The sequence below is a fragment of the Triticum aestivum genome, chromosome 2D (assembly GCF_018294505.1).
Source record: "Triticum aestivum cultivar Chinese Spring chromosome 2D, IWGSC CS RefSeq v2.1, whole genome shotgun sequence".
Classification (NCBI taxonomy): domain Eukaryota; kingdom Viridiplantae; phylum Streptophyta; class Magnoliopsida; order Poales; family Poaceae; genus Triticum; species Triticum aestivum.
Window position 1 is genome coordinate 648894320 of NC_057799.1, and position 70623 is coordinate 648964942.

Consider the following 70623-nt stretch of genomic DNA (forward strand, 5'->3'; position numbering starts at 1 on the left):
AATGGGCGACAAATCGGCTAAGTTTCGTGTATAAATTAGAGTGTTTTCGGGTGGGGAGAGAAAGAAAGAAAGAAAGAAGGAAAGAAGAAGAATGGACGAGGAAGAAGGGGGGCGCGCGGCGGCTAGTGGATTCTCAACCACCTGTCGGTTATGCCGAGGTCGACTGGGCCCTGTCGGTCAGGGCCATGCCGACTGCATGGCACCAGGCCGAGTGGCCGCGGGTGACATGGTTGAGCCAATGGTTGGCTTGCACGTGGAAGATGGGCCACTTATTGGCAGCGTCAAGGCCGACTAGGTCCAGTCGGCTTCCCCAAGGCCGAAGTTGTATTATTTTTAAAAATAAAATAAACGGCGTAATGTTTCTATAATTTATTAAAAACGTGTATTATTTTTAAAAAATAGCATAACAACTCCACTCTTATTCATTCTTTCTTAGAAACTCATTGTTTTGATTTTGTTTCAGTTTTATTTCATTTTGTTTGTTCTTTAAGGAAGCTTTTATACTTGGTGAAACTTTGGAAGAAAGGGAGGGACAACCCCTTTCCTCTCGTTTCCTCTAGAAACAGACTTTGCGTGAGGTCAACCCCTGTGTCGTGGATTTCGACCACCCTTCTTCCTTTCTCCTCCACCGGCGCTGCCGGTCGGAGTGGGGGAGGAAGGAGGGTGTGTCCGTGTGTAGTGGTAGTTTTCTCCTTCTTTTCTTCTCCCTGCCAAATAAAGCGGCGGCCAGATCCGGATCCATCCCGTCTCTTCCTCAATTTTATCCCCCTCTCGTTCACGGTGTTGAAAGTGGGGCGTGGTTCCTATGGTGGCACCGTTCGTGTCGTGTCAAATGATATTATATTGTGGGAAGGAAAGAACAGTAAATAATGAAATAAAATATGTATCATGTCGTGTCAAATGATTTTTTTTGATATTTTTAATGTGGGTATATTTCTTCATAAGCTTAGTCAAAGTTTACTAAGTTTGATTCTTTTTTTTTAGAAAATTGGATAAGAGCCTACATTTGTTTTTGACAAAAAAACATTTTTTCGAGGCAAAATAATAAGGGCCACGGTGGTTCTCGGACGGGCCGGCGAGCTGAGAACTGGGCCACACTTGTCTCGCCAACCCCTCCGAGCCGGACTGGGCTTGCTTTTGGTCACAGCCGCACACCTCCCTTCTTCCCCTCCATCCTCACTCTCGTCAGCCGCCGCCACAAACCCTCCCTTCTTCCCCTCCATCCTCACTGCTGCTTTGGCCAACCCCGGAGCAACCCCAAGCGGCGGCGGCGGAGATCAACGGTGCGGTGTTGGGGACAAGATACGAAGATGGGCACCAGGTCCTTCTTTACCGACTCCGAGATTCAGTCCGACCCTGAGCTATCGGAGCTGATAGGGGAGATCCTCTCCCTGAAGAGCGAGCGCAGAGACTTGATTGGGTCTCTTACTCCGGGGATTTCTCGCTGGGTGGATGAGATCTCTCGAGCAGCAACGTCGTCCGTCCGGGGCAATGTCGACTGCAAAGAGCCCTTCGGCATCTTGGAGGATGTCGAGGATTTGGGCCAGCGGATGCTGTCCATGTCCCATTTTCTTTCCTGTTCCAATTCCCGCATCCCCTTGTACAAGGCCGACGAGCTGGTTAGCACATCATCCAAATTAATGAAGATCTCCAAGGATTTCTGCGAATCTACAGAGCAGGCAATGGATAAGGCCGTGTCGGAGGCGGCAGAGGCAGAGGACAAGAGGAAGGAGGAGGAGAGGAAGGAGGACAAGAAGAAGAGGGATAGGATGAGGAAGAAGGAGAAGAAGAAGAAGCAACAGCAGAAGGAGAAGGATGAGGAGGACAAGGAGAAGAGGGCTATCATGAGGAAGAAGGAGAAGGAGAGGAAGAAGAAGAAAAAGCAGCAGCAGCAGCAGCAGGAGGATGATGCACAAGTTATTACATCTGAGAAGATCACCGAGAAGATGGAAAGAAGGGAGGAGGAAGAGGACGAGGACGAGGAGGAGACGAGGAGGCAACAGGAGGTGAGGAAGATCATGGCTGCCAATGAATTCTTGCGTCTCTCCTCCAATGTCCTGGCGAGACCCTTGTGTTACAGAAATGAGTTGGCGATGATGATTACAGAGGAGGATGAGCAGGAGTATGAGAGGGCGATGGAGGCGGAGAGGCAGGCAGCGATGGAGGCGGAGAGGCAGGCAGCGATGGAGGCGGAGGAGGCCAAGAGGGAGGCAATAAGGAAGGCAGAGAAGGAGAGGGAGCGGCGGAGGGAGATGATCAAGCAAAGGAAGGCGGAGAAGGAGGCAAAGAGGAAGCAGATCCCGCAGAACAAGGCGCCCATTGTGGAGAAGGAGGAGCGCATTGTGGAGGAGCATGCTGATGAGCAGGAAGCAAAATCCCCAGCGGAGCAGCTTAAAGAGCGGATGGGTAACCAGCTGGGTTTGTTCGCGGGCCGCCGTAGAGCATGGGAATACTCAAGTGGCAGCAAGCCGGGTCAGTGCGGTGGATTCGAAGATAAAAGTAAGTACAGAATGCATATATGCTGCAGCTTTATTATATAGCTTATTACTCAACTCTATTTGCATAGACTGTTTGCTCTGTGCTATATGCATCTCTCAAGAAATTAACTTTATTCAACTCTATTTGCTTAGGCCCCGCAGTATTCCATAGTTTTTGCTGCAGTTGTTGGCACATGCATGCCACAAATGATTGTATTACTTTATTCTGGCGATGGATGAACCTTGATCAATCATGCACATCCTGCTTAGATTAATCAGCAGTTTCAGGCCGGCTAGCTGATCTGTTTCTTTCGCTTGGCTTGTTGTTATGGCAGTACAGAAATTTGAAGTCACACACTTGTTGAATGGCAAAGTTGGTCAGAACTCAGGAGCAAACACCGTAGTGACAGTACTTAGTCTGTCTCCTCTAATTTGATCAGAAAACTATCGAAGTGAATTGTATATTTATTGCTACAGATCCTGGCATCTACTGTAGGTGTTGGCGTGCTGACCAGGCTGCATGGCGGGTGCATGCAGCCCGGCGGCTGTTAGAAATCACTAATTAGTCGTGTAGCTCCAAGCTGAGTTAGGTTCAGCTGTCATCCACCGTAACAATCAGTCAAAACTATGCATGGTAAAACATCACCATCCAAACATCTATGTAGTTTTTGTAAAACTGAGAAAAGCCATGGTTTTAAGTAATTGTAGAGTATTAGGTGCCCACACGTTGGAATACCGTGGCTTGAAATTACCACAGTTTAAAAAAAACTAAGCCTATGTTTGCTCTATGCATGTGAGAAGTTTGCTTACTCAACTCTATTTATTTACTCTTTGCTGTATGCATGTCTCAAGAAATTTGCTTAGTCTTTGCTTAATTGTGTTGCAGCTCTATTGAGTCCTATGCAGTTTACACATTGCATACCCGGTGTCATCCCGCCGCGTGCCGCTGTTATTGAGAGCTCCTTGCAGATCTACTCCTTCAAAGTTACTGGACTAAGTGGCGACCTGAAGTGGCCACTCAATGTGTATGGTGTGGTCGCTGCCCGAGACACCGTGGACCACAACCGCAACCTTCTCTTCTCTCGGTCAAGTGTTATGTATCAAGTACTTACATCTGAAAATGTATGCACTGTTCTATATTTAGTTTTCTCTTCATTTTCTTCCGTTTCTGTTAAGTACAGTAGTATTTTCTTCTTCAGCAAAACACTCCATTTAAATACAACGATGATCTAATGCTTGCAGGACTGTTCTTTGTGCTTGTCTGGCCCGTCACGTGCTATTCTAGCCGTGGACCCTGTTGACTTCGAAGTTGAGCTGCGAGTACATGATGGCTATGATTTTAGAGGTGATGGGATCAATGATAGAGAATTGATCTGTGTTAGCAACCGCTACGAGGTCGCGCCCAGCGGTGAGATTCAACGTTTAACCTTCTATAGTCCGTTGTGTAGAGCAGTGTTGAGCCTTGAACAACTTTCTAGTACGGTCCAGGCAACTATCTTGTCGATTCGTGTTGTCGGAGAGGGTCATCCTTTTAAATCCGGAGGGGAAGTTTTTTGTTGGTCATCTAGTGCAGATGGTAGTTCTACTATATATGAGAAGGTTGTGCTCCTTCATTCTCTTGAAGGAATTCCTCAAGAAGATGATGAGTTAGATCTAGATGGTTACCTCCCTCTGTCAAGAAATGTCGTTTCGGTTGAATCTGGAGGAGGGTTGAATGTTGTGGTAGAAACGTACGGGGGATCTTCTACATCTACTCATGTCTACTTCCCTTGTGAGTATTGCAACATCAGTCAGCGTACATGTTTGGTTGGCGGCTCTGAGGTGGAGATCACTGTTGCTTGGTCCCGACTTGTCCGCGACAAGATGGACCTTTTGATTGATGGATATACTACCCAGGCCTAGTATGGTGTCTTGGCCATGTATTTTCGTCTTGCTAGTGGTATGCTAAGGCAAGTAGGATTTCCAACTGCATGTGTATCCAACTCTATGTGCACGCAACTAGAATGCCGCACAAACTACATATACAATATATGCTACAGCAGCAGTGGAGATTGTAAACAATGAGATCATATGATATTGCAACAGTATCTAATCTATTACTAGGTAACAAGAGACAGTCAAAGGCGAGTGCTTCCCAAAATGTTCATGCACTTGGTTAATTAAACAGATTGCGAAGGTCAAATACTGGGCAAGAAGCTGTACTTCTTGTAATCATCAGGAGCCCAAAATGGACGTGTCGCATCCAGTGTGTACCCGCAGGAAGATATGGAAACTTAAGAATCAAAAAACCAAAAGTCGAAGCAGAGTGCACCAACAACTTAATGTAAACAAGGTGAGCACAACAAGGATACTAACAAACACAAGTTACACAAACTTACTTGAGCAATATCACAAGATATGAAAGTGTATGACACAAGTTAGCAATTCACACCAATCACAAGATATATCAATAGTAGCAAGTATGAATTGCGGAATATAAATTGTAGACCTAAATAATCTCTACAAGGAAATAACCAACACAATATAATGAGGACAACAAGATAATAGTGACTGCGAGGTCAAGTGACCAAAGAAAACCACAAATAAGGAGATATGGTTAAGGATAACTAAAGTCACGGAGACAAGGATGTATCCCGATGTCCACTTCCTTGGAGGGAAGCTAGTCAACATTGGAGGGATGGGTGTTACCACAAAGGCACAATAACACCACGAAAGCTCACGCTGTTGTCCTTGAGATATCACCACGAAGGCGATTCTCAACCACTATTGCTTCAGTCAGAAGGAGAGAGAATGGATCTATCACTTAGTGGAATCTCTCTCAAGAACACTCACTAATATCTTGTAGATCTAAGATTTGGTGCAGGAGAAAGTGAGAGGGAGCCTTTTTGTGTTCTAGGGTTCATATAAGTGTGCTGCTCGACCCCTCCATGAAGTGGTCAAGGGGTATATGTAGTGTGGCCCAAAAACTAGTTGTTTGATTGTAAAAGGTTGTGTAAGTACTTGACATATGGTAGTTACCAAACATATGGTGTGTACCGAACATCTGGTCGATGTACGTTTTGCACAGCTAAATGAATTAGCAGAGGCAAAGTAACAGGGGCACCAGACATCTGGTATGTACTGGACATCTGGTGTCTCAAGGAGCATAGGACGTCTGGTAGGTACCAAACTTCTATTAAAATTTTGGCTTTGTATAGGTTTACTGAATTTCGGTGTTTATCAAACATCTGGTGGCACAGACATCTGGTCGCTCGGGATAGCAATGGCACCTGAGCTTGATGTTGACATTATTCTTGGCTCAAGTTGGAAAGGCAATCCTGATCACGACTCTTGGTGAAGACATCAAATAGCCCCCACATAACCATGTGGAAGCACAACTTTTTATTCCATCTTCACATACCCATCATGTGATCGCTCGCAAGCATCAAGCATGTAATCCTTTGGTATGCCAATCTTGAACTTTCCCTTGTCAACCATAATCATCATCACTTGATGTCATCCTCCCATGGGCACTTGTAATATTTCTCTTATGCAAGCTCATGAGAATCACCTAACCCTCATAGACATAGACAAGCACATATCATGGCTTAGTACACAAAGCATATTTGACAATTTTTTACCATACCACAAGATCCCATGTGGTATATTAGTTGTGCTTGTGCGTTTACCATTTAGAATTCGATCTTCAAGCTTTATCTCTGTCAACCTTTATCTTTACTCCATGATCAAAACCTGATATCTGGAGGGCCATTTCTTTTGATTATGATAACGTCCCCAAGGCGACTTCAAATGAACAAGTATTCAACATGACTTTTCTTCCTTACATCAAGGCAAACGATTTTTATTTTTGAATCATCTCAATCCGAGGTCGTATGCAAAATCTGCAACCCTAACAGTCTAAAATGACAATGAGGAGAAAAGTTTCGCCCCACACCACACCAAGACATTGATGTCTTATACATTGTGTGAGTTATTCGGACCCCAAGATTTCTACGGATTGAAAAGTTTTCGACACGAAAGAATCCATTCAACCTTCTTATTGCATTACCCATGGAACAACTTCATATATAACTTGGTGCCATTGTTTCCATAGAAGTTTTCATTCATTATCAACTCTCAATGCACATGTTTGTGTTGATGGATTACTTCATTCAATTCATCCAATATTCTTCATGTATTATCAATGGAACTTTCGCGAGAGGCACATCTCTGCCTAAGAAAAAAAACTACCACGAGAGGCACATATTTGTTTCTCGTGGAGGCATAGATTTTGCTTCCACGAGAGGCAGAGTTGTGCCCCCCGGAAAGGAAGAAACGTTTTTTTTACTTCCACGAGAGGCACAAAGTTTGCTTCTTATGGAGGCACATTTTTTTGCTTCCGCGAGAGGCATTGTGCCATTTGGAAAAAGGAAAATATTTTTTTTTTGCTTCCACGAGAAGCTCAAGTTTGCTTCTTGTGTAGGCACAAATCTGCTTCCACGAGAGGCACATGAAAAGAATATATTTTCTTTTTTCACAGGAGGCGCATATTTGCTTCTCGGAAAAGGAAAAAAATAAAACATAATCATGCTTCTGGCTATGAGTTTTTCTATCTTTTATCGGCCTTTTTGGGAGAAAAAAATTCATCAAAACCTATTAACATGGGATCTAGTTTCGAATATCTCAACACGAAGAATCGAGCAGTGAAAATGGTTCATGAATTGGACAACCAGTTATAAGAGATAAAATGTTTTAAAAACAAATCTACGAAAAAAGTGAAAACTCCTAGGCTACCATTTGTCAGCCCTTGAGAGGGTGGGAGTGACATTTACAAGGGGTTCTCCGTAATGAATGATTTCTTTGTTTTTGAGGCAAATAAAAAGTAGCGGGGAGGTTCTAGGACGGACCGGCGAGGTGGAGAGTCGCTCTTGTTGGGCCAGCCCCTCCGACTAGGCCCGACTGAGCTTTTCTTCGGTGGGACAGCATTCCATCCCAACCCAACCCACCGCTTTGTTTTTTTAACTTCAACCTGATCTTTATTTATTCAAACCGGCAGGAATCTCTGCCGCTATAACCTGCAGAATACAGTCGGGAGGTTCATTCAACCAGACCTTACAATAATGACTCAAAACACTCTCCTTAGCTAACAAATGTGCTGCACTATTTGCAGTCCTCCCAACCCAAGAAAATTTCCATCTTTCCCTGCTATCCAACATTTGCTTGACTTCCTCTATGATTGGTCCCAGCGTAGATAGGTCCCTCTCCTTGCTCTGTAACTTGCTAACTATCTCCTTGCAGTCCATCTCAATGTGCAGACTGTTGGCGTTAAACTCATGTGCTAACTGAACCGCATGCTTACAAGCTTGAAGCTCGGCTGTAGCTGGGTCCTTACACATTGGGAGGAAATGGCATGCACTACCCAGCAGAGCCCCTTCATGATTTCTGAATACCACTCCTGCACCTCCATTCTCACCTGTTTTTGATATGGCATGCACTACCAAGCAGAGCCCCTTCATTGACTTTAACCCATCCTTCCTCCGGCGGTTTCCACTTTTCAACAGGCACGGGCTTCTGTATTTTGCTTTTGTGTCCATGTATGGCCTGCCACTCCTCCATCAACTTAACTACAGTCCTTGCAATCACCTCTGCATCTTCAATTCTCTTTCCATCATGGGCATTACTGCGAGCTAACCACAGTCCATACTGTTGGAAATATGCCCTAGAGGCAATAATAAATGGTTATTATTATATTTCTTTGTTCATGGTAATTGTCTATTATTCATGCTATAATTGTATTGTCCGGAAATCGTAATACATGTGTGAATACATAGACCACAACCTGTCCCTAGTAAGCCTCTAGTTGACTAGCTCGTTGATCAACAAATAGTCATGGTTTCCTGACTATGGACATTGGATGTCATTGATAACGGGATCACATCATTAGGAGAATGATGTGATGGACAAGACCCAACTTAAGCATAGCATAAAAGATCGTGTAGTTTCGTTTGCTAGAGCTTTTCCATTGTCAAGTATCTTTTCCTTAGACCATGAGATCGTGCAACTCCCGGATACCGTAGGAGTGCTTTGGGTGTGCCAAACGTCACAACGTAACTGGGTGACTATAAAGGTGCATTACGGGTATCTCCAAAAGTGTCTGTTGGGTTGGCACGGATCGAGACTGGGATTTGTCACTCCGTGTGACGGAGAGGTATCTCTGGGCCCACTCGGTAATGCATCATCATAATGAGCTCAATGTGACTAAGGCGTTAGTCACGGAATCATGCATTGCGGTATGAGTAAAGAGACTTGCCGGTAACGAGATTGAACAAGGTATTGGGATACCGACGATCGAATCTCGGGCAAGTAACATACCGATTGACAAAGGGAATTGCATACGGATTGATTGAATCCTCGACACCGTGGTTCATCCGATGAGATCATCGTGGAGCATGTGGGAGCCAACATGGGTATCCAGATCCCGCTGTTGGTTATTGACCAGAGAGGCGTCTCGGTCATGTCTGCATGTCTCCCGAACCCGTAGGGTCTACACACTTAAGGTCCGGTGACGCTAGGGTTGTAGAGATATATGTATGCGGAAACCCGAAAGTTGTTCGGAGTCCCGGATGAGATCCCGGACGTCACGAGGAGTTCCGGAATGGTCCGGAGGTAAAGATTTATATATGGGAAGTCTTATTTTGGTCGCCGGAAAAGTTTCGCACTTTATCGGTATTGTACCGGGAGTGCCGAAAGGGGTCCGGGGGTCCACCAAGGGGGTCCACCAGCCCCGGGGGGCCACATGGGCTGTAAGGGGTGCGCCTTGGCCTATATGGGCCAAGGGCACCAGCCCCAAGAGGCCCATGTGCAAGAGATAAGAAAAAAGGGAGAGTCCTAAAGGGGGAAGGCACCTCCGAGGTGCCTTGGGGGGGAAGGACTCCCCCCTGGCCGCACCCTTCCTTGGAGGAAGGGGCAAGGCTGCGCCCCCCCTCTCCCTTGGCCCTATATATAGTGGGGGGAAGGGAGGGCAGCAACATCTAAGCCTTGGGCGCCTCCCTCCTCCCATGCAACACCTCTCTCTCTCTCTCTCTCTCTCTCTCGCAGAAGCTTGCGAAGCCCTGCCGGAGAGCCGCTACATCCACCACCACGCCGTCGTGCTGTTGGATCTCCATCAACCTCTCCTCCCCCCTTGCTGGATCAAGAAGGAGGAGACGTCGCTGCACCGTACGTGTGTTGAACGCGGAGGTGCCGTACGTTCGGCACTCGGTCATCGGTGATTTGGATCACGGCGAGTACGACTCCGTCATCCACGTTCATTGGAACGCTTCCGCTCGCGATCTACAAGGGTATGTAGATGCACTCCCTTCCCCTCGTAGCTAGTAGACTCCATAGATGCATCTTGGTGAGCGTAGGAAAATTTTAAATTATACCTATGATTCCCAACAGTGGCATCATGAGCCAGGTCTATGCGTAGTTACTATGCACGAGTAGAACACAAAGAAGTTGTGGGCGTTGAGTTTGCCAATTCTTCTTGCCGCTACTAGTCTTTTCTTGTTTCGGCGGCATTGTAGGATGAAGCGGCCCGGACCGACCTTACACGTACTCTTACGTGAGACAGGTTCTACCGACTGACATGCACTAGATGCATAAGGTGGCTAGCGGGTGTCTGTCTCTCCTACTTTAGTCGGAACAGATTCGATGAAAAGGGTCCTTATGAAGGGTAAATAGAAATTGGCAAATCACGTTGTGGTCATACGTAGGTAAGCAACATTCTTGCTAGAGACCTACAAACCACGTAAAAAATTGCAACAACAATTAGAGGACGTCTAACTTGTTTTTGCAGCAAGTGCTATGTGATGTGATATGGCCAGAAGATGTGATGAATGATATATGTGATGTATGAGATTGATCATATTCTTGTAATAGGAATCACGACTTGCATGTCGATGATTATGACAACCGGCAGGAGCCATAGGAGTTGTCTTTATTATTTTGTATGACCTGCGTGTCATTGAATAACGCCATGTAAATTACTTTACTTTGTTGCTAAACGCGTTAGCCATAGAAGTAGAAGTAATCGTTGGCGTGACGACTTCATGAAGACACAATGATGGAGATCATGATGATGGAGATCATGGTGTCATGCCGGTGACGAAGATGATCATGGTGCCCCGAAGATGGAGATCAAAGGAGCATGATGATATTGGCCATATCATGTCACTATTTGATTGCATGTGATGTTTATCATGTTTTTGCATCTTATTTGCTTAGAACGACGGTAGCAAGTAGGATGATCCCTTATAATAATTTCAAGAAAGTGTTCACCCTAACTGTGCACCGTTGCGAAGGTTCGTCGTTTCGAAGCACCACGTGATGATCGGGTGTGATAGATTCTTACGTTCGAATACAACGGGGGTTGACGAGCCTAGCATGTACAGACATGGCCTCGGCACACACGCAATACACTTAGGTTGACTTGACGAGCCTAGCATGTACAGACATGGCCTCGAAACACGGAGGACCGAAAGGTCGAGCATGAGTCGTATAGAAGATACGATCAACATGGAGATGTTCACCGATCTTGACTAGTCCGTCTCACGTGATGATCGGACACGGCCTAGTTAAACTCGGATCATGTTTGACTTAGATGACTAGAGGGATGTCTATCTGAGTGGGAGTTCATAATCAGATGAACTTCATTATCATGAACATAGTCAAATAGGTATTTGCAAATTATGTCATAGCTTGCGCTTTAGTTCTACTGGTTAAGATATGTTCCTAGAGAAAATTTAGTTGAAAGTTGGTAGTAGCAATTATGCGGACTGGGTCCGTAAACTGAGGATTGTCCTCATTGCTGCACAGAAGGCTTATGTCCTTAATGCACCACTCGGTGTGCTGAACCTCAGTGTCGTTTGTAGATGTTACGAAACATCTGACATACACGTTTTGATGACTACGTGATAGTTCAATGCGTAATGCTAACAGTTTAGAATTGTGGCACAAGAGACATTTTTGAAACGTCGCAGAACATATGAGATGTTCCGAAGACTGAAATTGGGATTTCAGACTAGTGCCCATGTCAAGAGGTATGAGACCTCTGACAAGTTTCTTAAGCCTGCAAACTAAGGGAGAAAAGCTCAATCGTTGAGCGTGTGCTCAGATTGTCTGAGTGCCACAATCGCTTGAATCGAGTGGGAGTTAATCTCCCAGATGAGATAGTGATAGTTCTCCATAGTCACTGCCACCAAGCTAGTAGAGCTTCGTGATGAACTATAACATATCAAGGATAATCATGATGATCCTTGAGCTATTCGCGATGTTTGACACCGCGAGAGTAGAAATCAAGAAGGAGCATCAATTGTTGATGGTTAGTAAAACCACTAGTTTAAGAAGGGCAAGGGCAAAAGGGATACTTCATGAAACAGCAAGTCGTTTGCTACTCTAGTGAAGAATCCCAAGGTTGAACCCAAACCCGAGACTAAGTGCTTCTGTAATGAGAGGAACGGTCACTGAAGCAGTACTACCCTAGATACTTGGTAGATGAGAAGGCAGGCAAGGTCGACAGAAGTATATTGGATGTACGTTATATGAATGTGTACTTTACTAGTACTCCTAGCAGCACCAGGGTATTAGATACTGGTTCGGTTGCTAAGTGTTAGTAACTCGAAATAAAAGCTGCGGAATAAATGGAGACTAGCTAAAGGTGAGATGACGATATGTGTTGGGAGTGTTTCCAAGGTTGATGTGATCAAGCATCGCATGCTCCCTCTACCATCGAGATTTGGTGTTTGCGTTGAACATGATTGGATTATGTTTACCGCAAAATGGTTATTCATTTAAGGAGAATAATGGTTACTCTGTTTATTTGAATAAAACCTTCAATGGTCTTGCACCTAAAATGAATCTCGATCGTAGTGATACACATGTTCGTGCCAAAAGATATAAAATAGTAATGATAGTTCCACATACTTGTGGCACTGCCATTTGAGTCATATTGGTATAGAACGCATGAAGAAGCTCCATGTGGATGGATCTTTGGACTCACTCATTTTTGAAAAGATTGAGACATGTGAACCATGTCTATTGGTATATATGCATGAAGAAACTCCATACAGATGGATCGTTTAGACTCACTTGATTATGAATCACTTGAGACATGCAAATCATACCACATGGGCAAGATGACTGAAAGTCCTCGTTTTCAGTAAGATGGAACAAGAGAGCAACTTATTGGAAGTAATACATTTTGATGTGCGCAGTCCAATGAGTGCTGAGGCATGCAGTGGATATCGTTATGTTCTTACTTCACAGATGATTTGAGTAGATGCTGAGTGTATTTACTTGATGAAACACTAGTCTGAATTATTGAAAGGTTCAAGTAATTTCAGAGTGAAGTTGAAGATCGTCGTAACAAGAGGATAAAATGTCTGTGATATGATCATAGAGATGAGTATCTGAGATACGAGTTTGGCACATAGTTGAGACATTGTGGAAAGTGTTTCACAATTAATACCGCCTGGAACACCATAGTGTGATGGTGTGTCCGAACATCATAACTGCACCCTATTGGATATGGTGCATACCATGATGTTTCTTATCAAATTACCACTATCGTTTATGGGTTAGGCATTAGAGACAACCGCATTCACTTTAAAAGGGGCACCACGCAATTCCGTTGAGACGACACCGTTTAGAGAAACCTAAGTTGTCGTTTCTTAAAAGTTTGGGGCTGTGAAGCTTATGTGAAAAAGTTTCAGGCTGATAAGCTCGAACCCAAAGCGGACAAATGCATCTTCATAGAATACCCAAAACAGTTGGGTATACCTCCTATTTCAGATCTGGAAGCAAAAGTAATTGCTTCTAGAAACGAGTCCTTTCTCGAGGAAAAGTTTCTCTCGAAAGAATTGAGTGGGAGGATGGTGGAGACTTGATAAGGTTATTGAACCGTCGCTTCAACTAGTGTGTAGCAGGGCACAGGAAGTTGTTCCTGTGGCACCTACACCAATTGAAGTGGAAACTTATGATAGTGATCATGAAACTTCGGATCAAGTCACTACCAAACCTCGTAGGACGACGAGGATGCGCACTACTTCAGAGTAATGCGTGATCCTGTCTTGGAAGTCATGTTGCTAGACAACAATGAACCTACGAGCTATGGAGAAGCGGTGGTGGGCCCATATTCCGACGAATGGCTCGAGGCCATGAAATCCGAGATATAATCCATGTATCAGAACAAAGCATGGACTTTGGTGAACTTGCCCGATGATCGGCAAGCCATTGAGATAAATGGATCTTTAAGAAGAAGACGGACATGGACGGTAATGTTATCGTCTATGAAGCTCGACTTGTGGCAAAGAGTATTTTCACAAGTTCAAGGAGTTGACTACGATGAGTTTTTCTCATCCGTAGCGATGCTTAGGTCCGTCGGAATCATGTTAGCATTAGCTACATTTATGAAATCTGGCAGATGGATGTCAAAACAAGTTTCCTTACCAGTTTTCGTAAGGAAAGGTTGTATGTGATACAATCAGAAAGGTTTTGTCGATCCTAAGGATGCTAAAAGGTATGCTAGCTCCAGCGATCCTTCCATGGATTAGAGCAAGCATCTCGGAGTCAGAATATACGCTTTGATGGGGTGATCAAAGTTTTTGGGTTTATACAAAGTTTGTTAGAAACTTGTATTTACAATAAAGTGAGTGGAAGCGCTACAACATTTCTGATAAGTATATGTGAATGACATATTGATGATCCGAAATGATGTAAAATTTCTGGAAAGCATATCGTCGCTACCGTGAGACCCTGAGGTGGGAGACCGAATTCCTGAGGAGCGAGGTCACCTCCCGTGGCCTGGAGACGATTGCTGGGAAGAAGGGCTATCTGAAGGAGCATACTGGTCGAAGATCACTATCTCGCGAATTACCTCAGCTGAAGGAGCAGTTGTCCGGCCAGAAGATCGCGAGCCTGCCTCTGGTCAGTTTGCCCTATCTCGTTCCTCGTCACGAGGAGGCCCTCAATCTGCTCCTGCACGAGGCGCACAAGCTGGGCTACCGGATCCAGTCTCTGAGGGAACTCGCTGCTCCAATCTCCCTGGAGACGGCCAGGTTACTGTCTCTCGTGTCGGAAAGATGTGCGGAGATCTCCAGAATCATTGCGAGGCAAGGGTCGCCCAATTCAGGCAAATCTTCCGAGGATGCTGCAATTGCTGCTTACAGCGAGCGCCGTGAAAGCTGGGAGTCCATTTGGGGTAGTCCAGTATTAAGGTCTGGCGGCTTCAACGACATAAGTAAGTGCTGCTTATGTCACCAATAATTATTTATCTTGTAGGAAGACCAATTTCAAAGAATTTTTGAAACCACAACAAGTGATTCCAAAATTCCAATTCTGATTCTGATAGAAATCTTTTAACTCTGGGGAAACTCATTTGTACTAGTTCCAATCCAGGGGAATTACTGCACAAATACACACTAGTTCACAGTTTCCCAAGTGGACATTTGGCTTTGATGTCGGTGAGTGTAGCACCTGTCTGCTCCTATGCCTTTCCTGCTTTTGCTTCCTTTTTCTTCATTACTATGCATTTCTCAGTCAATGTAATCATAACTTGCTGCTTTTCTTCTTGCACGGTAAAATATTGTACTTCCCTTGGTTTAGTGGTTTCTACATTATATAACACTACACACACATTGATATTGCAGCCACACTGTCTCCTATGTACTTTACCCCATTTGCACCTGCTATCATCCCATACACCGGCTTCGCCACCAAGGCCTTGCAGATTTACTCCTTCGAGATCTCTGACCTAAATGACTGCTTGAAGTGGCCACTCTATGTGTATGGCGTGGTTGCTGCTCGAGACGTTGTGGATGGTAACCGCAACCTCCTCTTCTCTTGCTCCCGGGCTAACGGCCAAGTAGTCACAGAAAAGGTATGTATGAAATGTTTTTTCTTCCTCTTGCATGTGATCTTGTGTATTAAACATGCCGATTAGCAAACATAGAAAATTACCATGGCAGTCCATATAACTCTGCTGGTTCCTAGATAGGCATAGCTTTGGTTATTGTTACTCTTGGATGAAAATAATTTGATCGAAGAAAAGTTTGTTCCTATCAGCGTTTAATTACACATCAAGGAAATCGAATTAAGCTCATCAGCATTAGTCGAGTAGTGCAGCAGATAAGAAACTCGCCCTATGAGGGACATCTAGTGGTAATTAGTATTCCCTCTGTCCCACAATATAAGCGTTTTTGCAAGCTATTTTTAGCTTGCAAAAATGTCTTACATTGTGGGAGGAAGGATTACAAGATATGGTTATATGAAAAAATAGTTTCTTCTTATGGCCAAAGTCAAGATCTATTCTGGATCAACACAAGCATCTTCAATACTGCACCTTCCAGGCAGAATGCAGGCCTTTGTTGATATAGTTGCACTGTCAAAGTTGATTGCAATAGTTTGATGTGTATCTCATTAACAGAAATATCACAGGCTTCTGTGTTCTAACACTTGCACCCTTGATATAGTTCAAGCAAGAAAAACATTTTAGGAAGTTGAGTGGCTCGGTGTCAAGCAAATGTTTCAGGGAACTATCTGGTCCAACCAGTAGTATGCCAATGTGTCTACCAGTCTCCCATTATCTACCTTCAAATAACCATGGAAGATGAATCAGTTCTCATTAAGGGATATAATCAACTGTAGTGTGGTCAGCAGCAAGAGGAACATTCAAACAATTATTGTGACCATGAATTCCTGGTGCTCTGTCTGTCTCAGTACATAGAACTCTTAGGAAGGGAATACCATGCTCATTCTTAGGCATTTCAAACAAAAGATAGCACCTCTCTAAACTAAGTTCTGCAGCCAACAAATCAAACCCTCTCTGAACAAAGTATCTCTGTTTTTTAGCTCTTCGTATTCAGCACATGCAACAACAATGACCATGAAAACGGGAGCTTTATGTTCCTTTTATCAGGGACAGAAAGGTCATTGAGTTTGTTCCTGAGCAAAGTTTCCATACTATCTCATATTAGATGTTTGTCGGTTTCAACTAAGCGTTAGTAATGATAATGATGATGATGTTGTCTGCAGGATCCTTTTTTGCACTTGACTGGGCCTTCTCGTGCTATTCTGGCTGAGTATCCTGTCGACTTTGAAGTTGAACTAAGGATAAAAGATGGAACAGAGTGCCAAGATAAAGCCTTGAGGAGTTCTGCTAACCACCACAGTTTCGCTAGTGCTGACAGTGCTGTTTTCTTTAGCTGCCTGTGTTCAGCAGAGTTAAGCCTCCAGACTGTTTATAGTGCAGTCCAGGCCACTATCTTGTCCATTCGTCTTGTTGGAGGGGAGTCATCTTTTGAATATGGAGGTCAAGTTTCATGTTCATCATATACTGAAGGTGTCAATGCTGATGCATGTCGGGAAGTTGTGTTGATTGATTGTGATGAAAAATTTCTTGAAGATGGACTGGATGGCTATATCTCTCTTTCAAGGAATGTGGTCACCGTGGAATTGGAAGGATCACTGAAGATTACCATAAAAGAATATACAAAGTCTCGTCTTGTCGCTAACGAGGCCCAGCTTGATATCCCTGCTCAGCATTGCCAAGTAAGCAAGAAAGAATGTGTTCTTGGCGGACATAATGTGGTTGTTCTTATTGCTTGGTCCCTGCTTGTGAGGGACAAGCTCGATAACTTGATGATGGGGTGAAGATGACTCCTTAGGTGATCAAACTTAGAGCTAATATATATGTATATGTTGTTGTACTAGACCTATGTTTTGTGATCTTGTGTTATCAAACTTGAAGACTAGATCTATGCTTCTTTTGTTCTATTCCTACAACTGCTGGGGAGGTACCTTTATTGTTTAACGCAGTTCGAACTGATGAATGTAGTTTCTTTTGGTCAAAGATGTCAGTTGACAAATGTGAGTCGTCCCGCGTGGGCAAACTGGAGCAAAATGTGGCTGTGGCCTGCGAGCGTTCTGCTCCGACTTCAGACAAACAATTTATGGCTTTCTAGTGTTGAAAATGAACTGCTAGAGCATCTAGAGCATCAGTGGTGAAAATGAACTGCTCCAGCCAGTGGTTTTCATTATACACGCAGCAGAAAAATGAAATAACACAAAAATAATTTAAATATGAAGAAGAAAGAAGAAAGAGAATTAAAAGGGTCAGATCACCCAACGGATAATCACGCTCGCGTCCGCCGCCTCGGTTGCGTGCCACGCGTCCGTTTTGGACCCCACCACCACATTATTTGCAACAGCCACGCCTCGCCTCGTACCGTATCCTCTTCTCCCAAATCTCCTTTCTCATGAATCCAGGGGATCTGCTCCATGCAAAAAAAAAACTGCAGCAGCATCCAGGGGATCTGCTCTAGGGGATGCTGTTGCAAATTTTGCAACATGGGTCCTGTTGCAGAAAATTAGATGCGGCGGAGATGTTGTTTTAATTTCTGTAACAAGGGTCTCGTTGCGGAAATTAGACGCAACGGAAGATGTTGCAATTTTCACAACAAGGATCATGTTGCAGAAAATTAGACGCGTGAAAGATGTTGTTGCAGAAAATTAGACGCGGTGGGAGATGTTTGTCGCAATTTCTGTAAGGGTCTTGTTGCAGAAAACTAAAGAAGAAGAGGTTTTGCAACATGGGTCTTGTTGCAGAAAATTATAGAAGATGAGGTTTCGCAACACAGGTCTTGTTGCAGGAAATCAGAGAAGACCAGATCTTGCAACAAGAGCATAGTTGCACGAAATTAGAGAGAAGGATTGAACAACTTGTGTCACGCAATCAAATGGCTCGCGAGGCGGCTGGCGGATCTTTTTAAAAGATACACCGGCCGACGCGCAGCAACCCCCAGAATAAAAATAGAATGGAAAACTGAACAGAAAAAGAAAAGGAGGAAAATAGAAAAAAGAAAAAGAAAGAAAAAAGAAAGAAAAAAAAAGGGTTCAGGGAAGGGTTTAGAGCCTTCCCAAAACCGATGGAGATGAAATCCGATAAATGGGCCGGCCCATATGAATACCATCGCTGAGGGAATGTACCAGGTCGCTCCGCGCTGACCTGCGCGCCAAATAGGTGTCCATGCAAGCAAGAGTAACTAATCAGCGAGTACTGCTTCGGGAGCCCACAATGTGCACCGTTTAACCAAGACAAACATTTTGCGGGCAGGAGCTGAGATCGCGGGCTGGGCAGGAGCGGAGATCGCGGGGGATTGCTGGGATCATGGTGGAGCTGTACTGGATTGCTAGCTTTTTCAAATGTAAAGGATGTAACTGTAAAATTGTGCTTAGTTCAAAAATTCTATCCCCTGCGACAGATATTTGGGGACGGAGGGAGTATATTATTAGCACATGTAGAAAATGCTGTACTACTATATTTCAGAATAGTTTTTATCCAAGACGAAGGGAACACAGTTTGCTGTTTTATATAGCACCGAAATTGCAGCTAATGTAGATCTTAACTATGCAAAAGAGATTCACCTCAACGGCAGAAGACACGAGGGAGGTTTATTGCAGAACAGTAGCACGACTACCGAGAAGATAAACTAGTTAACCAAAATGGAACGACACATGAATGAATGGTGGCCTGAAGTACAGGAAGTCGTGCTTTGTATGCTTTCTTATTTTGCTTTTGCTGCTGCAGAGCCTTGGAAAGCCAAAACTCATTCTGCTCCAAGCAAGGCCTAGTTTTTAGTTATGCCACTGGTTGTGTCTCACTACACAGTTTTACCTCTAGGAATTTCAACTGCTCAAAAATGCCATCACTTTGTTAGATGCATGCTAAAAAATGCCACCGGACACCATTACTGTCAGCTCAAATCTCATTTGCCATATTATAATGACCAAAATACTTATAGACAAACATGTCAGCTCTCTCTCTCACTAGTAGAAAAAGGGCCTATTGTCCCGGTTGGTAAGGGCCTTTTGTCCCGGTTTTTGAACCGGGATTAAAGGGTCGTTACTAATGCCCTAACCCTTTAGTCCCGGTTCTTACACGAACCGGGACAGATGGGCCTCCACGTGGCCGGTGCGGCGAGCCCAGGCAGGAGGGCCTTTGGTCCCGGTTGGTGGCACTAACCGGGACCAATAGGCATCCACGCGTAAGCATTTCAGTGGCTGGGGTTTTTGTTTTTTTTGAAAGGGGGGGGGGGTTGGGGGTTTTGGGGGGTTAATTTAGGTGTTTCATATATTGTGCTAGCTAATTAATAGAGAGAAGTGTCCTCTCTTATCTCCGTGCTTGGTCGACGCTACGTACTATATACGTATGGAGAGGACTAGACACGCTAGCTAGTAATCAAATGAAGGAAACAGAAGATCGTCATGAACATATGCATACAGAGAGAAGTGATATCGACCACCTCTCCTTCTCCGAGAGATTGGTCGAACAACAAGTTCTCGTATATCTATCCGACACTACCGGCTACATATATACAATAATTATCTCTTACAATATAATCTCCTAATTAAATTGTAAGAACACAGGGTCCACATAGTATTCTCCGTTTTCAGCGATCACGTGGTCAAGGAAGAATGCCGCCAATTCCTCTTGAATTGCTCGCATACGATCTGGTGCTAGGAGTTCATCCCGCTTCCGAAACATATATATATGAATAAATGAAACTCAACACAAATGATGGTAATAAAAAAATTGTGAATATTATTGCTTACGCACTTCATATTGTTCGTCAGAGTAGCCCCGCTCACAGGTCGTGTAGCGGATGGACTCGCAAACGTAGTATCCACAGTAATTATTCCCGGGTTCCTGCCACAACCACTTTACAAGAAATAGAGGTCAATCAAACTGATAAGCAAGCATGCTAAATGGTATTGATGAAACTAGCGCTTGAATCACTAGGAGATGCGCGGAACATGCTACTATAGTACTTACTTTCGGGTGTTTAAATTGCAGCTTCTTCGGCAGTCCCGGAGCTTTTTTGGTGAATTTTCTCCAAACCCTGCCAGACAAAGAAAACAATTACTTGATATCAGGAAATGAACAAAGTTGCTGATATGGTGGATAATGATCGATTTAACTTACTTCTCGAGCATTTGAGTCATGTCCGCATAGTCCTGGGGATCTTTTCGTCTCGAGTCTAAGACGGTTACTACTCCCTGCTCAAGCTTAATCTCTAGGAGAATATAGTGGAAGCTGCGCACGCATGCATAAGTCATCAATTACATTACTATAACCTGGACTAATAAGGGAAACCGAATATGCACAAGACAGTAACACTCACTTGAAGTTGTAAGGAAAGAGTATTATATCTTTGTTTTCATTTATTACCAACGATCGTAGCAAGTTGGCCTCGGTATTTTCGGCATGATATTTAACCTCAGTTGCATCTATGAGATTTGTGTTAATGAACCCAATATCACCGATTTGTCTTTTCTTCAATTCGGCGATCTTCAATCTGCATAATATAGTGAGGATAATTATAAATACATGCAATGAAAGAGCTGACCTATATAGAGAGACTTAATGACAGAAGTAGTACTACTTACAGACAGTAGCAAGTGACCGTTGATTTATCGAGGGCCTTTTGATTGAAAAACTGGAAGAACTCCTCAAATGGAACATTCAACAGTTCAATTCCAACGAGGTCATGCTCCGGTTTAACTCTCAGCGTCAAAGTATCCCTCCCCCCAGACTCTCTGCAGGTTTTCATGTACCAATCATGTAATCTTCGCATCATCGTTGTTAGAGATCTTTCATCTTTGACGAGAGGCTTCCCGTAATGGTATTTGTGTTCGTCCACCTCCAAGATATCATAATGTACATCGTCGGGCAGGTAATCTCCAAGATTGCTATAACCGGGCACCATCCTCGGATCATTAGCGACGATGTCGCTAGACACCTTGAGCGGGGGGCACGATTGGTTCGCTTGTTCGCCGAGCTGGGCAATTTTTTCCCAGCTCGTCGTTCTTTTAACCTTTGATCACTGACAGTACTTCCCGACCGCTCCGCTTCGGCAAATGTCTTTGCAATAATGCGCTCATAGTTGCCTTTCGGCGGAGACTTTGGTGGTTTTGTCAGGGCAGCCAGAGTGCGCTTCGCTTTCACCGGATCTACCTTCTCCTCCGGAGGTGGATGTTTATTTGCTTTCACCCCTTCAAAGAAGTTTTTCACTTCGGCTCGCACGATCTTCCTGGTTTCCTCCTTAGTCCTCTCGTATGGTAACTTCTCTGGAGTCTTCAGAGAAGGACCGAATCTGTATTGCCTCCCGCCTCTGGCTGTACTGCTAGACGCCGGCAGAGCAGACGGAGCGGCTGCGGCTGTCTTCTTTCCTTGCTTACGAGGCGGAGGAGAAGGACTACGACGCGCCGGAGCAGCCGGAGCGGCGGCGGGTCTCTTCCGCCCTTGCTGACGAGGCGGAGAAGGAGGAGGCTGGCTGCTCTGGCGCGCCGGCGCAGGCGGAGAAGGAGGCGGAGTGCCGCCACGCGCCGGAGAAGGAGGCTGAGTGCCCTGATCACTCGCCGGAGGAGGAGGCGGAGTGCCGCCACGCCGGAGAAGGAGGCTGAGTGCCCTGATCACTCGCCGGAGGAGGAGGCGGAGTGCCCTTACTCGCCGGAGGCGTCCAGTTCGGAAGGTTGATGAGCTCCTTCCGCCATAGGCATGGAGTCTTCAGAGCAGAACCCAGCCGAGTCTCCCCTTCACCGGTAGGGTGGTCAAGCCGGAGGTCCTCAAATCCCTCCGTTATTTCATCCACCATCACCCTAGCATATCCTTCTGGAATCGGCCGGCAGTGGTAGGTTGCGCCGGGTTCAGGAGGTAAAACAGAGCCAACAGCCGCCTTGACTTTGAAGTTCTGCCATTGCGTCATAAGGTGGCAATGTTGAGACTCCGTGATAGCATCCACGGGGTAGCTAGCAGGAGCCGTCAAGACATGCTCCGTCTGAAGCAGCTCGGTGGAAGCCACGCTGCTTCTCCGCTGAGATGGCGGGGTAGCTTCGGGGGTAGTTTCGGCATGTCGATTGGCGTCTCGTTCCTCTAGCGCTTGAACCCTTTCGTGCAGCTTCTGAATTTGGGTCTGCTCCACTTTTTTCCTCCTCTCCTGGCTTTTGTAACCGCCTGCGTCCGGAAAACCAGCCTTCCACGGAACGGAGCCTGGCGTGCCTCGTGTCCGTCCAGGGTGCTCAGGATTCCCGAGGGCCATTGTGAGCTCGTCGTTCTCTCTGTCTGGAATGAACGTCCCTTGCTGCGCTGCATCGATATAGTGCTGAAGCCTCTTGACTGGTATTCTCATTTGCTCGTCCGTCCAAACGCACCTCCCTGATACAGGGTCCAATTTTCCGCCAGCCCCGAAGAACCAAGTCCGGCAACGGTCTGGCCAGTTCATTGTCTCTGGTTCGATCCCTTTATCAAGCAGATCATTCTCAGCCTTGGCCCACTTAGGCCGGGCTTTGAGGTAGCCACCTGACCCCGTGCGATGGTGAAGCTTCTTCTTCGCAGCATTCTTCTTGTTTGTCGCTGACATCTTCTTACTCTTTTCTGATGTCTTGTGGGCCACAAATGCGGGCCAGTGATCTCTGATCTTCTCATACCGGCCGATGAATTCTGGTGTCTCTTCTTTGTCGACAAACGTTTTCAGCTCATTCTTCCACCTCCTGAATAGGTCTGCCATCTTCTTAAGAGCATGAGACTTGATTAATTGCTCTTTAACTGGCTTCTCCGGATCCTCCTCTGGCGGTAGGGTGAAATTTGCCTTCAGCTCAGTCCAAAGATCATCTTTCTGCATATCATTGACATAAGACACCTCAGGGTCTTCCTTCTTAGGCTTATACCATTGGTGGATGCTGATCGGGATCTTGTCCCTAACAAGAACCCCGCACTGAGCAGCAAATGCTTCCTTTGTCCGGATGGGTTCAATCGGTTGGCCGTCGCGCGCGATTGCTGTGATCTCAAACCTTTCATCCGAGCGCAACTTTCTCTTCGGGCCTCGTCTCTTTACCGAAGTTGTGCTCGATCCGGAGGGCTAGAAAAAAGAAGAAAGACGAGAGTTAATTAATATGTGTACATACCAAAACAATGAATGCATCAATTAGCTAGTCAGCACAGGCTTAACTAATATATTTACCTGGCCGGACTCTGTTCGGTCACCGGAGCCGTCACCACGGGCTCCTTCTTGCACCAGCATTGGGTCACCGGAGCCATCATAATCATGTCTTTCCTCCTCCACTCTTCGATCACCGTAGCCTGCTTCTTCACCCTGTTCTTCCAGACCATCATTGTCGTTAAGATACGACAAGATATCACCTCCGGCTAAGATTATGTCCCCCAACACCTCTTCTGCTTCCTCGTCTCGTCCGTGCTCCATTGTTTCTGCAAATATTACAACATGGCAATTATTACACAAACATGACAGCAGGTGGATATATTAGTGCAAACGTAGACCTAGCTTATTCCGGGTTTGGGGTGGCCTCGGCAACGCTTCAAGGGTAGGGGCGCGGCGGGAGGGGGTAGGAGACCGACATCAGTTTTTTTCTAGGGTTTGGGTGTCCTCGAGAGTTTTGGTCGAGCGAGAGGGCCGGGGGGTGCTCCCGTGGTATAAGTTATCACGGTCGAAGTTATCCGGGAGGGGATTATATCGACAACGACGACATACATACATGGGAAAATAATGTTATCGGGGAGGGGGTAGGTCGAACCCCCCCTCGTGTTGAAGTTATCGGGACACGGGGTATATCGACAACGACATATCTGATAAAAAATAAGAAGACGAAGAAGAAATAAAAAGAGGAGAAGATAGAAGAAAAAAAAGAAGAAATAAAAAGAGGAGAAGAAAAAAGGAATAGAGGAGAAGATCGAAGAAAAAAAGAAGAAGAAAAAGAGGAGAAGAAGAAAGGAATAGAGGAGGAGAAGAAAAAATAGAATCTATTTTTTCTTCTCCTCCTCTATTCCTTTCTTCTTCTCCTCTTCTTTTTCTTCTTTTTTCCTCTTCTTTTTTATTTCTCCTCTTCTTCCTCTCCTCTTCTTCTCCTTTCTTCCTCTTCTTATTTTCGTTTTTCCTCTCCTTCTTTTTCTTCTTCTTCCTTTCCTAGCTAGATATATAAAACTTTTCTAAAAATGTAACTTTTGCATATATAAAACTTTTCCATGGATCATCATTTCTCATATATATCCATCTATAGCCACATACATATATAAATGGAAAAAAATGCTATGAACAAAAATACATATATACTTGGTAAATATTCTATGAACATCGTTTCTCATATATATCAATGCATACATCCATGGATCATCATTGCTCATATATCCATAGTCATATATAAAAACTTTCTGTATATGAACAAAAAACATTTTTTGACATATTTAGCACATTCTAAATTTTCCTAACTCTTTTACAACCACAAAAATTACTCCAACTTCATGACAGTACCCACACTCCATTTCACCAAAAACCTTCTGATCCATAGTTCAAAATTTTCAAATTTCATTCAAATGAAATTTGAACCAGATTCAAATTCCTTGCTGAAAACCTATTCTAAACCAATCCAAAAATTCTGAAATTTTGCCATCACCTTTGTCTTGCATCAGTACCTCACCACAAAAAATATCATAAATTCTAAAAATGCCCAAAGCCATCTAGCATTTGATCAAACACCCTCTATATGCACTGTTCATATCTGTAAAAAAATTCAGAAATTTCAGAAAATTGGACGGCGTCTTGCTGCTGCTCCACTCCTTCTCCTCTCCTTCTGCTCTTCAATGCGTCGGGGCCGGCGGCGACCATGGAGCAGGGGCAGAGAGCAAGGGGCACTCGGGGCGCAAGAGCGGCGCTCGATCGGGACCATGGGAAAGGGGGGCTCACTTCGAGGGGGGCGGCGATGGCAGGAGTCCGGCGACGAGGACGGCGGGCTCGGGGCGGCACGCGGTGACGGGGACGGCGGTCTCGGGACGGCAGGCGGCGACAGGGACGAGGAGGGGTGGGCTCGGGGAGGCACCGGCGACGGGACGACGAGGACGGCGGGCTCAGGGATGCCGGCGACGAGGACGGCGCGGGCTCGGGGAGGCGACGGCGTTGGCGGCGGCGTAGACGGCGAGGTGGAGCAGCCTGACGGCGGGGGGGGGGGGAGGCAACTGGCGATGAAAACTGAAATTTTTCACAAGTGTTTGTTATATAGTCCAAGCATTAGTCTCGGTTGGTGCCACCAACCGGGACTAATGCCCCCTTTAGTCCCGGTTGGTGCCACCAACCGGGACCAAAGGCCTCTTTTCAGCAGCCCAAAGGGCGGGAAGCGGCGGCCTTTGGTCCCGGTTGGTGGCACCAACCGGGACTAAAGGGGGGGCATTGGTCCCGGTTGGTGCCACGAACCGGGACCAAAGGGTGGCATTGGTCCCGGTTCGTGCCACCAACCGGGACCAATGGCCTTGCACAGCGGCGTGGTGGTGGGAGTTTAGTCCCACCTCGCTAGCTGAGAGAGAGCCGCACCTGTTTATAAGGTGCGGTGCGCCTGAGCTGTCGAGCTCCTCTCTAAAGCAGGCTTACGGGCCTAACCTCTCTGTACATGCCTGTGGGCCTACTGGGCCTTCTGCGGGCCTGAATCCTGGCCCATGGATGGGTTTCTAGTCGTATTCAGGCCGTGGTGGCCCAGTAGGTGGCATAATTTTTATTTTTTGCCTGTTTTTTTGTTTTCTTTTTGCTTTATTTATTTTGTTTTGTTTCTACTTACAACAAAAAACTTATTTATTTTATTTTATTTTGTTTCTAATTACTTATTTATTTTACTTTATGATAATTCTTTTTGCTATTAAAGTTTCTAACAAAAAAAGTTCTTTATGAAAATTATTTTTGCTTTCAATGATTTTGAACAGAAAATACTTCGATAATTTTAGTTGCATCAATTTTATATAATTTTAGTTTCAATAATACTAGAGGTTGCTTATAATGTTTTGAACAGAAAATACTTTGATAATTTTAGTTTCATAAATTTTATTTATGTTATTAAAGTTTATTTTATTTTGTTTCTACTTATATATTTTATTAAAGTTTATATTATTTTGTTTCTAATTACTTATTTATTTTATTTGTTATTTTTCATGCATTTACTGATTATTTTGAGCTATAAGACCCTAAAATTGAAAAGCATTTCAAATGAACTCTGAAAAGGTTGAAAGTTGGCATGGTATCATCATTTCATCCACATAGCATGTGCAAGAAAGTTGAGAGGGTTACGGCAAAAACTGGATGCACTTCGTGTACAAAACGGACAATCTCTTTCGAAGTATCAGGATTTCATACGGAAACTCGTCTGTTACAAAGGGATTTCATTTTTTAAAACTTATTTGAACTCCTGACTTTTTGTGTGTTCAAAATGCACCATTCAAAGCCACATCATCAATTTTCAACCCTTTCTGACTTCATTTGTTATTTTTCATGCATTTACTAATTATTTTGAGCTATAAGACCCTAAAATTGAAAAGCATTTCAAATGAACTCTGAAAAGGTTGAAAGTTGGCATGGTATCATCATTTCATCCACATAGCATGTGCAAGAAAGTTGAGAGGGTTACGGCAAAAACTAGATGCACTTCGTGTACAAAACGGACAATGGTATCATACTCGTCTGTTACAAAGTTGGCATGGTATCATCATAATAGTTGCGGGAGAAAGTCTTCACTTTTTCTTCGCTTGTGTCATTTGCTTATTGCGCCGTAACCATGGATAATCTTCATCGTTTATCAGGATGCTTGGGTCAGCCTTGACTTTGAAGGGAGGAATTTCATGAAACTTTTCATAATCTTCAGACATGTCTGTCTTGCCCTCCACTCCCACAATGTCCCTTTTTCCTGAAAGAACTATGTGGCGCTTTGGCTCATCGTATGATGTATTCGCTTCCTTATCTTTTCTTTTTCTCGGTCTGGTAGACATGTCCTTCACATAGATAACCTGTGCCACATCATTGGCTAGGACGAACGGTTCGTCAGTGTACCCAAGATTGTTCAGATCCACTGTTGTCATTCCGTACTGTGGGTCTACCTGTACCCCGCCTCCTGACAGATTGACCCATTTGCACTTAAACAAAGGGACCTTAAAATCATGTCCGTAGTCAAGTTCCCATATGTCCATTATGTAACCATAATATGTGTCCTTTCCCCTCTCGGTTGCTGCATCAAAGCGGACACCGCTGTTTTGGTTGGTGCTCTTTTGATCTTGGGCGATCGTGTAAAATGTATTCCCATTTATCTCGTATCCTTTGTAAGTCAATACAGTCGAAGATGGTCCCCTGGACAACGAGTACAACTCATCACAAACAGTGGTGTCACCTCTGAGACGTGTTTCCAACCAACTGCTGAAAGTCCTGATGTGTTCACATGTAATCCAGTCGTCACACTGCTCCGGGTGTTTGGAGCGCAGACTGTTCTTGTGTTCATCGACATACGGGGTCACCAAGGTAGAGTTCTGTAGAACTGTGTAGTGTGCTTGAGACCAAGAATGCCCGTCCCTGCATATTATTGAGTCCGCTCCTAGCGTGCCTTTTCCAGTCAGTCTCCCCTCATACCGCGATTTAGGGAGACCTATCTTCTTAAGGCCAGGAATGAAGTCAACACAAAACCCAATGACATCCTCTGTTTGATGGCCCATGGAGATGCTTCCTTCTGGCCTAGCGCGGTTACGGACATATTTCTTTAGGACTCCCATGAACCTCTCAAAGGGGAACATATTGTGTAGAAATACGGGCCCCAGAATGACAATCTCGTCGACTAGATGAACTAGGACGTGCGTCATGATATTGAAGAAGGATGGTGGGAACACCAGCTCGAAACTGACAAGACATTGCGCCACATCACTCCTTAGCCTTGGTATGATTTCTGGATCGATCACCTTCTGAGAGATTGCATTGAGGAATGCACATAGCTTCACAATGGCTAATCGGACGTTTTCCGGTAGAAGCCCCCTCAATGCAACCGGAAGCAGTTGCGTCATAATCACGTGGCAGTCATGAGACTTTAGGTTCTGGAACTTTTTCTCTGGCATATTTATTATTCCCTTTATATTCGACGAGAAGCCAGTCGGGACCTTCATACTGAGCAGGCATTCAAAGAAGATTTCTTTCTCTTCTTTCGTAAGAGCGTAGCTGGCAGGACCTTCATACTGCTTCGGAGGCATGCCGTCTTTTTCGTGCAAACGTTGCAGGTCCTCCCGTGCCTCAGGTGTATCTTTTGTCTTCCCATACACGCCCAAGAAGCCTAGCAGGTTCACGCAAAGGTTCTTCGTCACGTGCATCACGTCGATTGAAGAGCGGACCTCTAGGTCTTTCCAGTAGGGTAGGTCCCAAAATATAGATTTCTTCTTCCACATGGGTGCGTGTCCCTCAGCGTCATTCGGAACAGCTAGTCCGCCGGGACCCTTTCCAAAGATTACGTGTAAATCATTGACCATAGCAAGTACGTGATCACCGGTACGCATGGCGGGCTTCTTCCGGTGATCTGCCTCGCCTTTGAAATGCTTGCCTTTCTTTCGACATTGATGGTTGGTCGGAAGAAATCGACGATGGCCCAGGTACACATTCTTCCTGCATTTGTCCAGGTATATACTTTCAGTGTCATCTAAACAGTGCGTGCATGCGTGGTATCCCTTGTTTGTCTGTCCTGAAAGGTTACTGAGAGCGGGCCAATCGTTGATGGTTACAAACAGCAACGCGTGCAGGTTAAATTCCTCCTGTTTGTGCTCATCCCACGTACGTACACCGTTTCCATTCCACAGCTGTAAAAGTTCTTCAACTAATGGCCTTAGGTACACATCAATGTCGTTGCCGGGTTGCTTAGGGCCTTGGATGAGAACTGGCATCATAATGAACTTCCGCTTCATGCACATCCAAGGAGGAAGGTTATACATACATAGAGTCACGGGCCAGGTGCTGTGATTGCTGCTCTGCTCCCCGAAAGGATTAATGCCATCCGCGCTTAAACCAAACCATACGTTCCTTGGGTCAGCTGCAAACTCAGCCCAGTACTTTCTCTCGATTTTTCTCCACTGCGACCCGTCAGCGGGTGCTCTCAACTTCCCGTCTTTCTTACGGTCCTCACTGTGCCATCGCATCAACTTGGCATGCTCTTCGTTTCTGAACAGACGTTTCAACCGTGGTATTATAGGAGCATACCACATCACCTTCGCAGGAACCCTCTTCCTGGGGGGCTCGCCGTCAACATCACCAGGGTCATCTCGTCTGATCTTATACCGCAATGCACCGCATACCGGGCATGCGTTCAGATCCTTGTACGCACCGCGGTAGAGGATGCAGTCATTAGGGCATGCATGTATCTTCTGCACCTCCAATCCTAGAGGGCATACGACCTTCTTTGCTGCGTATGTACTGTCGGGCAATTCGTTATCCTTTGGAAGCTTCTTCTTCAATATTTTCAATAGCTTCTCAAATCCTTTGTCAGGCACAACATTCTCTGCCTTCCACTGCAGCAATTCCAGTACGGTACCGAGCTTTGTGTTGCCATCTTCGCAATTGGGGTACAACCCTTTTTTGTGATCCTCTAACATGCGATCGAACTTCAGCTTCTCCTTTTGACTTTCGCATTGCGTCCTTGCATCGACAATGACCCGGCGGAGATCATCATCATCGGGCACTGGTTCCTCTTGATCTTCAGCAGCTTCCCCCGTTGCAGCATCATTGGGCACATCGTCTGGTTCCTCTTGATCTTCAGCAGCTTCCCCTGTTGCAGCATCACCGTATTCAGGGGGCACATAGTTGTCATCGTCCTCTTCTTCTTCGCCGTCTTCCATCATAACCCCTATTTCTCCGTGCCTCGTCCAAACATTATAGTGTGGCATGAAACCCTTGTAAAGCAGGTGGGTGTGAAGGATTTTCCGGTCAGAGTAAGACTTCGTATTCCCACATGTAGGGCATGGACAACACATAAAACCATTCTGCTTGTTTGCCTCAGCCACTTCGAGAAAATCATGCACGCCCTTAATGTACTCGGAGGTGTGTCTGTCACCGTACATCCATTGCCGGTTCATCTGCGTGCATTATATATAATTAAGTGTGTCAAAAACCATTACAGAACATCATGAATAGATAATTAAGTGACCAAATTAATAGAAGTTCATCATCACATTAAAACCAAAGTACATACATAGTTCTCATCTAACAACATATAGCTCTCCAGAGCATCTAATTAATTAAACCATACATTGAAACTATGTAAAACATTTCAATGCGAAAACAAATGCGATCATAATCGCAACCAAGGTAACAATTGATCCAACGGCATAATGATACCAAGCCTCGGTATGAATGGCATATTTTCTAATCTTTCTAATCTTCAAGCGCATTGCATCCATCTTGATCTTATGATCATCGACGACATCCACAACATGCAACTCCAATATCATCTTCTCCTCCTCAATTTTTTTTATTTTTTCCTTCAAGAATTTGTTTTCTTCTTCAACTAAATTTAACCTCTCAACAATAGGGTCAGTTGGAATTTCCGGTTCACATACCTCCTAGATAAATAAAATCAATGTCACGTTGGTCGGCATAATTTTCATAAACAATAAATGAACCAATAGTTATAAAGATAATATATACCACATCCGAATCATAGACAGGACAAGGGCAGACGGGGGCGGATACCAAAACCATCGCACTATATAATAGCAAGCAATAAAATAGTAAGAAAATTAGACAAGTATCTATCTAAAGTAAGAATTTTTTTCTTTCAGAAAGAAGATAAGAACAAGAGGCTCACCACGGCGGTGTCGGCGACGAGACCGGCGCGGGCGGTCGACGGCGGTGAAGACGGGAATGGGACGTGACGGGCCGCTAAACCTAGACAAATCTCGAGGAAAATGGAGCTTTGAGGTCGAGCTTCGAGAGGAGAAAGCTTAACTAGTGTGGCTCGGGCATTTCATCGAACACCTCATGTGCATAGGAGGTGAGCTAGAGCACCACAAAGCCCTCCCCTCGCTGGCCAGAGAAAAATAGAGCACTGGAGTGCTCTGCTCGCGGGCGAGGGGTATATATAGGCACCTCATTGGTTCCGGTTCGTGGCATGAACCAGTACTAAATCCGGGCCTTCTGTCCCGGTTCATGCCAAGAACTGGAACCAATGGTTGTGGGCCAGGAGCGAGGCCCATTAGTCCCGGATCGTGCCTCGAACCGGGACAAATGGTTTCATACGAACCGGGACCAATGCCCACGAGGCCCCGGCCGGCCCCCTGGGCTCACGAACCGGGACGAATGCCCCCATGGGTCCCGGTTCGTGACTGAACCGGGACTAATGGGCTTGCCATGCCCGAACGAAAGCCCTGTTTTCTACTAGTGTCTCTATCTCACTAGTATAAAATGTGGGCTCACTTGATCCCAATAGCGTTCTTATTTGCCTAAAAAATTATTCGCTTGCTTAATCCTGACAAGTGGGCTCCACACATATCGGCCTGTTTGGATACTCTAACTCAGTTAGAGGTTAGAGTTAGATTCTAACCTAAACCAACCCTGAACTAACTCTAATCAAAGTGGTGTTTGGATGGCAGGGTTAGATTGACAATAAATGCTCTGCCGGATTTGGCGGAGCGAGCCCTGGCCGAGGCAGACAGGGACGCGCCCGGCAAGGAGCCGAGCTGGCCTCTCGCGCAGCCCGCCGACCGAATCCGTCGTCCCTGCGCAAGGAGTTGCGCTGACCGAGGCCGACGGGGACGGGCCGCGTGCAAGGAGCCGTGACTGCTTACCGGCGCGCGGACGGGCCGCGGGAGACGAGGGGGTATGCTGCGGGGAGAGTGAGAGAAAAAGGTGTTTTTCTAATGGTTCCAAGGAGAACTAACCCAAATAAGCACCTCTTGGGTGGGTTAGATTTTTTTGGGTGGGTTAGATGCATCTAACCCAAACTAACCCTCCCATTTGGATATTTTTGGGTTAGTTGAGTCCAAACTAACCCAAACTAACTCTAATTCATGGAACCAAACAAGGCCATCATTGTGAGATAGAGAGAGCTGGCATGTAAGGTTTGAAGCACTGGTTCAAGACTGAAAAAGCAAAGGATCCGTACGTGTAAGGAATTTCTTATCATGATTTGTGCAGCGGACAAAAGAGCAGGTCGAGCTCCTTCCTCGGGCTTTGGGGGCATCTTGTAGCTTTTCCTGCCAAACAAAGCAAGAAAGCAGAGCCACCTTCTGCTCTACTACACTACACAGTGGCATCCTTCCAAACGCCATCGAGTCTAATTAATTTCTGTCAATGTTATTTCATCATCTGAGCTAACCTCACATGCCACTTTGGCCTTGGCTTCAACTATATCCTCACTTGTGATGTACCACCTGAAGCAACAAGACAGGCCGTAAGATTTTCTTTTATGGAACGCAAAGAAAATGGAGACTGACGTGACAGCGAATTCTTGGAATTTGCAACACAGGCATTCAACATGATCTTGTGTAGCATCACCGACACCGTACAAGTAAATTCAAATTGCAGTCAGTATCTAACCATATAGTACTTGGTATTACAGCCTACCAGTTAGTGATCAGCCAATGTTTGTCTGAGGTGACTTTTCAAGATTTTCAATCAGAGCAAGTGTGGATGAGAGTGGGGAAAAGGAATAAGGACGCAGGGAAACGCTTACGAATCGGTGGGAAATGGTGTAAATCGGCGATGTGGGCCTAGAAGAGCTTCAGTAGCATCGATCTCGCCCCCAACTGAAGCAGCCGGCATCTGTTTCCGCTCCGCCGCGCGTCCGGCTTCCGATCAGATGATACTTGGGCATGCATTACTCCAACATTCCAGGATGCTCCCAGGAAGCTTCAGTCCTGCCAAAATCTTCAGTTCAATTGGAGTACATATATGTCATGTAAGCATATAACCAAAGCCACCACAACTAATTGCCTGATCTCCAGTCTTCGACGTTTCGACAGACAATGCATGAATAGCTTGAAACTTCTCGGATCTCTTTCTGAAACAACATGATCTGTAAGTCTGTAACCGGAGAGAGAACGACACCGGGACATGAAGGACTTTGTGAGTGCAGCTTAAACGGGCGCCTCGAACTCGCCACATACTAGCTCGTGTGCTGCTTCAAGAATCTCTTCCTTTCTCAAGCTCAGAAAAACGGCGACGGCGAGCACGCCTCTCCTGTCCTGTCTCCACAGGCATGGCAAGCTAGCAAAGATTTCTGACATGATGAACAGCAATGATATGAATGGTATCATTTCTCTTCAGAAAGACAGGCATTTGTCAAGAATTTGATGCCATTTATCTTGGTCACTATAGAACTGGAGGACCAGAGGGGGACAACTGTGGATTAGCATTAAGGGCCTGTTTCCATGCAGCCAAGTGACAATGTTTCTGACAGCTCCATGTTCTTCAGCTTAATTCATGGTAGGGTTCACAACGCATTTCCTTCCCTGCATATCGTCGTCATACACAAGGGTAGGCATCAGTTTTGTGCTAATCTCATGTCAATGAACAACAGAAACCATCTGCATTTTACTTACAAAACATATACATCACTAGTTTATCAGACTCGGAACATCTGTGTTTTGCTTTGTTCAAAGCAGAGCATGATATATATATATAACTAGGAAGAGTAAAACTCATGCATACACCTGAAGAGCCCCAGCAGCAGGCAATTTATGCCGGCCATGGAGAATCGACGCGACTGGCTTCTCTTTCAGATTCTTTGAAGTGAAAGCCCTGATGCTCACCCAAGATGGTTTCAAAAAATGTTTTCAGGATTCATGAGAACATGCAGAACTTCCTTTTGTCCTTTTTGTCTGAAAGAACATGCTTGTGATCCATGGACTTGTGCCATATGCTTGACACCACAAGTCCATGCTATGACCCATGAAAATTCGACACAGCACCGCTATTAAACATCACACTATCATTTTGCTATGTAATGTAATCACATCTAATCAGAGATTTATATAGTTGAGCTGTAGGCCGTAGCATCGGTCTATCTAAAATATATCATATCCTCCATACGTAGTTATGTAAGATGTGCGGACAAGGCAATCCAATAGCAGGCCATACACAATCTACAGCAGCACGCCAAATGCAAAATGTGCATCGATGTTTTCTGAGAACACCATACTCTTTTTCTTGACGGTGTATGACGAAATGTGCATCTATGGTACAACGATTAGTTACATACATCAAATCCAATGTTTATGGGTGCACCTAGTTAGTACTACCCTGCTTAGCTGAAACTTTAATTTTCTAGATGTGCTTAGGTGAAACTTTAGGAGTGATGAGACTGGTGAAAGTGAGCCTGGCCATGGCATGCATGATGCATGATGTGTGCTTTAATTATTCCTGCTGCTTTTCATGATGGTGGTCTGCTCTCTAATCACTGTGCAAAGTGTCCCTGCAGCAGTCATCTAGCTAGGATTATCTTATGCATTAACCCACTGTAGAGTGTTAGACCCACTACTCGCATGAGAAGACTGCTTTGTTGTTCCTGTCACCATGACATGGCCTGTGCACAATTTTTTTTTTCTTCCAAGTACAATTTGACCAGCCACATGACCAGATCAGTTAGAAGATTGTTAGGCTTATCTTATGCATTAATCCACTGTAGACACACATTAGAAGATTGTTCCTGTCATCATCACATCACATGAGTGACATGACCAGTGCTTAACAGTTTATTTTCAAAGTACAATTTCAGCAGATTATATAATGTAATTATGTTTTTTACACTTCATTGTAATTATATCTTACATAACTGATTGGTTAGTGGAGCTGATATGCGATTTTTATTTTATTTTTGGACAGTGTCTGAGCTGGGGCCGGAGGACACGAGCCGGAACATCATCGAGATAATCTTCCAGTCGAGCTGGCTCAAGAAGCAGACCCCGGTGTGCGCCGTGGACCGCATCCTCAAGGTGCACAACGCGCCGGCCACCCTCGCCCGCTTCGAGGCCTACCGCGACGCCGTCAAGGCCAAGGCGCGCGGTGGACGCCCCGGCGCCGGCCGCTGCACCGCCGACGGCAACGAGCTGCTCCGCTTCCACTGCGCCGCGCTCGCATGCTCCATCGTCGCGGGGGGCGCCACCCGCCTCTGCGACGGCGCAGGCAGCTCCTCCTGCGCCGCGTGCGGCATCGTCCGGGACGGGTTCAAGTTCAGGGCGCCCGGGGTCTGCACCATGGCCACCAGCGGCCGCGCGCACGATGACGCCGTGGTGGGGAGGAGGGGGAGGGCGGCGGAGGAGAACGGCGCAGGGCCATGCTCGTGTGCCGGGTCATCGCCGGGCGGGTGAAGCGTGCGGCGGCGCCATGCACGGGGGAGACGGCGGACAAGGAGGAGGTGGAAGCGTCGCCGTAGGCGGAGGCGGAGGAGGAAGCGGAAGCCGAGGAGGAGTACGACTCGGTGGCGGGGACGGCGGGGGTTTACTCGAGCCTGGACGAGCTGGAGGTGTTCAACCCCACCGCCATCCTCCCTTGCTTCGTCGTCGTCTACAAAGCTTGACTCATCACCTCGGCGACCACTCCCGCTAATCAATTCCTTTCATGTAGACTTAATTAGTTTCCAGTTAGCGGCAGTGATGTTAGTATCTTAATTAGTTTGTATGATCAGCAGCACTAGTGCCAACTCATCTTTGTATGATCAGTGGCATGACTGATTCATGAGATGATACTTGAGCATGCATTACTTGAGCATTCATGCTGACAAATTTCAGTATGTGTTTGGTCTGAGCCCCAACTAGTCCATCCAAAAATTTTTTTTTGGCTGCCAGTGTTACCAAATAATTAATTAGCCTAAATGAGGGCGGAGACAAATTATTGGCAGGATAGGTGATAGCCAGCGCACCAACGGTTATCTGTTGTAGACGAAGATCTACATAAAATTCATTGAATATCATTGCCGGAGCTGTTCTTCTTGTTTCTCCAATAGCTTTTCGGGTCTGTCTAGGACACATCTAGATGTGACATAACATCTAAATTGATGTTCACTCTGTTTGTGGTTTATTTATTTTTTTGTCCTAGCTTTTTTAGGTTTCTTGTTGCTGCATTATATTTGTGGGAGCTTCGATGACATCCTTAAAAAATATCTAGATGTGAATTAGACAAACTGTAGCTTTTAAACCGACCGGCTAGCCTCTCGATTCAGATTTTTACCCGTCAGACCGCCGGTCTACTGGTACATTAGCTCGTTTTTACTACTCACTAATGGAGGATAAAAAGAGATCAAATACGTCCAATTTCTTAAACCAGATAACAAAGTAGCTTGCTTGGGTGGGATGGCTATTGGGCCAGGCGATTACGGTAGTGACCAAGGATGGAATCCATATCCGTGCAGAATAATTTCTACTATAATTTACGTGAGCATGACTCAGTCGAAGATGGCCTGGTTTTTACCCCCAGTTGGCAAATAAACCGCCACACATCATCTTAATTAATGAAAAAAAAACCCACATACAAGTCCACATAACTGCTATACATAACCTATACTAATATTTATCCTAAGCAACGCACGGGAAATTTACCTAGTTAAGGTAAAACAAATTAGTAGAATCAAATTGCTGTTGTGCTAGTCCCGGCAACCTCACACATTATTGGGGGAGGCCGGTCGATGGGGGGGGGCCTGGCCCCTCTTGATGGTCTAAAAAATTGGGGGAACGACCACTCTTTATACTTGTATAGGATATACGGAAGGACCGGAAGTAGTACACACACGTAGAATATCACACAAAAGCAACCGTCCTTATGCTCCTCCTCAACATGGAATGGTGGCCTGAAGAACTCCCACACGCCATTCTTAAACCAATCCTCGTCACAGTACCGGCGATTGAACATGGCAGTGGACAGAAGCCAGACGACGGTAATGAACTCACCACCACTGTTGAGCTGCTTGGCGTGGGAATCCCTAGTGCAGCGGTGGGCCGCATAGCACATCATCTCCACCCACACCCCAAGTAGCACCCGCCGCACCTCCTGCTTGCCCCGCGCCTTCTCTGCCTCTAGCAGCCAAACAGCAAGCTCCGCTCCATGGACCAAGGAAGGTGGAGGTCCGAGATGCACTCTTCTGTCCAGCTCCTCCAGTTTTTTCATTGTTCTCTTCAGCTCCTCTAGGTCCACGTCCAGGTTCTCATTCCTTCTACCGTCAACTTCAGCCCTCCTCTTGTCCAGCTCCTCCCTTCTTCTGTTCAGCTCCTCTAGATCATCCAGCATCGTCCCTCTAGCAAGAGTTGGAGGCTGCTTGCTTCTTCTGTCCAGCTCCTCCCTTCTTTTGTCTAGCTTCTCACTTCTTCTGTCTAGCGCCTCCAACTTATCCCTTCTAGTGCCCACCTCTAAGCTTAAATCGTCCAGCTCCTCCCATCTCCTGTTCAGCTCCGCTGAACTTCTATCCAGGGCCTCCATTGCAACATACAGTTCCGCTCTATTGTACCTTTTAGTGCCCAGATCATTCCTTTTTCTGACCAGATGCTCTCTTATCACGTCCAGGTCCTCCCTTATTATGTCGAGCTTCCCCCTTACTCCGTGTAGCTCATCCCCGTCCCTTCTTGTGTCCAAATCCCACATTCTTCTTCTTCTGTCCAGCTCCCTCCTTCTGCTGAGGTGTTCCATGTCAGAAAAATGTAGCCCCACGTATGCTGCTTCAGTATAGGCATACAATCCCGGGCGAACAGGGCTAGGAAGCATGTATGGACGTTCAGCAAGGAGGAAAATCATGTAGTTAGACACTGCCCTGACTGCCTCCATAACATCATCTCGCTCTTCCACATTAGAGGACTGTGAGAAGAACATTTTGGTGGCAAAGTACCAGGAAAGGATTTTGTCATCAAAATCAATGCCAGCGTGCGAGGTGGGATCCTTGAAAATTCCGTGCCATGGATTCAGCACGCACTGACCACTGTAACTCCTCATGATATCCTCTTTGCCTTCACATGCCTCCACCATTCTTCGTACCTCTTCCAACACCAGCTTCTTAGTATCATCTGAAATGACAGGTAAGGACTGGCCTAGCTTCTTCCACAAACCTTTGCATCTCAAGCTCTGCACACAGCCTCCACTGCCATGGGACGAGTTCAGCAACTCAGGGTGTCCAATGGAACCTGACCATCTTCTATTCCTTTCCGCAGCCTTGACACGCCGCCGCACAGATACGATTATTCTGTGAAGCCAGTGCCATCTTCCAGCATGCAACAATGTGCATGTCCATGTTGATCCCATTGCCTTCAACAATGCTGTCATCTCTAGGAGGACAGCCCCAGCTATTAAGATGTATGTGACAATGACATCACCTCTGTTGAAGTCATTTTTGCCAATGCTTGATTGAAATAGGAAGGAAGTGGTGATGCTGGCAACTAATGAAATGGCACGGATGGAGCATCCAGACCATGTGAAGACCACCACTGCCTTGGTATATAGGAAATCATACATCAAGGATAGCTGCTTCTCAACCAATTCAAACATTTGGCCCTTGTTATCGAATAGCTCTACAGCTTTACTCTGGAATTGGGATGGCCAGAACTTATAGTCCACAAATTGAGCCATGCAAATGGGGAGCAGGTCATGAGCTCCCTGAAGAACCTCTTCATGATCCAACCTCTCCCCTTGGCCCCACTGTGCACGCTGTTCTCGTTTAGCCTCACTTAACTTCCTGCTGTCGAGGAAACTAATCATGTTCTCCAGGCTGGACGACTTGAGCGCCCATACTCTCTCCCCATACTTGAGAACACCGGCGACAAATATCAGCGTCGCGGCTGTGACCAAGGTCCAGCTGCCAGCGACATACTTGTAGAGGACATAAGCCACTCCCACTGTCTGAACAACAAAAGAGAGCAGGTGGCGCAGCCAGAGCTGGCTGTCTTCTATGGAGTAGGCGGTGATGTTGTCCTGGCCACCGAGGTGCACCAGCAAGAATGGCGCCCAGAACGCCATGAGTTGTTGGTGCCCGTGGGACTTTCCATAGAAGGACATGTGGCCGAGGATGTATATCGCTATGGAGTCTGCCAGCAGGTATGCTAGCCAGAGGAGGGTCCTTGGGATGATGGAGATGTTCCGTCGTCGCATCCTGGCGAACATGAGCAGGAACACTTGCAGCATGAAGCTAGCAAGCACTAGGATTTGGACCTCCCAATCGTTCCATAGGCGCACCACTCCGGCCATCAGTGACCACTGAATGCACACAAGAATCATCATATTACAAACAAATTAGAGTACAAACGTATATTTCCTTCAAAAGAAGTACACACGCAACCATGAAGACAATATTACAGCCAACATGACAGTCGAATTGAACTAGTAAATTGCCCATATACTTAACCAACCTAATGACCATTCAACGTAATCTGCACTATTTCAATCTCGACCTGCAAAACAAACCGTCTAGACAATTTCTTATTGATATTTTAAATCTCTATTTAAGGTAGGTGAGAATGACGACAACATCAGAGAGCTCCATATAACCTACCACATATTTCTTAGGAACAATAGAACTAATCATGTGAATCACTTGTGCTCGACTGATGTGTTAAGCTAGTAATTCTCCTACAACGCTTCAACCAAATATTTCGGCCCTGTTGGGCAATCCACCGACTCCCGGAATCTGCAGAGCAAGGAAACTGCAGCTCCGCCCGCTCCGGGAGCGGGGTTGTGGAGCGGCGCGACTCCGAACAGGGCGTTCATGTTGATAAGGGCCCTACTTGTAATACATCTTCTCAAGAAGATATGAGGCATTTCCCTTATGCTGTACAATTCTATATTATTTGCAGATGCAGAAAATACTCCACTACTTTAATTCAGCATATTTTTGATCCAAAACAAAGGGAACATGTGCAGTTTGCTGTTTTGTAGAGCACCTAATTTACAATTAATGTAGATCCTAAATAAACATGTAAGAGAGGTTCACCTCAATGGCAGAAGAAGACACAAGGGAGGCTTATTGCAGAAGAGCAGCAGGACTCCCAATCCTAACTAGCTCGCTAAGTATCCATCAGAGAAATTGATCACCTGTGGTTGTGGTTGAGCAGCAACTTGATCACTTGTGCCCCCCAGGACCATTATATCAGAGGCTGCTGAAGAATCGTCATTCTTGCCGAGCCCATTACCGTATTGTAAGCTCTTCCTCTTTGAAGGGAAAAAGGCACTGGCCGGCCTCGCTTTACCGGTGATTAGTTGAGTAATCGCTAGATTACCTGCCAAGGAAAGTACTAAAGCTCTACGAGAAAATAAACTAGTCGTTTGCTTCTGCCGCTGCAGAACCAGAATCTGGGGAAGACAAGAACCCGTCCGTCCTGCTCGAAGCAAGGCATAATTTTTAGCTTGGAGCACGAAAGGTATATCATTAATTCCCCTAATAAGAAAAAACTAAGAAGCAGGGTCTAATTAGCAGTTGGCAGGACCCAGCTTATACCTTGCGGACTCGTCTGCTCCGGCCACCGGTGGAGATGTGGACGCGGTGAGCTCCATCGGCTGACAAAGCTGGATTCAGGAGCTTCATCGGCTCCCCTCCGATTCGCCGGCAAAGGAGGATCCGGTCGTGCGCCATTTGGGGGCCAGCGCGATAAGGGGGAGAGGCGCGCGAGCGGGGTCGGTGGAGACCACATGGGGGACGGCGCACGGCGCTGGTAGAAGCGGCGGCGGCGGCGTTACTGCGGTGCGCTGGGGGAGGGGAAACCGGGAAAGGCGGAAGCGGTGCTCTGTTTGGGCAAGCCAAGAGCCGCTGGCCGCTGGATGGCACATGTAGGATGTGCATATATTTTGTCGTTTAGAACTCAAATCCTGTATATTTTGGAACTTCACAGAAATTTCTTTCATATGTAACGAGATATTCCGCTTCATGTAAAAATATTTACCATGACATTAAATTTTATAAAATTATATATCAAAATCTAGAATATGAGTCAATGCCATCAAATTCGTCATGGCACTTTTCACAAAAAAAAAAATCATCATGACATATATTTTTGTACGATGCATATTTGGTGATGTAGATATACACAATTTTGTTTATAAACTTGGTCGAAGTTTGTGAAGTTGAATGCATACTACCAAGGCAATCCTGTGGCTATGAAGAAGGGTCTGCAACTTGCAGATTCTCTGGGTATTCATAAACAGCTGGTTCACACAGATTGTGCAGAATTGGTCAAGGAGATTAATCAAGGAGCAGTTAATTCAGTAGCGGCCCCTATTCTTAATCATTGCTTTGAGATTTGTAATAATTTTGGCCATGTTAGTTTTGAGCATTGTGCGCTTGATTCGAATCGCGTGGCTCATGAGCTGGCTAGAAGGGCTAGGGTTGATCCTCCGGGTGTGTGGACGGACAATCCTCCCTCTTTTATCCGTAGCCTTATTTTGGATGATTTGTCGTTATTTGAGATGAAATAAAACTAGCCATGATGGCATTTCCTCAAAAAAAAGGCAATCCTCGGTATTGTTTCACCAAAGAAATTAAGCCTATTCATATCACTATGATTTTTTATAAAGATTATTACATATCACAGTAATTGCCTGTGTGGATGCTCGACATGGCGATTCTTGTTTGAGCGGCAATGGTTGTTGCAGCCAGGTTTTATGGAGAGGTTTCGCCATGTTTGGGTGTCGGGCAGAGGGCGTCCGCCACATCCTACAGTCCACTTTGTGATTGAATGGATGTGTTAGTGATAGGAAGCAAACGTTGGCAGTATGGTAATCGTGATTTTGTTATATGATTCTATGACTTTACGATTCAAACAAACACCTCTGACTCTATGATTTTAGTTCATAGAATCTACGTTTCTACGATTTGGATAGTTAAGATTTTATGATTTGCGATCCTACCATTGGAGCTCCGATTCCAATTCTAAATAACGATTCTGGCAACCTTGGTTGGCAGTGACCTTAAAGTGAGAAAGGAAAAAACTTTTAACGGAGGTGGGGACACTAAATCACTTGTATTAAAATTTTAAGTCGGTCATTTCAAAAAATGGATTCCCCTCATTTAAAGAAAACCGAGTCGCTCATCTCAAAGAACTGATTTTACTGCATTAAAAAAAACTGATCTCACTCATTCAAAACATTTGGGTTCACTTATCTAAAGAAACTGATTTCACTTCAATCAAAAACAATAATTCACTCATTTAAAAAACCAAGTTCACTCATATATATATAACTGATTTCACTTAATTCAAAAACAATAATTTCACTCATTTAGAAAAAATGATTCCACTCATTTCAATTAATTAAAAAAGATTGAAATACTGAAATTTAGACTAATTTGAAAGGTATCCGAGATTCATCTTGTTCTGAAGGTCTCGTCGCCAGGAATTCAAATAGATAAAACATTTCAAAAAATGGAATTTCAGTTTCAAATATATGAATGTTCTAAAATATCAATAGGAAATTAAAGTGTATGGACTTTGCGTGGGGATAGACCTTTGCGAGGAAGAAGACCACTTGGGTATATGTGCTCCGTGAGCACTTGTGCGCGCCCTCATCTCATGCACCAAACGCGCATACACATGTGTACGTACAGAAAATCCATGCCATTGTTTGATCCAATGCATTGCTTGATGAGTTGCAGTCATGTCCCTTTTGTAGAAAAAACACTGGTGTCCATTGGAAAAACCTTGTGTTCAGGGTTGAGACACATCCGAAAACTGACAAATTCACGGAAACCAGAACAGAAACATACAAAATAGCTTATCTGAAACAAAAACAAAAAGAATCTCAGGCATACATACCAATTCAACTAACGTGATAGCTGAATGAAAGGGACGAATTTTTTTCTTTCTAAAAGGGGATATCCCCATGGATGTTTTGCATCAATCAATTTGTTGCACATAACCATATATACTTGCTACGAATAAATGATTTATCATTCATAGTCCCTGCACAAATTAAGTGCACAAATGTAAAAGTCCCTTATATACATGCTTGTATATGAAAAATTGTACCTAAATACGCTCACCATCGCCGGCCAGATTAGACAAAAGTATAACAAACATGTGGGTCGTCATACGAGCCGACTATAGGTAAGTGAATGGTCTCCGAGAATGAAAAATATCACAAATTGCTACAGATCAACCACATATTTCAGTCATCAACGACTCATCAAGTCATAAATTTGCTCCTCTTTTGCATATTAAATTACTACACAATATAAATACCGCAGCAAAGAGGTAGCATACAACCCTCGTCCTCATACTGCTCAAGATGGAATGGTGGCCTGAAGAACTTCCGCACGCCCTTCTTAAACCAATCCTCATCACAGTACCGGCGATTGAACATGGCAGTGGACAGAAGCCAAACGATGGTAATGAATTCACCACCACTGTTGAGCTGCCTAGCGTGGGAATCCCTACTGCAGTGGTGGGCCGCATAGCATAGCATCTCCACCCACACCCCAAGTAGCACCCGCCGCACCTCCGCCTTACCCCGCGCCACCACCCCCGCCTCGTCCCGCACCTCAGCCTCCACCTCGCACTGCGCCTCCGCCTCTAATAGCCGAACAGCAAGCCCCGCTCCACGGACTAAGGAAGGTGGAGGTCCGAAACGCAGCTCGTCGATTCTTCTGTCTAACTTTTTAATCATTCTGGCCAGGGCCAGGTTCTCCTCCCCTTTACCGTCAATCCGAAACCTTCTTTTGTCCAGCTCATCCCTTCTTCTATCCAGCTCCTCCCTTCTTCTATCTAGCTCCTCTAGCTTTTTCATTGTTTTTTTCAGCTCGTCCAGCACCCTCCCTTCATCGTAAGCCCTATCTATTCTGCTCAGCCCCTCCCTTCTTATGTCCAGATCCTCTCTTCTTCTATCCAGCTCCTCCCTTCTTTTGTCTAGCCCCTCTAGAGTTTTCATTGTCATGTCCAGCTCCCACCCTCCTCCGTAAAGCCTAACTATTCTGTCCAGCACCTCCCTTCTTCTGTCCAGCACCTCCCTTCTTCTATCCAGCACCTCCAGCTTCTCCCTTGTCGTGCCCACCTCAAACCTTAAATCGTCCAGCTCCTCCCTTCTTCTGTTCAGCTCCTCCCAATCTATGTCTAGCTCCTCCCAACTTATGTCCAGCTCCTTTATACCCTTCAGTTCTGCTTCACGTTGCAAAGTCAGCCTTCTTCTGTACAGCTCCTCCATTCTCCTGTCCAGCTCCTCTAGCTTTTCCATTGTTCTGTTCAGTTCCCCTCGCTCCCTCCCTCCACCGTAATCCCGAACCATTCTCTCCAGCCCCGTCCTTGTTCTATCTAGCTCCTCCCTTCTTCTGTTCAGCACCTCCATCTTCTCTCTTGTCCCGGCCACCTCAAACCTTGAATTGACCAGCTCCTCCCTCCTTATATTCAGCTCCTCCCTCCTTATATTCAGCTCCTCCCAACTTCTGTCCAACTTCTCCTTTGTACCGGGCAGCTCTGCTTCATATAGCAAATCCAGCCCTATTCTGTCCAGATCCTCACTTTTTTTGTCGAGCTCCTCTAGCTTTTCCATTGTTATGTTCGGCTTCTCCAGCTCCCTCTCTCTACCGTACGCCTTAACCATTCTGTACAGCCCCACCATAGTTCTGTCTAGCCCCTCCCTTCTTCTGTCTAGCTCTTCCCTTCTCCTGTCTAGCACCTCCAGCTTCTCCCTTGTAGTGCCCACCTCTAAAACGCCCACCTCAAACCTTATATTGTCCAACTCCTCCCTCCTTCTGTCCAGCTCCTCCCAATTTCTGTCCAACTCCTCCCTTGTACCGCTCAGTTCCGCTTCACGCTGCAAAGCCGGCCTTGTTCTGTCTAGTTCCTTCCTTCTTCCATCTAGATCCTCCCTTATTATGTCCAGATCCTCACTTATTATGACCAACTTCCACTTTGCTTTGAGTAGCTCGCCCATGTCCGTTCTTTTGTCCAGATCCATCATTTTTTTTTGTTCTGTCCAGCCCCCACTTTCTGCTAATCCGTTCCCTGTCAGAAAAATCAAGCCCCACATATGCTGCTTCAGTATTGGCATACAATCCGTGGCAAACAGGGCTAGGCAGCATGTAGGGACGTTCAACAAGGAGAAATGTCATGTAGTTAGACAATTTCTTGATTGCCTCCACAACATAACTATGCTCTTCCTCACGAGATGACCATGAGAAGAATATTTCAGTGGCAAAGTACCAGGAAATGATTTTTTCATCAAAATCAATGCCCGCGTGTGAGGTGGGATCCTTGAAGAATCCGCTCCATGCATTCAGGGCACACTGACCATTGTAACTCCTCATGATATCCTCTTTTCCTTCACATTTCTCCACCATTCTTTCTACCACTTCCAACACCAACTTCTTAGTACCATTTGAAATGATAGGTAGGGAGTGGTACACCTTCCATAAATCTTTGCGTCTCAAGCTCTGCACGCAGCCTCCACTCCCGAGAGATGAGTAATGTAACTCCAGGTGTCCAATGGAACCTGACCATCTTCTATTTCTTTCTGCAGCCTTGAAACGCCGCCGAACAGATACGACTATCCTGTGAAGCCGATGCCATCTTCTAGCATGCAACAATGCGCATGTCCATGTTGATCCCATTGCCTTCCACACAGCTGTCATCTCTAGGAGGATAGCCCCAGCTATTAAGATGTATGTGACAATGGCATCAACTCTGTTGAAGTCATTTTTTCCAATGCTTGATTGAAATAAGAAGAAAGTGGTGATGCTGGCAATTGATGAAACGGCACGGATGAAGCATCCATACCATGTGAAGACCACCACTGCCTTGGTATATAGGAAATCATACATCAAGGAGAGTTGCATCTCAACCAACTCGAACATTTCGCCCTTCTTATAGAATAGCTCTATGGCTTCACTCTGGAATGCAGATGGCCAGAACTTATAGTCCACAAACTGAGCCATGCAAATGGGTAGAAGGTCATGAGCCCCCTGCAGAACCCTTTCAATATCAAAATTATCCCCTTGGCCCCACCGTGGTCTCTGTCCTTGTTTAGCCTCACTCAACTTCCTGCTGTCAAGGAACTTCCTCATGTTATCCAGGCTGGAAGACTTAAGTGCCCATACTCTCTCCCCATACTTGAGAACACCGCTGACAAATATCAGCGCTGCGCCTGTGACCAAGGTCCAGCTGCCAGCAACATACTTGTAGAGGACATAAGCCACTCCCACCGTCTGCATGACAAAAGAGAGCAGGTGGCGTGGCCAGAGCTGGCTGTCTTCTATGGAGTAGGCGGTGATGTTGTCCTGGCCACCGAGATGCACCAGCAAGAAGGGTGCCCAGAACGCCATGAGCTGTTGGTGCCCGTGGGACTTGCCATAGAAGGACATGTGGCCAAGGATGTATATCGCTATGGAGTCCGCCAGCAGGTATGCCAGCCAGAGGAGGGTCCTTGGGACGATGGAGATGTTCCGCCGTCGCATCCTGGCAAACATGAGCAGGAACACTTGCAGCATGAAGCTAACAAGCACTAGGATTTGGACCTCCCAATCGTTCCATAGGCGCACCACTCCAGCCATCAGTGACCACTGAATGCACACGAGTATAATCATATTACAAACAAATAAGTAGAAGTGCATACATATATTTAATTCAAAAGAAATACACCCCACGGTGATAATATTAGAGCCAGCATGACAGTTGTTGAATTGGACTAGTAAATTGCCCATATACTAAGGGAATGTACATGTATATCAGATTGGCTACCATGATGGTCGTTAGGGAATCTATTTAGAACTAATTAGTGGGAACATACGGTTTCAGCTAATTGATTACTCGTGTGCATACTCCGGGTTTAAAAGTTTTCCTATATCTACACTGTCTGTATGCAGCCAACTTTTTTATAATTTTATTTACACTTTTCCTATAGAAAATTATGCATGACAAGTTTCAAAAAATTAAAAAGAAATCATAGCATTAAAATATGTTAGAATATGTATGCTTGCTAAAAATGATGTAAATATTTGTAGCAAAAAAAGGACGAAGCTCATCTTTGCACATGCATATATGTATGTATATTATACGGACTGAAATGAGTAAACCACAGTAAAATATATTATACGGACTGAAATGAGTAAACCACAGTTAAAACATATATTTATGAGCGGAGGGAGTATGTTCTATCAGGGTAACACTTTGAAGTTTTGAGAATTCTACATGATCTAGAGGCTCAAACATCAATTATATCATTTAAATCCTCTCCTACTGTTTAGGGGTCAAAAAAATATACCGGTTAAATAAAAGTGGCACTCCCTGTGTTGTATCTCATATCATAGGTAGCATAGTGTGCAACGGAGGGTATGCACATAATCCGTAAGTATAAAAGACCACCTAGGCAGTATATCTACTACCCACTCCGTCCCATAAAATAAGATTGCAAAACGATCTAATATTATGGGATGGAGGGGGTACTTTCTTAAATTTGGTATGTGTAGTTGTTTAGATATACTCCTGTCTAAGTGGTGCAAGCATGAGGGCATAAGTACATATCTAGAACATGCTAAAAAATATGGGCTCACTTGCAACTTCTTTATGTAGCCTAGAAGGGACCATATTCTAATTAGTAGAGTATAATCAAAAGTCATAAAGGAGTTTATGAAATTCATTTCCAAATATACTGTTTTTCTTATATAATTGCAATAATTCTTATGGTAATCTAGAGTTCTAGCCAACCTAGTGACACAGTTAATGTTGACCTGCCAAACAAACGACCTAGACAATTTCTCACTGACATTTTAAATCTCTATTAAAGGTAGGTGCAAATGATGACACATGAGAGTGGCATACCACCCTACTACATATTTCTTAGGAACAATCTAATCATGTGAGTCACTTGTGCTTGTCCGATATGCTAAGCTTCAACCAAGTTAGGATAATAAGGGCTCCACTTATAATACATTTTCCCAAGACAGAAATTTCAGGAAGGTATGAGGCATATCCCTTATGTTCTACAATTCTATATTATTAGCAGATGCAGAAAATGCCCTACTACTATATTTTTCAGTATATTTTTTATCCAAGACAAAGGGGACACAGTTTGCTGTTTTGTAAAGCACTGAAATTGCAGCTGATGTAGATCATAAAAACATGTAAAAGAGATTCACCTCAATGGCAGAAGACACGAGGGAGATTTATTGCAAAACAGCAGCAGGAGTCCTGAGAAGATAAACTAGTTAAGCAAAATGGAATGACACATGATTGAATGGTGGCCTGAAGTGCTGGAAGGCACGCTTTGTATGATTTCTTATTTTGCTTTTGCTGCTGCAGAACCTTTGAAAGACAAAACCCATTCTGCTCCAAGCAAGGCATAATTTTAGTTCTGAAAGAAAGGTATATATTCCCCTAAAAAAGAAGAAGCAGGGCATAATTCGTAGATTGCATCACAATCAAGTTCGCAGGACCCAGGTTATACCCTACGGGCCTAGCTTTGGCTTTTCTGATGTTATTATCTCTGAGATGCATCTTTTACATTGGTAACATATATTTTTGACTCACGCAAGTTTTCTCATCTATAGAAGCAAAAAATTTACAGTCATGGCATAATTTTCCTGTTTTGGTAGAGGCATTTGGTTCTGAGACACTGACTTACAGAAACTTTTTCACAATGATAAATTTTCAGATATCCTGACTTGGGACAGCCGTGTTTTGTTTTCCTCAACACAGAACATGCTATAGCTAGGACGAGTAAAGTTCATGCATACCTAAAGAACCCGCAGCAGATAATAGATGAGCAATTGCGAATCAGATGGAGCTGCCTTTCCTTCATCCATGAACCACTCTCCAAGCAAGCTACTTTATCATTCAGGGCAAGGTACTCGGAGGGCCATCCAACAGGGATTACAAGTGCATCACAGCTTTGAGCATTCACACTGTCAAATGACGTGTTCAACGAGGTTTCTCTCTGTAAGCTTGGCACCTTCAAAATAATGAATGGCAGTCCATATAACCTCGTAATCCTCCATTTAATCCTATTACAAGTGTGATTAGAAAAAAAAGGCTCAGACAGAGCTTATGAAAACTGAGAAATATTACAGCTAGAATATGAATTAAAATTCACCGGGGCAAAGTTTCTCAGACCATACCCAGCAAAGGGACAACATTATTTCGTTGGGTCCTGCTATGTACAGAGCCTCCCAAGTGCTTTCATGGATAGGGTGATGAATTCAGGATGATCATCATAAGCTGCTCCCGTGACAAGATCAATGGCAGGATATGATGCGCATGCACGGCTGCAGACTACTCTCGCAGCCCCCAGAATAAACTGTCCAACACAAAATGATGCCATAGACTTCTTAGCATCAGAGGACTTGGTAACTAAGTCAAGCACTTTTTCATTCATTGTGACTTATTCGGGTGCACGGCCTCCAGGGTCTCATTACCAATCCATCATATTCAGCAGCATCAACCTCAGCACGTGAATCACTAAGTGCAGAGTTATATTCAGCAGCATCAACCTCAGCAAATGAATCACTAAGTGCAGAGTTATGACATTTCAACTCCAGCGTATGTCTGCAAGTTGTATCCACAAGACAAGATCAGTGCAGAGTTCATAATTATGGTGGTAAGACTCAAGGTACCATCATACTCCTAGAAAGAACCACAAACATGGCTGGTTTCTTACAACTGAGCATTCCACATAAATAAGATTCCACGCATATTGAAGATTATGTAAGAGAAGCAGAACTGAAGGAAGAATTGTATTACAATACAAGGACCTCTGAAGCCAAGTACTCCCTCCGTTCCAAATTACTCGCCGTGCTTTTAGTTTGAACTAAAAGCACGACGAGTAATTTGGAACGGAGGGAGTATTTATGAAGGAAAATGCCGAGAAAATAAGCGCACGAAAGCTTGGAAAATGTGAAAGCCAGACAAGCAGTTACAAAGATGTAACTGCGGCCATACTTTTTAGCGCTGTTCAAGATGTATTGATGAGTAGGAAGTACTACATTTAAATGGCGAGCCTTAACATGCCAAAATTGATCAGATACCACCAGCTGTCAAAACTGATCAAGGCGCCTTACCATGTCAATTGCATATTTGGAACTCATATGGACCAGTGCCTAAACAATTGAAACAAGGATCAGACTTCTAAGGTACATTACACTCCACGGTTCTTTTTGCATTATGACAGAAGCTACCAAAATCATCCATTTCACAACTGCTAAATTACTTATTTGAGCTTTTGGTTATATTGTATTCTTGACAAAGAGTAGTAGATTAACACAAGAACAACTACTCCCTCCGATCCGTATTAATTGTTGCTGATTTCGTACAACAACTAATATGGATCGGAGGGAGTACTAAGATTCATTCCCAACTCAAGAACAGTCAATCAACATTGCACTCAATTTATTTATTTTCTGGTGGATAAAAGAAGTACAAAAAAGGGGGTTCATATATATGAGGAGACATAGTGAATTTGTTTTATTTATTTTTTGTCTTTCTCAGCATATGTCCTGCTTTATGCCCTTATTCATGTGAGGTATAACACCCCCCTCTACTGCAATGTCTATTCACAATTCTTTCTGGAGACAAACGTAAGTTTCAAGCACTCATTCAAGACTGAAAAGGCAAAGGGATTTCGTATCTTGATTTGTGCAGCTGATAGAAGAGCAGGTCCAGCTCTTTCCTTTGGCTTTGGGCCATCTTGTAGCTTTCCTGTGAACAAAGCAAGAAGGCGGAGCCGCCTTGTGCTCTACTACACTGGCAATTTGGCATCCTTCAAAGCGACACGGAATATAAGCTATGTCAATGTTATTTCATCATCTGAGCTAGAGCTAACCTCACATGCCTTTGGCCTTGGCTTCAACTGCATCCTCACTTTGTGATGTACCATCTGAAAGAACAAGATAGGCCGTAAGATTGTATGGAACACGAGAAAATGGAGACTGACGTGACAGTGAATTCTTCGAATTCGCAACAGAGACATTCAACATGGCCTTCGTAGAATCAATCACCATACAAGTAAATTGCAATTTACAATCAGTATCTACCCATATAGTACTTGGTGTTACAGCCTACTGGAGTACTGGTTATTGATCAGACATTGTTTGTCTGAGGTGACTTTTCAAGATATTCATTCAGAGCAAGTGCAAGTCTGGATGAGAGTGGGGAAAAGGAATAAGGACGTAGGGAAACGCTTACAAATCGGTGGAAACATTAAAAATCGGCGATGTGGGCCTAAAAGAGCTTCAGTAGCATCAATCTCACTCCCAACTGAAGCAGCCGGCGTCTGTTTCCGCTCCGCCGCGCGTCCGGCTTCCGGCCGTCTTCGCCGGCGTGGGGAACGACCGGGACGCGCACGCTCATCCTCCTCCCACGGTGGCCGGCGGCGGTCCCCTGCTCGTCGGCCTCGAACCGATCCCACACTCCGCGCGGGATGGCGCGACCTAAGTCCATCCAGCGCAAGATCGGAAGGGTGAGGCAGAGAGCCGCTACATTTCGGTGGAACGGCAGGCGGCGGAGGAGGCTGCGCTCCGGCCGGCCGCCCGGCGTGGGGAGAAAGATGCAGCGGCGGTCGATGAGAACAGAGGAGACGAGAAGGGCCCATATCCTTTCCCTTTTTTTTTGAGCGTAGCCCATCTCCTTCCTATGCCCAATAGAGGCCGGGCCAGGCCCTCTCAAATGCCGGCCCAAGTTATGCGAAGAGCGGCACCGGAAAGCGGAAAGAAAAAAAATGTAGAGTACGGTCTCTCTTCTCCGACGGTCCAAAGCCTCCGCTCCGACCACGGCGGCCGCCGAGCACCAGCCTCGCCGCGGACTCCGCCGGAGAGAGCCGGGGATCGCCACCGCCTCAACCGTCGGTGTATTTTCCGGATGTTCGGGCTCATCGCGCAGGGCGTCTACGTACGGCGCGCACATCTTCGTTCCCGATCCTCTAGAAACTCCCCTCCCCTCGTCCGCGGTTCCCGACGGGATTTCGGCGGCTGAATAGCGTGCGTGCGGGGCGCAGGTACGGTGGTCGAGAGCGCGATGGCGCAGCAGTCTCTGCAGGTGAAGAAGAAGCTCGTTGCCCTCTCGCGAGTCGGCGGCACGTGAGCCTCGCCCAGGCCCAGCTCCTCCTCTCATGTCTCGCCGGCGATCGCCTCCTCCCGGCCGCCCGCGCCCGCGCCCTAGTGAACGATGCTCCCCGGACCTCTTCCTCGCCAACCTCCTCCTGCGTGTGGCTGCTCTGAGCTCCTCCTCCTCTGGGACGTACGCCCGCCACCTGTTCGTTCGACCTGATGCCGCAACGGAGCCTACTCTCCTCTCCATTTACGCGCAGCACTGCCGTCAGGTAGACTCCAGTGCCCTCTCCGTGGCCTTCCAGAGTGCCTCCTGCGGCGAGGCACCCAATGAGTTCCTGCTCACCACGGTGCTGAGGGCCTGCGTGCAGTGGAGGGCGGTCGTGTCGTGAACGTGAATCACTTACTGCCAAACAAAGCTGTTTAAGTGAGATCAAAATTAATATGGTACGGAAGAGGTTGTATTATGGATCCCATGGCTACCAACTTCCTGCCATGCCGCGTGTTCTAAGCCTATGGCAACTTTATGGTAATTATTTCATTAATCACAGCCTCGTCTTTCTGCCATAGTACATTTAATTCCAGCTATATTTGAAAGTCTATGATGGTGCATGCATGCTTCAAGTTCCACCTATAGAATTGACGGTACAATGTGTTTTTATTGTGATAAATAAACAATACGCTATTAATATCTGTTACTGATCAGTCAAAAAATATAATTAGAAAGCTACCATAAGACGCATTAATGAGGTCAGACCATGTCAATGAGATCGGTCTTGTAAGCTTGAGCCAACTGAAATCTGAGCTTCAATTCAAGACGTGGCTTCAATACTCTGTCTTGATGCTCAGATTTCCTTGATGGAGGCACCTAAGCTAGATAACATAGACTTATATACAATGAAGTCAATTCTCCACTGGCCCATGGAATACACAGCATCAACCTTGTACGATTTCAAAAACTGGGAGTCTCCTTGTGACCAAAAGAAACTGCCCATACATGCAATTATTTCTTATCAAGGAGATGCACACATGTGGCATACTCGTGATTCTCATTTCTAGATCCATTTAGACAGAAAATTGTTACCCATTAATTATTATTACACACAGGAATGATACGGTGGAACCGGCTGGTGTCATGGTACTGGTAAGTTCTTAGGGATGTACATGAATTGAATTGACAATCAGTATGCTAAAGCATTAACTCCTAGCTTATATGCGCATAACTTCCTTTGTTTAGTCGTCAACATGCTTCTAAGCCTTTTGTCATCCTTGGGGTATGGCATACTTCAGCATTCAGTGGTACTACATTTGCTAGCATTTCAGTGATGCATGCTGCCAAGACAATCTTCAGTATTGTCTTGCCGAAATCTTTCAGCTGTAGTATATACCGCTATAATTGCTTGTCCACTCTCCCATTTTAGATGTGCGTGTCTAGTCTCGCCTTTTTTGATCTGGACTCCAATGCAGCATTCTCTTTTGAGTCTAACCATTCCGTATTGCTGAATATCTCTTGAACCTCTTCAAATGCTTCAACTGGTAGGTTCTCCTTGGTCACCTCCATGGCCATTTCTGAAAACATTACCTTTTGTCCACAAATGACAAACATTACTTAGTTTATGCACAATTTTGTAAGAAAAATAAGCTGGCTGTGATGGCAATTAGGATTACATTACCTCGACTTTGAAATTCTCCGGGAATCGATCTTTAGCATCCCACATCATATCTATTTCATCACGGTCTAGCACTAGAATGTCAGATCTGATAAATGATGTATTGAACATGAGTCGGAACATTATCTCTTCTCGTTCTTTCTCAGCATCCATGCTGGTGCATTCAAGGACAACATCGCCTTGAATATGGCAGTGCACGTCAATCTTGATCCCGTCATCCTCTCCCTTAGTAACATGAAAATAAAATATAATGAGAACAGAATGTTAGTAACAAATTCCAACAGTTGATGGATTTGTATGTTCTTGAAACATTAACATTTTTAACTTGCCTGCTTGTAAAGCCTAACATATTTCTTTGCTGTAGAAAAAACCACCTTGGGATTGTTTTCTGTACCAGACAGAGGATCATGCCCATAAATTCGGAAGATTGGGCTGCATCCAGACTCCCCGTTGAAGTCCGGAATGCTTATTAGTAATACATTGTCTAAGGTAAGTGGTCGATCGCCTGGTAGCCAGCTTGAACGTAAGTTGATATTGCTATGAGATATATATTGCAGGTATCTTATCTGAGAAGGCATGGGATTTATCGGTGAGAGCAACTGGATAAGCTCACGAGGTGCTTGCTTGTAGACCATCTCTAGCATCTTCTGCTCATCAGTGAACTTCTTTTGACACAGCAACAGTCCTGCTAACATGAACGCAAGTACAGACCAGCCGCCTCGCTCGCAATGCATTATCATGACATTGTCCTGGCCCACAGAGAGCCAACTGTCTGCTGACTTGAGGAAATGGTAGATCATCTCCATCGTGAGGATTGGACACCCCTCATATTGCCTCGGGTACTCCATCACAGTCATGTCATAGCTGTTCAAGATTTTGGCCAGCAGGCTCTGGCTCTGGCTCCATCTCCGTCCCTCCCGGAAGTTCGAGACCAGGAAGTGCGCGTTAGCAAAGTTGCTCTTGAGGCGTGAGACGATGTCCTTGATGTAATGCTGCCGCTGGTACTTATCACCCGCGAAGACGTCAGTGGTGAAGCATGAATCGAGTACTGCAAATAAATACACAAAGCTAAGATATTCGTGGTGCATCCTTACAGTTTACATCAACAAAATTGTATGAAAGATGCCAAAGTTGAAAGGGAAATGTGATGCCACCATAGACACGATCGGTGATCTTGAGGAGCCCGTCATGTGACTTGCGGTGGACGACCGTTCGGAAGAGTGGTGGTGACATCTTAGAAATAACCATTGGATGTGGACACTGAGGTGATGTTGAAAATCCAATGGCACAGGCAGATGGAAACTGCGATAATGCAGCTTGACCGCTGCGCTGGGATGCATTGCGTCCAACCACAGGAGACTGACCACCAATTATCACCTTGTCCTTGAACATAACGCCACCAATTATCACCTTATCCTTGAACATAACGCCACTAGAATCTACTGCTTGTGGACGGCCAGAAAACGGAACTCGTGATGATCCCAATGCGTCCATATCAATTCCATGTTGACTTACAAGAATCTCCATGGCCCTGCGGGCAAAATTTACGGATAGTATGAACATCTTAGAAACTAGGAAGAGGTCAAAAAGTCAAGCTCGATAAAGTGAAATTTTGATAGAACATTCCGACATACGCTGTTGTCATCCAGTTTCTCATTCTGAGCAACATTTTCACATCCTAAGTATTTTACACCTAATACGTATGTCAGAACAGTATGAACTAATTGTCACACAACGGTTATCAAACTAGTGAAACGCTGCCCCCTCATTGTATACTAGTATTCCAGAAGTGGCAATGAGTGATAACCGATGTGTGAAATCGAGTTTGATAGCAGAACTTTTTAGCATAAGAACATCACATCACCAATTATCAACTTTGAATGTCAAGAACAGCGACAAGACAACATGTGTAAAACACAAGCTAGAACTTTAACTAGTATTTACCATTAAAAGTTTGGCAAAAAATATCTTCTGAAAATATAGCCAAGAACAAAAGAAAATATTTACCTAGATATAACCTGATAGGGCAGAGACTGCTCTTTTCCACTTAGCTTCATATGTTGACATATCTAGAACGTTGAACAAAGAAACAAGGTTACATTTGAGTTTATAGTTTTTCATGTCATGTATATTAGTTGCGGTGCATACCACATAAAGTTTTCTTGCCATTTTAGTGGGCTCATCCTTTGACTCCAGAATAAGTTTATGAAGTAGCTTCGCAGCCTCCACTTCAACATCCCGTGATGAAGCCAATTGTAAACTCTGTTTGCCATCAAAATAATATTAATCAAAAGGAAGAGAAATAAACAATAATTCAAGTAACACTTATAAGAGACAAACCAGTGTTGGGGAAGATGGTGGAGATGACGTTGCAGGTTGAACAACATTTGAAGTGGAACCAAGTGGCGGTGAAGGATCTAGTTCATAATAAGTAATCTTCTCAATAAAAGTTTCAGTCTTGTTAAGTTCATGTATGATATCCACCACACTTGGCCTTTTGTGTCTATCCATCTCCATGCAGCTCAGGGCAATCTCAATGCATCTCTTCACTTGTTGGCATTGTGCTTCTACCAGTTCGGGAGGACTCCATGTTGCTTGCAACCTTTTTCTCCAATTTCCTTGTACCTGTGTGATCGAAGTGTAAAAGCAAGCATTAAAACATACGCATGTAGAGCACACCAGAATATGGTTCAAAAATAAACATGAACCTTTTGTCCAATATAATAGATAGCTTTCTTACTTGATCAAGAAACTCTTGGTGGTGCATTTCAGCATGTCTGGTGTGGCCATTAGGCCCCACAATTATCTTGGTCATTACAACACCCAAGCTGAATATGTCGAACTTCTTCGAGACCACGTTGCCAAATAAGTATTCCGGTGGCATGTATCCACTGCATATGGCAACAAAAATATTAGAGATATATTTATTAGAAATGAGTTCATTTGCAGGAGGCATTCACTTACATAGTTCCTGCAATAGGACTTTGTGTCACCCTGCAGGTTTGTCGTCCGTCGTAGAACTTGGACAAACCAAAATCTGCAAGTTTTAGGGTCATGTTTTCATCTAGAAGCATGTTGTCTGGTTTTATGTCCAAATGGTAAAATGGTTCTTTGAATCCTTCATGAAGGTATTTTAAACCTTCACAAGCCCCTTTGATAATTTTGTAACGTGTTTGCCAATCAAGTCCATTGCATTCATCTGCAAATTTATTATAGAAAAAGATTGTCAGTGGAATCCAAATATAGATCACATTTTTCTTCGCATGCTTAATAAGTACTCCCTCCGTCCCAAAATAAGTGACTCAACTTTAGTACAAAGTTGAGTCACTTATTTTGGGACGGAGGGAGTACTATATAGTATACTTGAAGTGAAGCGGCCTTATTACCAGATAGATGGTTTTGAAGGCTTCCCTTGGGCATATACTCAAAGCAAAGTGCTTTATATGTTGTCTCAGCAAAAACAGTTCTCCCTTCGAAGTCCATATGCTGACGTTGTGTTTCATAGCAGTAACCAACTAACCGTACAATGTTTGGGTGGTTTAGCATCATAAGGTTATCAAACTCGTGTATGAATTGTTCATCGTCAATTGTTTGCATGTTGTTATGGAGCAGCTTCACAGCAATCTCTTGTCCGTTGTTGTACACACCCTACATACTCAAGATCACAAGATGTATTATCAGCACACGACATCAAATGGCAGCAGAAAAATAGGGGTGCAAATTGGTGGTCCTTGGGGCCGGGGACCTTCTATACACTCTTTTAGTTCAGTCAAATGAACTAAAATTCAAAATCACATCACTTCTGGAAACTAGTTCATTTGTTTGAAGTAAAAAGGGATGGAGAGTAACCATAGGATCACCAATTTGAACCTCAAGTATAAGTAGTATCAAGCTTTGTTTGATGGTTACAAACGAAATATCCTAAATCTTACCCTGTAAACTTTTCCATATGCACCTTGGCCAAGTAGTCGCTCCTCAGAGAAATTATCCGTGATTTTCTCTAATAATCTTATCGGTAGACTCGTTGGCTCCATGGCTTCACAGTGTGACCTTTCCCCAGAGTCGCTGCTGGTATAAATCTAGAACATACTCCTAAACTGGAGTAACAGTTAACTAATAAATGTTACGGATATGCGAGGTCAATCGAGTGCGAAGGTGCATAGTATAACGTAGTGCATCATGATGATGAAATAACAGGCATAAGATCTGGATCTGAGTGAGATCATCTGATGTATTAAGCTAGCTGCATCAGAACTAGCAATCCAGGCAGGTACCAAAAGAATAGCCACCGGAGAGAAGAAGGTAGCAAGTACTAACCTGTAGCTGGAGAAATGGAGGCCTTCGTGCAGCTGCAGCTACCGTGCTCCATGGCAGCCTCCCTCGACGAGACGCCATGTCTTCCTTTCCATGGGGTGGGGATGGAATGAATTGATCCAGCCAGGGGAGACGGTCGTCGGTGTGTGATGGACCCAACCAGACACATGATCAGTCGGTTCATTATTATTTTATGATGATTGCACGCAAGCGCCCACGTGATCAGTCAGTTCAATATTCTTATCGTATTTGAGAAAAAAAAATGTTCAGTGTTTTATGAGGGTTGGAACGTTGTGTTGGGTTTGGTGGGCGACGAGAAGACCAGCGACGAAGAGGACACCCCCGCCAGGAAGCTGCTGGCAAACCATTTTCCTAATGTGTGGGAGAGACATATGAAGTTGAATGTGAACTTAGTTGTACCTTTCATTTCTACTGCTTGACTGAAACTACAGCTTATTACGGTCCACCTAATCTCATTCCGAAGAGTGGTATACAAACAAGACACGAGTTGCATAAGAGCATCTTCAAACACAAACATCAAATATGGTCTCATCTCCAATCCAATGTTAATTAGTGGGTGAACTGTAACTACTCTGCTTAGCTTAGCTAAACTTTTAAGTGCATTTCTAACGGCACAGAGATTACTTACATCTAATCAGGTGTCAAGTAATGGGTACAAGTAGTAGTACTCTGCTTAGCTTAGCTGAGTGATTAGAGTGGTGAAAGTGAGCCTGGCTGCATGCCTGATGCTTTAATTATTCCTGCTGCTTTTGATGATGGTGGTCTCTGTTTCTGTAATCACTGTGACGGAGGCAGCGGCCTGGGCCTCGGTTTGCATTAAGTAGGAGAAAATTGTACATCAGCTTGCATAATGTGCAGGAGGAAATTAGACAACCCCCCCCCCCCCCCCCCCCCTCCCACGAGCGACCGAGGGGGAAAACCCTAGCTGCCAGAACTACGTTCCCTGCAACACTCCCCCCTACACACTGCCGGACATGGGCACGCACAACAGAGCCGAACGAGGTCCGCTTAAGATTAAGTTTACATTGCATGTAATAGTATGAATTTGAGATTTCTAATTTGAGATATCCGGCTGTGAAATCGATTATTTGAAGTATGACCGGTCACTGTTCATCAACACGCATGATAGCGTCCATGGACATTTAAAGGGTCGGATTCGTCAAGTCCGGAGTGTAGATGCTTTTATTTGCCTAAAAAAAATACTAGATCGAGGCATAAATATTTTGTAATTGTTTGTCGTGCTGCTAGGCAACGTCGAGAAAGACACTACCTCGCCGATCTAGCGGAAAGAAGAGTGCCCTTCACGTGCCTGCAATTTATTAACCTCGTATTAACTGCGAGATAATCAAGAAGCCGTGCGTCTTTCCACGCAGCATCGTCTTCGTATACTCGCTCCCTTTCTCTTTAGTCCGTATATAAGATTTGCTCAAAGTCAAGCTTTGTAGAGTTTGACTAACTTTATATTAAAAAATATAAACATTCACACTATGAAATTAATGTTATCAGATGCACCATGAAACGTATTTTCATACTATATAGTTTCAGTATTGTAGATGTTCATATTTTTTTTATATAAATTTGGTCAAACTTTGTGTAGTTGACTTTGACCAAATCTTAGCTAAATTTTTTTAAATAATACATTTTTAATTAATTTTCATAAATATTATGCTGGGTAAATTTTTTTCAAAAATAATACACCGTCGGCCCGCTGCAGGCCGACTGGGCCTAGTCGGCCCACAGCAGGCCGATTGGACTCCAGTCGGCCTACAGCTGGCCGACTAGCCCCTGTCGGCCCACTGTGGGCTGATTGGAGCTAATTAGCTCGCTGTGGGCTAAGTGTTTTTGCAAAAAAAGTAGGCATAAAAAATATGTTTAAAAAATATTAATTATGTAATTAAAAAATGTTAAACGTGTATAAAAAAATGTTCCTGATGTATACAAAAAATGTACAATATATATGCAAAAAAGTTGACATAAAAAATGTTTTAAAAAGTGTTAAGTATGTATTTAAAGTTGTTAAATGTGTGTATAAAAATGTTCCTTATTTATACAAAAAATATAGAATGTGTATGAAGAAAAGTTGACACAAAAAAATATGTTTGAAAAGTTGACATTTTTTCAAATACATGATTAAAAATTGTTAAATGTGTGTATAAAAAATGTTTCTTATCTATTCAAAAAATATAGAATGTGTATGAAAAAAAGTTGACACCAAAAAAATATGTTTGAAAAAAATGTTCCAGTTCCATACAAAAAGAGCAACCAATCATACTTAGGTTCATGATGCTTCCATACCGGATCCGGAGCTGGAACATTTTTTATACACGTTTAACCTTACATTCCAATACATGAAACATTTTTGTGTACTCGTTTAACATTTTTTCATATACATGATTAACATTCTTTTTCAAACATATTTTTTTGGTGTCAACTTTTTTTCATACACATTCTATATTTTTTGTATAGATAAGGAACATTTTTTCAAATACATGATTAACACTTTTTTTCAAACATATTTTTTTGTGTCAACTTTTTTTCATACACATTCTATATTTTTATATAAATAAGGAACATTTTTATACAGACATTTAACAATTTTTAAATACATGCTTAACACTTTTTAAAACATATTTTTTATGTCAACTTTTTTGCATATATATTGTACATTTTTTGTATACATCAGGAACATTTTTTTATACACGTTTAACTTTTTTAATTACTTAATTAATATTTTTTTAAACATATATTTTTTATGCCTACTTTTTTTGCAAAAACAATTAGCCCACAGCGAGCCAATTAGCTCCAGTCGGCCTACAGCTGGCCGACAGGACCCAATCAGCCCACAGTGGGCCGACAGGGGCCAGTCGGCCAGTTGTAGGCTGACTGGAGTCCAATCGGCCTGCTGTGGGCCGACTAGGCCCAGTCGGCCTGCAGCGGGCCGACGGTGTATTATTTTTGAAATTTTTTATCCAGCGTAATATTTATAAAAATTAATTAAAAATGTATTATTAAAAAAATAGCCAAATCTTATATGCAGAATAAAAAGAAACGGAGAAAACTGTTGGAGATTCCCTTTGGCATCTCAATGGACATCCACACGCGAGCTCGTCAGTCGCTACCAACCCTATGGCCAACTCCACCGCGCGACCCCATCTTGTCCGCCCCCGTCCGTTTGGGGTAAAACGGACAAACCAGACGGCCCGCGCGCGGGCGCAAACGGACTTTTGTCCGTTTTGTGTCCGCTTTCGACCCATCCCTGGCCCAAGTTTGCGCCGGTTTTGGGGTGAAACGGACAGTGCGCGGACAGGCGGGATGCGCGCGCTTGTCCTCCCCTGGCCCGCCTATCGGTGGCACAAAGCAAACCCCCCCCCCCCCCCGCCCGCCCATTTGGCGCCATTCCCACCAAACCCTCGCACTGTTGGAAATATGCCCTAGAGGCAATAATAAATGGTTATTATTATATTTCTTTGTTCATGGTAATTGTCTATTATTCATGCTATAATTGTATTGTCCGGAAATCGTGATACATGTGTGAATACATAGACCACAACCTGTCCCTAGTAAGCCTCTAGTTGACTAGCTCGTTGATCAACAGATAGTCATGGTTTCCTGACTATGGACATTGGATGTCATTGATAACGGGATCACATCATTAGGAGAATGATGTGATGGACAAGACCCAATCCTAAGCATAGCATAAAAGATCGTGTAGTTTCGTTTGCTAGAGCTTTTCCAATGTCAAGTATTTTTTCCTTGGACGATGAGATCGTGCAACTCCCGGATACCGTAGGAGTGCTTTGGGTGTGCCAAACGTCACAACGTAACTGGGTGACTATAAAGGTGCATTACGGGTATCTCCGAAAGTGTCTGTTGGGTTGGCACGGATCGAGACTGGGATTTGTCACTCCGTGTGACGGAGAGGTATCTCTGGGCCCACTCGGTAATGCATCATCATAATGAGCTCAATATGACTAAGGCGTTAGTCACGGGATCATGCATTGCGGTACGAGTAAAGAGACTTGCCGGTAACGAGATTGAACAAGGTATTGGGATACCGACGATCGAATCTCGGGCAAGTAACATACCGATTGACAAAGGGAATTGCATACGGATTGATTGAATCCTCGACACCGTGGTTCATCCGATGATATCATCATGGAACATGTGGGAGCCAACATGGGTATCCAGATCCCGCTGTTGGTTATTGACCGGAGAGGCGTCTCGGTCATGTCTGCATGTCTCCCGAACCCGTAGGGTCTACACACTTAAGGTCCGGTGACGCTAGGGTTGTAGAGATATATGTATGCGGAAACCCGAAAGTTGTTCGGAGTCCCGGATGAGATCCCGGACGTCACGAGAGGTTCCGGAATGGTCCGGAGGTAAAGATTTATATATGGGAAGTCTTATTTTGGTCGCCGGAAAAGTTTCGCACTTTATCGGTATTGTACCGGGAGTGCCGAAAGGGGTCCGGGGGTCCACCAGCCCCCGGGGGGCCACATGGGCTGTAAGGGGTGCGCCTTGGCCTATATGGGCCAAGGGCACCAGCCCCAAGAGGCCCATGCGCAAGAGATAAGAAAGAAGGGAGAGTCCTAAAGGGGGAAGGCACCTCCGAGGTGCCTTGGGGGGGAAGGACTCCCCCCTGGCCGCACCCTTCCTTGAAGGAAGGGGCAAGGCTGCGCCCCCCCTCTCCCTTGGCCCTATATATAGTGGGGGGAAGGGAGGGCAGCAACATCTAAGCCTTGGGCGCCTCCCTCCTCCCCTGCAACACCTCTCTCTCTCTCTCGCAGAAGCTCGGCGAAGCCCTGCCGGAGACCCGCTACATCCACCACCACGCCGTCGTGCTGTTGGATCTCCATCAACCTCTCCTTCCCCCTTGCTGGATCAAGAAGGAGGAGACGTCGCTGCACCGTACGTGTGTTGAACGCGGAGGTGCCGTCCGTTCGGCACTCGGTCATCGGTGATTTGGATCACGGCGAGTACGACTCCGTCATCCACGTTCATTGGAACGCTTCCGCTCGCGATCTACAAGGGTATGTAGATCCACTCCTTTCCCCTCGTTGCTAGTAGACTCCATAGATGCATCTTGGTGAGCGTAGGAAAATTTTAAATTATGCTACGATTCCCAACAGTGGCATCATGAGCCAGGCCTATGCGTAGTTACTATGCACGAGTAGAACACAAAGAAGTTGTGGGCGTTGATGTTGCCAATTCTTCTTGCCGCTACTAGTCGTTTCTTGTTTCGGCGGCATTGTAGGATGAAGCGGCCCGGACCAACCTTACACGTACGCTTACGTGAGACAGGTTCCACCGATTGACATGCACTAGTTGCATAAGGTGGCTAGCGGGTGTCTGTCTCTCCTACTTTAGTCGGAACGGATTCGATGAAAAGGGTCCTTATGAAGGGTAAATAGAAATTGGCAAATCACGTTGTGGTCATACGTAGGTAAGAAACGTTCTTGCTAGAAACCTACAAACCACGTAAAAACTTGCAACAACAATTAGAGGACGTCTAACTTGTTTTTGCAGCAAGTGCTATGTGATGTGATATGGCCAGAAGATGTGATGAATGATATATGTGATGTATGAGATTGATCATATTCTTGTAATAGGAATCACGACTTGCATGTCGATGAGTATGACAACCGGCAGGAGCCATAGGAGTTGTCTTTATTATTTTGCATGACCTGCGTGTCATTGAATAACGCCATGTAATTTACTTTACTTTGTTGCTAAACGCGTTAGCCATACAAGTAGAAGTAATCATTGGCGTGACGACTTCATGAAGACACAATGATGGAGATCATGATGATGGAGATCATGGTGTCATGCCGGTGAAGAAGATGATCATGGTGCCCCGAAGATGGAGATCAAAGGAGCATGATGATATTGGCCATATCATGTCACTATATGATTGCATGTGATGTTTATCATGTTTTTGCATCTTATTTGCTTAGAACGACGGTAGTAAGTAAGATGATCCCTTATAATAATTTCAAGAAAGTGTTCACCCTAACTGTGCACCGTTGCGAAGGTTCGTTGTTTCGAAGCACCACGTGATGATCGGGTGTGATAGATCCTAACGTTCGAATACAACGGGTGTTGACGAGCCTAGCATGTACAGACATGGCCTCGGAACACACGCAATACACTTGGGTTGACTTGACGAGCCTAGCATGTACAGACATGGCCTCGGAACACGGAGGACCGAAAGGTCGAGCATGAGTCGTATAGAAGATACGATCAACATGGAGATGTTCACCGATCTTGACTAGTCCGTCTCACGTGATGATCGGACACGGCCTAGTTGAACTCGGATCATGTTTCACTTAGATGACGAGAGGGATGTCTATCTGAGTGGGAGTTCATTAAATAATTTGATTATATGAACTTAATTATCATGAACTTAGTCTAAAAACTTTACACTATGTATTGTAGATCAAATGGCCCACGTTGTCCTCAATTTCAACGCGTTCCTAGAGAAAACCAAGCTGAAAGATGATGGCAGCAACTATACGGACTGGGTCCGGAACCTGAGGATCATCCTCATAGCAGCCAAGAAAGATTATGTCTTAGAAGCACCGCTAGGTGAAGCACCAATCCCTGAGAACCAAGACGTTATGAACGCTTGGCAGCAGCGTGCTGATGATTACTCCCTCGTTCAGTGCGGCATGCTTTACAGCTTAGAACCGGGTCTCCAAAAGCGTTTTGAGAAACATGGAGCATATGAGATGTTCGAGGAGCTGAAACTGGTTTTTCAAGCTCATGCCCGGGTCGAGAGATATGATGTCTCCGACAAGTTCTTCAGCTGTAAAATGGAGGAGAACAGTTCTGTTAGTGAGCACATACTCAGAATGTCTGGGTTGCACAACCGCTTGTCTCAGCTGGGAGTTAATCTCCCGGATGACGCGGTCATTGACAGAATCCTCCAGTCGCTTCCACCAAGCTACAAGAGCTTTGTGATGAACTACAATATGCAGGGGATGGAAAAGACCATTCCCGAGGTATATTCAATGCTGAAATCAGCTGAGGTAGAGATCAGAAAAGAACATCAAGTGTTGATGGTGAATAAAACCACTAAGTTCAAGAAGGGCAAGGGTAAGAAGAACTTCAAGAAGGACGGCAAGGGAGTTGCCGCGCCCGGTAAGCCAGTTACCGGGAAGAAGTCAAAGAATGGACCCAAGCCCGAGACTGAGTGCTTTTATTGCAAGGGAAGTGGTCACTGGAAGCGGAACTGCCCCAAATATTTAGCGGACAAGAAGAAGGCCGGCAACACCCAAGGTATATGTGATATACAAGTAATTGATGTGTACCTTACCAGTACTCGTAGTAGCTCCTGGGTATTTGATACCGGTGCGGTTGCTCATATTTGTAACTCAAAACAGGAACTACGGAATAAACGGAGACTGGCGAAGGACGAGGTGACGATGCGCGTCGGGAATGGTTCCAAGGTCGATGTGATCGCCGTCGGCACGCTACCTCTGCATCTACCCTACGGGATTAGTTTTAAACCTCAATAATTGTTATTTAGTGCCAGCTTTGAGCATGAACATTGTATCTGGATCTCGTTTAATTCGAGATGGCTACTCATTTAAATCTGAGAATAATGGTTGTTCTATTTATTTGAGAGATATGTTTTATGGTCATGCCCCGCTGGTCAATGGTTTATTTCTGATGAATCTCGAACGTGATGTTACACATGTTCATAGTGTGAATACCAAAAGATGTAAAGTTGATAACGATAGTCCCACATACTTGTGGCACTGCCGCCTTGGTCACATTGGTGTCAAGCGCATGAAGAAGCTCCATGCAGATGGACTTTTGGAGTCTCTTGATTACGAATCATTTGACACGTGCGAACCATGCCTCATGGGTAAGATGACCAAGACTCCGTTCTCCGGAACAATGGAGCGAGCAACCAACTTATTGGAAATCATACATACCGATGTGTGTGGTCCAATGAGTGTTGAGGCTCGCGGAGGATATCGTTATGTTCTCACTCTCACTGATGATTTAAGTAGATATGGGTATGTCTACCTAATGAAACACAAGTCTGAAACCTTTGAAAAGTTCAAGGAATTTCAGAGTGAGGTTGAGAATCAACGTGACAGGAAAATAAAATTCTTACGATCAGATCGTGGTGGAGAATATTTAAGTCACGAATTTGGTACACACTTAAGGAAATGTGGAATAGTTTCACAACTCACGCCGCCTGGAACACCTCAGAGAAATGGTGTGTCCGAACGTCGTAATCGCACTCTATTGGATATGGTGCGATCTATGATGTCTCTTACCGATTTACCGCTCTCATTTTGGGGTTATGCTTTAGAGACTGCCGCATTCACTTTAAATAGGGCACCGTCTAAATCCGTTGAGACGACACCGTATGAATTATGGTTTGGGAAGAAACCTAAGCTGTCGTTTCTAAAAGTTTGGGGATGCGATGCTTATGTCAAGAAACTTCAACCTGAAAAGCTCGAACCCAAATCGGAAAAATGCGTCTTCATAGGATACCCTAAGGAAACTATTGGGTATACCTTCTACCTCAGATCCGAAGGCAAGATCTTCGTTGCAAAGAACGGGTCCTTTCTAGAGAAGGAGTTTCTCTCGAAAGAATTGAGTGGGAGGAAAGTGGAACTTGATGAGGTGATAGTCACCCCTTCCGAACCGGAAAGTAGCGCAGCGCGGGAAAATGTTCCTGTGGTGCCTACACCGACTGGGGAGGAAGTTAATGATGATGATCATGAAGCTTCAGATCAAGTTGCTGAACTTCGTAGGTCCACAAGGACACGTTCCGCACCAGAGTGGTACGGCAACCCTGTCCTGGAAATCATGTTGTTAGACAACGGTGAACCTTCGAACTATGAAGAAGCGATGGCGGGCCCGGATTCCGACAAATGGCTAGAAGCCATGAAATCCGAGATAGAATCCATGTATGAAAACAAAGTATGGACTTTGACTGACTTGCCCGATGAGCGGCGAGCCATAGAAAACAAATGGATCTTTAAGAAGAAGACGGACGCAGATGGTAATGTGACCATCTACAAAGCTCGACTTGTCGCTAAGGGTTATCGACAAGTTCAAGGGGTTGACTACGATGAGACTTTCTCACCCGTAGCGAAGCTGAAGTCCGTCCGAATCATGTTAGCAATTGCCGCATACTATGATTATGAGATATGGCAGATGGACGTCAAAACGGCATTCCTTAACGGCTTCCTTAAGGAAGAGTTGTATATGATGCAGCCGGAAGGTTTTGTCGATCCTAAGAATGCTAACAAAGTATGCAAGCTCCAACGCTCAATCTATGGGCTGGTGCAAGCATCTCGGAGTTGGAACATTCGCTTTGATGAGATGATCAAAGCGTTTGGGTTTACACAGACTTATGGAGAAGCCTGTGTTTACAAGAAAGTGAGTGGGAGCTCTGTAGCATTTCTCATATTATATGTGGATGACATACTATTGATGGGAAATGATATAGAATTCTTGGAAAGTATAAAGGCCTATTTGAATAAGTGTTTTTCAATGAAGGACCTTGGAGAAGCTGCTTATATATTAGGCATCAAGATCTATAGAGATAGATCAAGACGCCTCATTGGTCTTTCACAGAGTACATACCTTGACAAGATATTGAAGAAGTTCAGTATGGATCAGTCCAAGAAGGGGTTCTTGCCTGTATTGCAAGGTGTGCAATTGAGCACGGCTCAATGCCCGACCACGGCAGAAGATATAGAAGAGATGAGTGTCATCCCCTATGCCTCGGCCATAGGGTCTATTATGTATGCCATGCTGTGTACCAGACCTGATGTAAACCTTGCCGTAAGTTTGGTAGGAAGGTACCAAAGTAATCCCGGCAAGGAACACTGGACAGCGGTCAAGAATATCCTGAAGTACCTGAAGAGGACTAAGGATATGTTTCTCGTTTATGGAGGTGACGAAGAGCTCGTCGTAAAGGGTTACGTCGACGCTAGCTTCGACACAGATCTGGATGACTCGAAGTCACAGACCGGATACGTGTATATATTGAATAGAGGAGCAGTAAGCTGGTGCAGTTGCAAGCAAAGCGTCGTGGCGGGATCTACATGTGAAGCGGAGTACATGGCAGCCTCGGAGGCAGCACAGGAAGCAGTCTGGATGAAGGAGTTCATTACCGACCTAGGGGTGATTCCCAATGCGTCGGGCCCAATGACTCTCTTTTGTGACAACACTGGAGCTATTGCCCTTGCGAAGGAGCCCAGGTTTCACAGGAAGACCAGACATATCAAGCGTCGCTTCAACTCCATTCGTGAAAGTGTTCAAAATGGAGACATAGATATTTGTAAAGTGCACACGGACCTGAATGTAGCAGATCCGTTGACTAAACCTCTCCCTAGGGCAAAACATGATCAACACCAGGACGCAATGGGTGTTCGATTCATCACAATGTAACTAGATTATTGACTCTAGTGCAAGTGGGAGACTGTTGGAAATATGCCCTAGAGGCAATAATAAATGGTTATTATTATATTTCTTTGTTCATGGTAATTGTCTATTATTCATGCTATAATTGTATTGTCCGGAAATCGTGATACATGTGTGAATACATAGACCACAACCTGTCCCTAGTAAGCCTCTAGTTGACTAGCTCGTTGATCAACAGATAGTCATGGTTTCCTGACTATGGACATTGGATGTCATTGATAACGGGATCACATCATTAGGAGAATGATGTGATGGACAAGACCCAATCCTAAGCATAGCATAAAAGATCGTGTAGTTTCGTTTGCTAGAGCTTTTCCAATGTCAAGTATTTTTCCTTGGACCATGAGATCGTGCAACTCCCGGATACCGTAGGAGTGCTTTGGGTGTGCCAAACGTCACAACGTAACTGGGTGACTATAAAGGTGCATTACGGGTATCTCCGAAAGTGTCTGTTGGGTTGGCACGGATCGAGACTGGGATTTGTCACTCCGTGTGACGGAGAGGTATCTCTGGGCCCACTCGGTAATGCATCATCATAATGAGCTCAATATGACTAAGGCGTTAGTCACGGGATCATGCATTGCGGTACGAGTAAAGAGACTTGCCGGTAACGAGATTGAACAAGGTATTGGGATACCGACGATCGAATCTCGGGCAAGTAACATACCGATTGACAAAGGGAATTGCATACGGATTGATTGAATCCTCGACACCGTGGTTCATCCGATGATATCATCGTGGAACATGTGGGAGCCAACATGGGTATCCAGATCCCGCTGTTGGTTATTGACCGGAGAGGCGTCTCGGTCATGTCTGCATGTCTCCCGAACCCGTAGGGTCTACACACTTAAGGTCCGGTGACGCTAGGGTTGTAGAGATATATGTATGCGGAAACCCGAAAGTTGTTCGGAGTCCCGGATGAGATCCCGGACGTCACGAGAGGTTCCGGAATGGTCCGGAGGTAAAGATTTATATATGGGAAGTCTTATTTTGGTCGCCGGAAAAGTTTCGCACTTTATCGGTATTGTACCGGGAGTGCCGAAAGGGGTCCGGGGGTCCACCAGCCCCGGGGGGCCACATGGGCTGTAAGGGGTGCGCCTTGGCCTATATGGGCCAAGGGCACCAGCCCCAAGAGGCCCATGCGCAAGAGATAAGAAAGAAGGGAGAGTCCTAAAGGGGGAAGGCACCTCCGAGGTGCCTTGGGGGGGAAGGACTCCCCCCTGGCCGCACCCTTCCTTGAAGGAAGGGGCAAGGCTGCGCCCCCCCCCCTCTCCCTTGGCCCTATATATAGTGGGGGGAAGGGAGGGCAGCAACATCTAAGCCTTGGGCGCCTCCCTCCTCCCCTGCAACACCTCTCTCTCTCTCTCGCAGAAGCTCGGCGAAGCCCTGCCGGAGACCCGCTACATCCACCACCACGCCGTCGTGCTGTTGGATCTCCATCAACCTCTCCTTCCCCCTTGCTGGATCAAGAAGGAGGAGACGTCGCTGCACCGTACGTGTGTTGAACGCGGAGGTGCCGTCCGTTCGGCACTCGGTCATCGGTGATTTGGATCACGGCGAGTACGACTCCGTCATCCACGTTCATTGGAACGCTTCCGCTCGCGATCTACAAGGGTATGTAGATCCACTCCTTTCCCCTCGTTGCTAGTAGACTCCATAGATGCATCTTGGTGAGCGTAGGAAAATTTTAAATTATGCTACGATTCCCAACACGCACGTCCCTCCTGCCACCCCTCTCCCTTCCCCGTCCATGGCCGACGCCCGGCCGAATTCCGGTGGCCTGGCCGTCAACCCGCTCGGAAAGGTGAAGAAGAAGGCGGCCAAGGTGCCAAGGAAGCCGCGGTCGGAGTGCACGCCGGAGGAGATCGCCAAGTTGGACGCGGAATCGGTGAAGAGGA

At 45.1% G+C, this 70623-nt stretch overlaps 5 protein-coding genes and 1 pseudogene across 9 annotated transcripts; 3 read left to right on the forward strand and 3 right to left on the reverse strand.

The window, feature by feature from the left end:
* Positions 1 to 1161: 1161 nt before the first annotated feature.
* LOC123050809 (conglutin alpha 2-like) lies at positions 1162 to 4584 on the forward strand. Its single transcript, XM_044473541.1, has 3 exons — positions 1162 to 2499; positions 3364 to 3599; positions 3720 to 4584. Exons 1-3 carry the CDS (start codon positions 1311 to 1313, stop codon positions 4377 to 4379), a joined length of 2085 nt encoding a protein of 694 aa, XP_044329476.1. The 5' UTR covers positions 1162 to 1310; the 3' UTR covers positions 4380 to 4584.
* A 1155-nt stretch (positions 4585 to 5739) lies between these two features.
* On the forward strand, positions 5740 to 17247 carry LOC123056176 (uncharacterized). The gene is made up of 4 exons (XM_044479876.1): positions 5740 to 5788; positions 14227 to 14733; positions 15143 to 15372; positions 16527 to 17247. Exons 1-4 carry the CDS (start codon positions 5740 to 5742, stop codon positions 17142 to 17144), a joined length of 1404 nt encoding a protein of 467 aa, XP_044335811.1. The 3' UTR covers positions 17145 to 17247.
* Positions 17248 to 35133: 17886 nt separating this feature from the next.
* On the forward strand, positions 35134 to 36080 carry LOC123056177 (uncharacterized; annotated as a pseudogene).
* Positions 36081 to 36749: 669 nt separating this feature from the next.
* LOC123055377 (uncharacterized) lies at positions 36750 to 41040 on the reverse strand. 2 transcript variants are annotated; one of them, XM_044479373.1, is made up of 3 exons: positions 40746 to 41040; positions 40242 to 40626; positions 36750 to 39508 (listed from the first exon to the last, which is right to left on the reverse strand). In XM_044479373.1, exon 3 carries the CDS (start codon positions 39497 to 39499, stop codon positions 36902 to 36904), a length of 2598 nt encoding a protein of 865 aa, XP_044335308.1. In that variant the 5' UTR covers positions 39500 to 39508; positions 40242 to 40626; positions 40746 to 41040; the 3' UTR covers positions 36750 to 36901. The 2 variants fall into 2 exon arrangements, with proteins under 2 accessions (XP_044335308.1, XP_044335307.1); XM_044479372.1 differs by having other exon boundaries at positions 36750 to 40626.
* Positions 41041 to 43366: 2326 nt separating this feature from the next.
* Positions 43367 to 49971, reverse strand: LOC123055378 (protein CROWDED NUCLEI 4-like). The gene is made up of 4 exons (XM_044479374.1): positions 49344 to 49971; positions 48963 to 49229; positions 48366 to 48417; positions 43367 to 46790 (listed from the first exon to the last, which is right to left on the reverse strand). The coding sequence occupies exon 4, from the start codon at positions 45281 to 45283 to the stop codon at positions 43463 to 43465; it is 1821 nt and encodes a 606-aa protein (XP_044335309.1). The 5' UTR covers positions 45284 to 46790; positions 48366 to 48417; positions 48963 to 49229; positions 49344 to 49971; the 3' UTR covers positions 43367 to 43462.
* Positions 49972 to 53295: 3324 nt separating this feature from the next.
* Positions 53296 to 58464, reverse strand: LOC123055379 (uncharacterized). Of its 4 annotated transcripts, none has more exons than XM_044479375.1 (12): positions 58253 to 58464; positions 57868 to 58032; positions 57322 to 57583; positions 56900 to 57134; positions 56676 to 56826; positions 56276 to 56560; positions 56084 to 56197; positions 55943 to 56004; positions 55090 to 55466; positions 54265 to 54983; positions 53939 to 54160; positions 53296 to 53847 (listed from the first exon to the last, which is right to left on the reverse strand). In XM_044479375.1, the coding sequence occupies exons 2-12, from the start codon at positions 57967 to 57969 to the stop codon at positions 53683 to 53685; spliced, it is 2694 nt and encodes an 897-aa protein (XP_044335310.1). In that variant the 5' UTR covers positions 57970 to 58032; positions 58253 to 58464; the 3' UTR covers positions 53296 to 53682. The 4 variants fall into 4 exon arrangements, with proteins under 4 accessions (XP_044335310.1, XP_044335312.1, XP_044335311.1 ...); XM_044479377.1 differs by having other exon boundaries at positions 57868 to 58027; positions 58253 to 58408; XM_044479376.1 differs by having other exon boundaries at positions 57868 to 58048; positions 58253 to 58402.
* Between the last annotated feature and the right edge of the window lie 12159 nt (positions 58465 to 70623).

Excerpts from the sequence above, each read along its gene's own strand:
- LOC123056176 (XM_044479876.1), top strand. The coding sequence starts at position 5,740 with ATGGCACCTGAGCTTGATGTTGACATTATTCTTGGCTCAAGTTGGAAA. Across the intron at positions 14,734-15,142 it reads TGGCGGCTTCAACGACATAA|CCACACTGTCTCCTATGTAC; the intron begins GTAAGTGCTGCT and ends TTGATATTGCAG. Across the intron at positions 15,373-16,526 it reads GCCAAGTAGTCACAGAAAAG|GATCCTTTTTTGCACTTGAC; the intron begins GTATGTATGAAA and ends TGTTGTCTGCAG.
- LOC123055378 (XM_044479374.1), bottom strand. The coding sequence starts at position 45,283 with ATGCCAATACTGAAGCAGCATATGTGGGGCTTGATTTTTCTGACAGGG.
- LOC123050809 (XM_044473541.1), top strand. The coding sequence starts at position 1,311 with ATGGGCACCAGGTCCTTCTTTACCGACTCCGAGATTCAGTCCGACCCT. Across the intron at positions 2,500-3,363 it reads CGGTGGATTCGAAGATAAAA|CTCTATTGAGTCCTATGCAG; the intron begins GTAAGTACAGAA and ends ATTGTGTTGCAG. Across the intron at positions 3,600-3,719 it reads AAGTACTTACATCTGAAAAT|GACTGTTCTTTGTGCTTGTC; the intron begins GTATGCACTGTT and ends TAATGCTTGCAG.
- LOC123055377 (XM_044479372.1), bottom strand. The coding sequence starts at position 39,532 with ATGATGATTCTTGTGTGCATTCAGTGGTCACTGATGGCCGGAGTGGTG.
- LOC123055379 (XM_044479375.1), bottom strand. The coding sequence starts at position 57,969 with ATGGAGCCAACGAGTCTACCGATAAGATTATTAGAGAAAATCACGGAT. Across the intron at positions 57,135-57,321 it reads CCTTCAAAACCATCTATCTG|ATGAATGCAATGGACTTGAT; the intron begins GTAATAAGGCCG and ends ATAAATTTGCAG. Across the intron at positions 53,848-53,938 it reads CGGAGAATTTCAAAGTCGAG|GTAATGTTTTCAGAAATGGC; the intron begins GTAATGTAATCC and ends TGTGGACAAAAG.